Raw genomic sequence first — 71,669 nt, 5'->3', positions numbered from 1 at the left:
TTTTTGTCCTATAAATCTTTTAAACTTGACTTCTATGTTTAAAAAGTGTCTTTCATCGAGACAACGACCATAATATCAAAAATTGAAGTACCATCATATGTCTCCAAAATGAGTATTTTAAATCTTTTGAGAGGCATGGCTTTGCAATCTCTTCAATAAAAGGTAAGGTCTCTAAGAACTTGAGCTCATCTTCAAATGTCACTACTTTTGTTTTTAGCTCTTTCTCCATAACTTGCGTCCAAACTTTCAAATCTCTGTTCGTTTGAAGTTTGTGGTTTGTTTGTTTGGATTTTTAAGTAATGGCATGTGTATAATTGTAGCTGGGGTGGTGATCAGTTGGATTGGTGTTTTTTTTTTCACTAGAGGCTAATGAGACTTTCACCTTTTCGTAGCTCGATTGCCTGACAACAGCCTCTTGGTCAGGTGTGACTAAGTCTGACATTTTAAAGACTTGTGGTAAGTTTATAGTTTGCAGTATTTGCTTGAGAGCTTGTATTTATTTTGTCATGGCTTGAAATTGTTTCATAGTTGATCCCACTTGTGGTTGAGCTGGGTGGACAGAATGCTAGCTTAGGTGAGTTTTTGTTCCAACCAGGACAATTGCCTCTCTTTCTTTTTGGGTTTTTTTCTTATGGCATTGTTTTGTGCTCGGCTAATATTAAATGTTTCCCCCTACTTGGCATGCCAAATGTTAGTACTGAGTTCTGACCTGAGGGTATTCTTGTAAATGCAGAAGGAAAAGATGTTAAAGGTAAAGGCAAGGAGTATTCCTTGTGTTTGCACTTCGATGCGCAAGTCAATGAAGATTAGGTTGGGAAGAAAATAAGAAAGTTGGAAGGAGAAGAGAAAGATGAATGGGATAAACCTGGCTTCATGGTACCTAAGTCTTTATATTTATAGGTAAGCTGAAAAGGACAAAAAAGGTACAATTAGGATAGGGCCGAGCTAAGGTGGCATTGACCATGTCAAACCGACCTGACATGTTAAGTTGGCACAAATGACCAAGATAACTTTGGTTGTTTGCTGAAAGCTTTGAGAAGGGAAAAGACTATTATACCCTTTTGACCATTATATGCCACTAATAGAAGTAATTCCAAAAATGAGTAGAATCAGAAAACTACATTTGTCCTGAACTTAGTTTCAATTACTTTATTTGTAGTAGTTAGATACATTTGTCTCTTGGCACTGTCCTAATTTATCTTCCATTTGAATCTTGAACATATGACAGAGTTCAGTAATTCACTATTGTAAGAACGTGGAGGTCCACGTATAATTTACAAGGTATTATTTGTTTTGATCCAAAGGTTTCACAATTTTGTTTCACAAAAAATATCTCATAAGCATAGGTTTAAGTTTCAACTTATTTATCATAATAGATTCTCAAAGCATCCTGATATGGGATTGGGTTGTCACAAATAATTGCAAGGTATTATTTGTTTTGACCTAAAAGTCTCATAGTTTTGTTTCATAAAAAACGTCTTATAAGTATGGATTTAGGTTTCAACTTATATATTATAACAGATTCTCAGAACATCCCAATATGGGATTAGAATGTCACAAACAAAACACATATAAAACCAAGATTACACTAAACATTAGGAGCACTTAGCACACACACACAAAACTATATGTTACAAACAAAGCACACATAGAACCAAGATTACATCATACATTAGGAGCACTTAATTCTAGTGGAATTCTAGAGGTGACTTTCATTGTATAATATTTGATTCCCATCCGACTAGTAATCGTTCTAGCATCATTTGTGTAGATTTGTACCCAAACTATAAAGTATTGTCCATTTTAACTTGAAAATATCACTATTTTGTCTCATAAAATACGCTTCACAAATATGAATTTAAATCTTAACTTATATATTATAACATATTTTCAAAATATTCCAATACAGAATTGGAATGTTACAACAAATGCAACTACAATTCATCTATATAAAGTATCACCCATCATTTGAACTGTATGGTTCTGTGTGTGGAAGTTAGTATTATTGTAGTTTTATGAATTGGGTTCTTTCTGATTATGTTCTGAACAGTGAAGCATATATAAACACAGAACTATGCATGCAAAGATCACTGACTAAAAGGAAAAAGAAAAAGGACAAATTTCTTCAATATAGAGCAGTTGATTAAAAAATATATGCAAATGGGAGTTTTGATTGTCAAACTCACCAAGCCAGGCTCGTAAGGAGGCACAAATGATGTTGCAAGCTCCCTCTTGAGGTTTCTCATGAAAAGATCACAATACAAGTAGAGATTCTTGACTAAAATTTTATCTTTATTACCCTCACCCTCAGTTGAATGCTACTTTCTATTACTTCCATATCTGATTCTTTGGGAAGACCCTCGTTCACGTAATTCTTCAATATCACCTGTTTGTTCCATACCACTAGTTCACCAGCCATTCTTAGGCGATAGAAGGAGGAGAAATGAAGGCCGAAGCATGTAAGCAGCAATGAACTAGAAAAGAGGAAAGGTAAGGGGGAGTTGTTTTCAAGGAAAAAAATCATTGACAGTGACAGGGTGATGTCGATGCACAAACATATTGGACATTGGTTGGTCCAAATGTCTCTTGCCTGCTTCTTGACTCCATTAATGCAAGACATCTTGTGCTTGAGAACCAGCAAAGTCCAGTTTTAATATTTTATTAATAGAGTATTCGATTTGATTGATCTTTAAATCTTTAAATTATATATAGATATTTTTTTATTTGTTGACCAAAACTATATATATTTAATTTTAAATTGATCTACGTTTGATTAATTTGCACTAGGGTTAAAAGAAATTTTGAAATTGTTTTTTTTTAAATAATGATAAACTATAATTTGTAATATTCTATGATTTCATTTTCATTGTGCTTTTTAAAAATTTTTTTTGAAAGTGATAGAATAAAAAATGAAATTATAAGAATTGATATTTGAAATTTGAATTTATTGAATATTAATTTTAAAAGTAAATATTGTACAAATGAATTAAGGTAAATCTTGAATTTTATATTTTTTTGAATTTTGCAATAGTTTTATTAGTTTATATGTATGAAAGGAAGACAAAGTGATTTTTTTTGTGTGTTTTTAATAGTTATGTTTATGATGTTTTGAGTTTAGGTTTAATCAAGATTTTAGGTTAGCTAAATTGAGAATTTAATTTAAGTACCTTACATATAACTTTTTAAAAATTTTATAAAATAATAAAATAGATTTATCCAATTAAATTATTTAAAGCAACTATTCATATTATGAATTTAGTTTTATCCATTTATTGATTTGGTATATAAAAGAGGTTTTACTCTAGTGGAATAAAGATCATATAAATTTATATTTATTTTTAGTGGTAATAAATAATCTTATAACTAAAATTTAATCAAAATCACAAAAAAAGATAATTCTCACGAAAGTTTTTACATGCTTTTAAGTTTTTTTTTTTTTTTAGTTTTTAAATTATAAGATTTGAAATCGAGACTAATTCAAGTTACATTTATTTATATATAATAATTATTGACCCCAAACTATGAAATTAAGTATTCGCAAAAGAATGGATATTCCAATTTCCAAGTTCATCGATTGAATTTAAAAGGCAGTTTCCAAGTTTATTGATTTAAACAAAGTAATCAACGGTAAATAAGCCTTTGATTTCAATTTGGATCACACACAATTAACTGCAACCACCTGTTTGCCAATGTTGCGGCCACTGAAGAGGCCAACTAGTGCAGCTGGAGCATTCTCCAGGCCATCGGCTATGTCTTCAACATACACAACTTTTCCTTCTCTAATCATTGGCAATATCATTTCAAGGTACTTTGGGTAGAGGTGATAGTAATCAAAGACCAGGTATCCTTGCATTCGTACTTGTTTCATCACGATCGACGTCAAATTGTGTACCCCTTCAGGCTGTTCAAGGTTGTATTGAGAGATCATCCCACACACTGCAATGCGAGCATAGACTCTCAGGTTGAGTAGAACAGCATCCAGGATCTTTCCTCCTACGTTGTCGAAGTAAATGTCGATGCCTTCAGGGAAGAACCTGCCTTGACAATAATGGGTTGGCTTTACATTTCAAAATCAGATAGTCAAGCAAGAGCTTTTCATCGATTACACAGTTTTATTTTAGCTGTTCATTCCATCAGATTCTCTTCCAAATTTCAGGGTCAAATTCAGCTAAGGTTTCACAATTGCACATCAGATTTCACTTCAGTTGCAAGTAAAATTGCTACATATACTGACCTTTTCAATGCTGCATTATAGTCTGGCTCTTCTTTATAGTTGAAAGCCTCGTCAAATCCAAATTTATTCTTCAATAGATCAACCTTAAATTGAAGCAGTGAAAATAATATTCAGATTCAACATCGTCATTTTCCTCAAATGCCGCAATAATGTCCGGTTGGACAATGATTTTTTCAGTCAGAAGTGCAATAGAAATTGCTTAATTGTTAAAAATAGCAGGCAATTTATTGAATGAACAACCATATGAGGCCTGGCTTGCTATACCTTCTCATTGCTTCCAGCACATCCAACGACATAGCAACCTTGCAGCTTTGCGAACTGCCCCACGAGCTGACCCACTGCACCAGATGCTGCTGAAACAAAGACATATTCTCCTGTCTTAGGAGAACAAAGCTCATAGAAACCAATATATGCAGTCATACCAGGCATACCTGTCAAGTATATGTCACATATATAAACAATAGTTAAATGAACAGCAGATCAGAGAAGTGCTAATACCTATAATCTTCAAACAGTATCAGTTGAACAGTTCCTTGAAGTAAATAAAACAAACCAGAAGGGAACAAAGGATGGTCCATGTACTTCACCACAAGCCAGGTGTGTTTAATAGGACAAACTTAGGTAGCAAAGGCATGATCTCTATTTTTTATTTTTTGGGGGGTGTGTGGGTATGCAAAAGAACCTCAATTGAGGACCAAATTCCAAGCCCTTCAGTTTATGGTGAACTTTTGACGGGCTTGTACCATAACAATAATATAGTTCCAGCCATGCTCCAAACTAAGTCATCTTCCCTGGGACAGGGAGGCCACATCCCTTGCCATATATAAAGCTATTTCAGCTCATAATAATGGGAGTTTAGTGGTTTAGCTTGGGCCCTTTGGATCATGGGGACCTTGGCCTTTATCAGCCAATTATCCTTCAAATTAAAATGGATTAAGCTCCCTGATCAGTTTATCTCTTATTCCATTCTTCTATATAGTTATCAGCTCTATATATATATATATATATATATATATATATATTTGAGTTCTGAATTTGCTTATCCTATACAAAGTGTCAATATCTAAAGACTAGTAATTATTACCAAGAATTCCAGCATAGTAGGAAAGAGGAACATCTGTGTGTTGAATCTTAAACAGGTGATTTGTCTCTGTAATCAGACTATACTCTTCCCAACCAGTCAGCCCCCAAACCAAATCATCGTTTTTGAAGTCTGGATGTGAAGAATCCAAAACTTTAGCCACGCCATATCCAGTAATAGGCTGCATCATATTTCCCAATTTCAAAAAATTAGTCAGTTACTCAAGGAAATGACTAATGACCAACTGACACCCCACCAATCTCTCCAAAAATATACTTCATTCTCATCTTTAACAAACTAAAAGAACATAAAAAAAAAAAAAAAAAAAAAACAATTCAAGAAGTTAACAATCTTGATCATATGGAAAATAGACAGCCAAACTAAGAAACGTGAATAAATGAGCGAACCGACATAATGTCCTTGAATCTTCATCATTCCTGTTGTATGATTTACGAATGACATGACAGATAGAGTTTTTTTTTTTTACAATAATTCCATAATTACAACCATCTGGTACCCTGAGTTTAATTTTCAGTACCAATGATCAATTACATGTGTGCATGCTAACTGGTTTACTATTCATGGTGACTGTGCATATGAAATTCAGGGGATAACTGCATCTGAATTGTTAATGGTTCATCTGCTATCAAGATAATTGTGGACCAGAACAAGGAGTCAGTTGTGTTCCAAACTTCTAGTTAGATTGTATGAACTAATTCAACGGATTGTTTCCCTTGATCCACTCAAGAGAGACACTTGGTGCTTTGTCGACCATCCCATAAGCTACAGTTTAAACTGACATATTTTTCTTCAATTTTTTTATTCTAATGGAATTGGAAAATCATTAACCAGAAAAAAGGGGGATGAAATCATAAGTAGAATAGAAACCAAACCATATATAGAAACCAGAAGATTTGTTTGGGGTAGCAACTAGGAGACAGATGCCCACCTCGGATAAGGAAAAGGTCAGAGAAATTTATGGGCCTTCTACTTAACGAAATATAAAAATCTCGGATCTGTGAAGTCGTCGTTGAGAAGTTGCAGGGAATTAAAACAAAATCTACCACAAATCACTTTAAATCATAACTTATTTTTCAAACCATTGATTTTGTTGTATTTGTCAAAGAAAGAAAAGTTTACTCTTGGATAAACATAAGAAGAAGAGGCCTAAATAATGAATAAAAGCAATATTAAATTTCAGTTGAATTTTTAAATTTCATCAATGACTAATTAATCTTAATGTTACTATTTTTTTTCTGTATTTGAAATTGTTAGAAATTGAATCTTAATATATGAACTTATAATTTATAATCTAATGAGAGTATATAAATATAAGTACATTACATTTATGTATTATTTTTTGCTATCAATAAATCATATGATTATGAATATGGAAAAGTTATTATATTCATAAAAAAAATCTTAACGTGAATGCATTCATTATATGATGAATAAACTAAGAAAATTCAATCCCATAATTGTAAATGATCATGAAAGGGAACAAAGAGAGAGAGAGAGAGAGAGAGAGAGAGAGAGAGAGAGGAGGATGAACTAACCAAGCCAGGAGTGTAGGATTCAGAGTAATGTCTGTCGAGCTTCATCATTTTGAAAACCATGTAGGGATCGCAGGAGAGAAAAAGATTCTTGACAACAACTGCGTTAGAGTCGGTTGGTGCTTTAAGTTTGATGGTTCCTGCAGTCAAGTGCATGTCTGTTTCTTGAGGTGAACCCGACACATAGTGTTTCAATATCACCTTCATGTTGCTTGCTTCATCAATGGCTCCCGTTGCCTCCGCCATTTTAACTAATTTATTTCCTTTCTAATTTCCTCCTAATTTCTCTGTAAACAATCGTATGGAGAGAATTACAAATCGAACTATATATATATTGAAGAGCGGTGGAGGAGAGAAGAGGATTCTAGTATTTATAGGAAGCTAATGGTGTATAATTTCAAAGGTCTTAGGCTTTTTTTTTTTTTTTTTATTCCGGGAAATTGGATTCGTCAAGCTTTTTAAGTAAAAAATATATGCATCTATTATTAAATTAAATATCAATAAGAGATTAGTTTAATTGACAAGGATTGTTCATCTTTGTATAAAGGTTTTGTATTCAAATTCAGTCAATAACTTCTTATTTTGGTTATTTTGAATGTATAATTTTTAATCATTGTTTTTAAATTATAAGTACGACGTATTTTATTTTGATCTAAAAAACTAAAAAATTTATTTTCTCTATTTTTTTAAATTATTAAATTAAATATTTGAAAATGTCTTAATATAAGTGTTTTTAACTAGGAAGTTTAAGGAAAAAATGAAACATGCATGTGACCATTTTCATTCAAATGGACATGCATATAATGCTACCCTATTCTTCGTTTTTTTTGGAAAACTTTTGGATGTTTGTAGCTAGCGATATCCTATGTTAACAAACCAAAAATCCAAACATGTATTGGATCTTTGGAACATCGAACTGTTTAATGTATGGATTACGTGGAAGAGATAGCAAAAATTGAAACTTATTTGAACATATCTTCCAATAGAAAATAATAATCAGAATTTTAGTGAGCATTCCGTCATACAAATCAGTATGTTTGATGTATAACGTTTTGGTTTGTATCATCTAATGATAACATCAATCAAGTTATAACATCTCTAGTATATTCGAAATTTAAATTTTAATATTTATAATTTTTTTATTTTATAAGTTAGCCTTTTTTAAAAAATATAAAAACATATTAAATGCGATACATTTTTTAGCCCATAAATCTTTTATGATATGGGTCATTAGATGGTTCAAAGGTTGATAAAACTATGTTCTACATGCATTTTGAAATTCTTTTTTTTTTTTTAATTTTTGTCAAGATGCAAAGATACAAGTACCAAGAACAAGTACTCGAATCATCAGAAAACTGGCTCTGTCCATCAATATATACCTTACTTTTCTGTCTGTCACGAGTATATGGCAATTTGCTTATTAGTGTCTGATTTTGTAAGCCTCCTGTAACATGCTTCTAATGCACCGAATGGTGCGTTTCAGGTCAAGTCCCTTACTGTTTTCACAGTCTTAGAGAACTGTCGTATATCTTGCAGCTGCCAATTGAAAATTTTGGGATCTCTTATTCGAAAACAGCTTCGAATCTTTCTTCTCCAAATAAAAAAAAAAAAAAAAAAACCGGATTTAATTGCTTACCTTATAGCTATATAAGAATGTCTTACCTTTAGGTCAAGGCCTTTGCTGCAATAACATATAGTATTTGATGAGTTTTTTACTGTACCAGGGGGCTTCTGCTGTTATAACATATGACGCCAGTTGCCTGGAAATTTTGAGCCATTCTAAAGATGGTGCTTTCTTTTATTCATTTTAACAACAGGCCGACCTTTTCTTGTTAATTAGAATTCAACTTAAAACCAATTAGTAACAAGGTCAATTTGAATATAAAGTCACAGGGCTCACAGCAAACATTAGACTAACCGAAGCGGGATAACACCAACGGTACAACATCTACACCGGAATTCATGAAAAATTACTTTTTCATATTCTCTCGACGGAGACAAAATAGAAAGAGGAGCATAGTTTCTTTGCCACTTGAGCCAACCATTCGTTGCTGTCTCACATTTTACATCTACACATACTATATAAATATATATATATATATATTTTATATTAAACCCGTCTCGAAACAAGCACCAAACTTTTTCCTTCCAAAACAAGCAGCCAAAACCAGGTTATATACTATGCTGTTGTTGAAGAAATTATACAGGGAAAAGATAGCTAAATTACTGGTGAGAGGCTCAACATAGTGGTGAAAATGGTGAAAATATGCACAAAAAAGGAAGCCTGCAAGTCACTGAGAAGCAACTTTAATTATCTTTTTGCCAATGCAATGGCCACTAAAAATTTCAATTAGAGCTGCAGGGCCATTTACAAGGCCTTCTACAATGTCTTCTATGTAAGCAATCCTTTCTTCTCTGATGAAAGGCAGCATCATGTCCAGGAACTTTGAGTAGAGGTGACAGAAATCGAAAACCACGAATCCTTCCATTCGAATCCGTCTAAAAACAAGGCACATTAAATTCTTAGTACCTTCTGGCTGATCCAGATTGTACTGGGAGATCATTCCACAGACAGCAATGTAGCCATGAACTCTCATATTTGGAAGTACTGCATCTAGCATTTCACCCCCAACATTCTCAAAGTATATGTCAATGCCTTCAGGGAAATACCTGCAGGTATAATCATTACTTAGAATTTGCATGATTGTATATAACAAATCAGCAAAAGTTTGATTTAAAACCATCTCCTGACCTTTTCAAAGTTGCATCTAAGTCATGCTCCTCTTTGTAATTGATAGCATCATCAAACCCAAACCTTTCTTTCAGAAGTTGAACATCATTAAACATATATGTAAGAGCTGAAAGTGAGAAATAACTTGGCTAATTTGTAACCATTATACTTGTTCCATAAATAAGATCTTCCTGTTAACTTCCCCAAGTTCCCATAGGCATGAATAAAAAGAAGTGGCTGACTCCATATTCTCACCTTTTGGCTACTACCAGCACTTCCAACAACATAACAACCTCCCAGCTTTGCAAGTTGACCAATCACCAACAAGCTGACCAACTGCACCAAATGCTGCTGAAACAAACGCATATTCTCCTCTTTTAGGAGAACAAACTTCATAGAAACCAGCACAAGCAGTCACTCCAGGCATAACTATTGAAATAATAGCAAAAAGAACTGTCACAGTGAAAAGAATGAAAGCAGTGTAGCAAAACTTTGTGTTCAGAACTTAGCTAGTAAGTAATATTAATGCTGAATAATTTTTTATAAAATTTTCACACAACCGCCTTGAGAATATTATACTGTGCAGTTGACCAAATTAAAGAACTGTTGATTTTTCTTGTCTTGGATTGGTAAAGTTGGCTGGATTCTCTCTGCAACATCCAGATAGCATGAAAGTTTAATCGATATATGCTGCTGCTATGGCTAAACATACATGCACGAAGACACCTAGGCACAACATCAAGCTCTATAGTACTATGTTTGCACCAAAAAGAAAAAGAGAAAGAGAATAAAATAAAAATAATTTGACTGGGAATGAAACTCACCAAGAACCCCAGCATAGTAGGAAAGAGGCACATCGGTATGCCTAATTTTGAAGAGTCTTTCAGGTCTAGTTATGAAACTGTATTCTTCCCATCCTGTGGTTCCCCAAACAAAGTCCCCTTCCTTGAAGCCTTGGTGCGTAGAATCCAACACTTTAGCCACTCCAAACCCGGTAATGAGCTGCCAAGGGGATAACAATCACAATACTTCACTAATAAACATGAATGCCATATTTTCTCATGATGCCTGATGAAAATTAACTTCGATTAGAAGCATATGCAGGGGTTGTATTGTCAAAATGAAATTGAGAAATTATAATTTTTCCTCTTAAGCTTATTCACGACAAAAATCCCAATAATGCAATCATAAACAATTCGCAAGGTTTCAAACTATTAAAGAAAAAATTTAAAAGTTAAAAAATTATGGCAGGAACTGGATATACATAGCAACACTAGCACTTTTTACCAATAAGAAAGAAGGTTTTTTTCAGACTCTTAATTTCATAAACCAGATTCTTCAAATATGGAAAAAAAAATCAATAATAAAGAGAGACAGAGAGAGAGAGAGGGAGTGCATGCAGAACCGGCAGTGAAGGGAGTAAACTCAGGGTCTTGATCATTCCTCATGCGGAGTCTCATGTAAGGATCGGAAGACAGGTAAAGTTTTTTGGCCAGCACAACTCCTTTGCTGGTTTCTGGTATCTTCAAAGCAATGGTACTAAAGCTTATGTACATGTCTGATTCTTTTGGAAAACCAGACACGTAGTCCCTCAGTGTCACCCTTTTGTTCCTCACCAGAACTTCTGAACCATTGTCCTTTGCCATTTCTAAGTACAAGAGAATAACATAAAAAGGTTTTTGGCTTGTTCAAATCTGGTCTGATTTATACTTTCCAAAAGGAATTTAAATTATGATCCCTATAGAAAATTAGCATTTATGTTTTCCCTTCTAGTTGATAAAATATATGAAAACCTTGGTGAATATTACATGAGAACTTTACTTTTAGACTCCTAACATATATTAGTAATAATTATTATAGCCCAAAAGTTGTTTGGTTGCAAATGTCCCGTTACTGATTTACACAAGAAAATTTACCTAAAACGTGTGGGACGTGAGGGATAGATTAGATCATGATTCATATGTTAACCAAAGATTGGAAGGACTGAGTGCTGCACACGTAGGAACTGAAGCCATTCCACCTAAGACTTTTTCTTTATCACGTGTCATTTCCAGCATCCATGGCAACCCACCCTGAAAAAATAATAAGGACTAGATTCGGTGGAGGTTTGGCCAGTTCTACCAACAACTGGTCCAACCCAAGACTAACCATAGATGATAGAGCTTAATAGTCTATGATTCTAAAGGGTTTTACATCCTTTTCAGCGCAAACAAAAAGGGAACCTCCGACAGTTAATATATATATAAAAGCGGATGAACTGAGAGCATATTGTATTCGTATTACTACCTCTGGATCTATTGACAAGATTGGTCAAAAGAAAAAAATTGTCAAAAAAATCTTGACTAGAAAACCAACAAATTCTATGGACTTAGGCCTAATGGGCCTCCAAATAATAGCGACGAAGATTTGTGGATGAATCCGTAGAAAACGAGTATACATATACATACATATATATATATATATATATATATATATCATCATCATCCAAGTAACAATTGAATTCCATGGTTGACGTCGGCTACCCATACGAATTTTCAAAAACTGCTTGTCTGACTTATTCTTTATGAAGTTTCTATGTTACCTTCTACTTCCCGCGTATAAGAAGCCTTGATACTTCTATATATGCGGTGCCTCATCCAAGAATGTGTTAACAAAATATCAGAAACAAACGAAATTCCATCAATCGATTTCCTCTTTCCCAATGGCATACCCCGGTTCCAACATACCAACAGCTAACCCTGTATCGGTTATCAGCCCTCATTTTTGTGTTCCTTACCCCATTGATCTTGCAATTGCCAGCAAGATTTTGACCATAACAGATGGCAACTTTGTAGTTACAGACATCAATGGCAACATCATTTTCAAAGTTAAAGGAACTTTTTTAACCATCAATGACCGTCGAGTTCTGCTAGACGCAGCCGGAAATCCCATTGTCACGCTTAAACAGAAGGTCGTAATTTAGTCCTAATGACCTGCTGCATGCCTTTATAGATATGTTCAAGTTAAGTTTTTTATTTTTTTAATATATTTGTTTTCTTTGGATTGATGCAGTTAATAAGTGCACATGATAGATGGCAAGTCTTCAGGGGAGATAACACGGACTCAAGTAATCTTATCTTTTCAGCTAAACGATCTTCGATGTTTCAGTTAAAGTCCAATTTAGATGTGTTCTTGGCAAACAACACAAAGGAGGATGTCTGTGATTTTAAGGTTAAAGGGAGTTGGTTGGAAAGATCCTGTGTTATTTATGCTGGAGAGTCTTCCAACATAGTTGCCCAAGTAAGATTTCTTCTACTCCAACATCAAATATCTTTTCTTTTCTTCTAATTCATGCACAAACCGCGGTACTTAAAGTCTAATCTGATTAATGACTGTTGAATTAATGTGAGCAGATGCAGAAGAAACACACAGTTAAAAGCATCTTGTTAGGAAAGGACAAGTCCATGGTGACAGTTTATCCCAACATCGATTATGCATTCATCGTAGCCCTTATCGTGATCCTTGATGGGATAAATAGAACTGAGGGCGTTTGAGAAGGTTTCCAATTGCTTGTAAACGATAAATCTTGAGTCTGTTGTTTTATTCTAATTTCCTGTATGTTGTCAAATTAGCTCTTGTATAATTAGTTTTCCATCATTTGTAGCCGGATTTTTTTTCAATGTAAAGCAAGTATATGACATGTTTTATATTGGAGTGAGGCAAGGATTTTCAGTTGCTTCACTTAGAGCCAAACCCTGTTGATATACGGGTTGAATAAACTTGGCTTTTCATTTGATTGGAAACAACGCTTTCTACTTTGCTGCATTTCAAAATATTAAAATTTGTGAATTTGAAATTTAATTCAATTGGTTAACTTATTTCTTTTTAAGATAAATCTTTGCAAGATTGAGATTCAATTATTTGGATAGTTTCAAATTGTTCTACTTTATACCCGTCAGACTTTCGCCTCCCTTGCACTAATATATATATATATATCAAAGACTACTGTAAGAGATTTTACCCTCTAAAGAAAATCTAAATTAAGAAAAATTTTGTCATATCTAACTTCATGGTAGTTAATTATGTTAGCGTGCCCAATAAGTTTAAAAAAAAAATTCTACTCCATTGATCATTTTAAATCTTTTTTTTTTTTTAGAAAAATAGATTAGGAAATGACTTGTAAAAAAAGAAAGAAGAAAAAATTTAAAAATAAATGACTTGAAAAATATAAGTAAATGTTTTTAATTTATTATTAGTAGTTTAACATGTAATCATAAATTAAAATCATAACTTTTTAGACTAATACAAGTATTAAAATTAAATTAAATATATATAATATACATTAAGTCAACAATTTTAAGATGTTTTTCAAATTTTTTTAGTTTATGACAAAATAATACATATTAAGATAAGTTTTATCAATAATTTGATTGAATTATTAGTATATATATTTTTGTATTTGTTAGCGAAGTACAATTATGTATAAAATATCAAAATTTTTGAAGCGTTTTATCACTAATTGAAGTAATAAATTTTACCTTATATTTCTATCTTTAAGTGTATAATTTTTGGATAAAAACCATTATATATGTAATAAAAGTAATGAAAACAAATTTATTAAATAAAATTTATAAAAATTAAACAAATCACAATTTTAAAAAAATATTAAATTCACAATAATTATCTTTGTACTCTACATAAGAATTTTTTTTCTACTAAATAAAAAGATGGTATATTTTTAATTATTACTTTATTATTGTTACCATCATTCAAAATGACGTTTTTATATTTTGATGTCACAACTTCTCCATTTGAAAAGAATAAATAAATTTGTAAGAGGTCATAACAACTCAAATAATATTTAACTCTATATTGTCTTCCTGAATGAGTATAAATTATAATCTCTTTCAAATAAAATGTTTAAATTGTTTCCCTCAACTCATATAACAGCAACTTGATCAACAAATAAACGATTATAAACTCATTAATCTAAATTAACATTTCTACAATTCAAATTTCAAAATCCTCAAAAAAATATTAATCCTTTAATCTCTATAAGACTTAGACATAAGGATTTTCTTCTTTAATTAGTATTATATCTCTATATTTTTGCACTTAAATTTTTATTGTGTTATGTTCTTATTTTATTTTTGAAATTTTTTATTGATGTCATAAAAGTATAGCTAAAATAACATGGATTAATTACTTAAACTTAAAAAAATTCAAAACTTAAATTGAGTATAAATAAAATTTTTACTCATTTTAAATTTTAATTTAATTAAAAATAATATAATATACATAATATTAAAAATGAACTAACTTGACTTTATTTCAATTGATTTTAAAAGTTAACAACTTAGTAGTTATTTAAAATCCAAAATGATTGAATATAACTAAAATCCAAATTGAAATAATAACCCAATCAAAATCTAATATTTCTTATTCATTTTTTGTAACAATTTAAAAGTTCCTTATTTAAGTTTTTTTCCTTAATTTTCAATATCTTATTTTTATTGTCTTTGTGTTTGAATTAGTTAATTAATTTTAAAAGTATTTCTAAAATAAAATTGTAATTATAAATAATTGAGTATACTGTTTTATTTGAATTTAAGATGATTTGAATCTAACTTTTTATGCACCAGTTATTGAATCAAATTTGCTCAGTTGCATATATAAATAATTAAGTACACTATGAATAAAAGTAAGTGATAAAATTTGACTCAACTTAATTGGTTGTTGATTTGAAGTTTAAAATCCAACTTGAATTTATGAAAACTCAAAATTCAAAATAATTGAAATACTAAATACATAATTAAATAAAGATTTATCAAATAAAGTTTGCTAATAAATGTCTTTAAATCACATTTAAGTTTAGTTAAATTATAATTTATAATAATATTTTTATATTAAATGTAATAGTGATAATTAATTCGATGAATTTCAATTCTTTTAAACATATATTACATAATATAGCAACATTAAGAATTTTGATATAACAATGAATATTTTTCAACTGATATAAAGGAGAAAATTAAAGATTATACAATGTTTTTTTCCAAATAAAAGAGTTTCATTTTAATCCAAAAGAAATTTGAAACCAATATATTTATATATTTGTCATTGAATATCATATAACACTAACCTTTTTTATCATATGAAAAAAGATAAAGTTATACATAACTAATCAATCTTTCATCTCATATTTCTACTTAGGATAATCTTCCATTGATGATTCTATTAATTGAACATAATTGTACGTTCTATCAATTGAAAGCTTAATTTTTCTTTTATTTAAAAAATTTTATTATACATAATTTTTTATTATATAAAAGTATTAAATACATAATTTTGAAAAATAAAATAAAATAAAATAAATTACTAATCTTCTTACTTGTCAAGTTTTATTAAGAAAATTTCAATTCTAAGAATAACAAACTTGTCATGTAATACCTATATAATTTATAATAGTTTCATTTCTAGCATTAACAAATAAATTTTCATGAATGAATATATTTTGGTATAAAAACATTCAAAAGATAGTTCCAAAGAATTTTATCGCACCTTAAAAGAAACAATTAATTTTACTTCATTTGATTTTTTTGCTTGAAATAATTCACATGAATTCATTCAATCACCTGGATGACCAAAAAAGGCAAGCAATATAATATAATTTAGAAAGATTAACTAATCTTGATATATAAATATATCATATATAAGCATATTAAGATAAAAGTTTAGAAAAAATTAAATAAATTATTATTTTAATCAAGGTGAATAATTCTTATGACAATTTGACGGAACCTAATCTTGAGCTACTGTAGCTTCATCATCTCTTGAATTATCTAATTTTATAGATGAAAAGTCTAATTAAAGTGTTCAATGAATCACATAGTGCTAATTGTTAGTGAAAAAAGTGTAACTGATTTGCATTTGATTTGATATTAATTTTGTTTGTGGAAATAACAATTATAAAATTTAAAAAATACAAAAAAAATTAATTATAAAGGTCATACTAAAGTGTAAGAATGATATATTAAAAAATTATTTCAAGGACTAAAAATATTTAATTATTATCAATGATTAAATGATCAACTCATAATATATAATAAATAAATAAAAAAATTATCATACATATATAGTTAATCTATTAAAACAAAAAATTGAAAGGCAAAAATTAGAAAAAAAAAAAAACAAATATGCTTAAATGACTTAATTATGATTATTTTTAATAAATATATTTATCAACATAATTGCATATACAATTATTTTTACAACAACTAAAGATACAAACTTCATATAATTGTTTTATTCCTATGCACATTAAGCTTTTATATCATTCTATTTGTATTTTTGTTTGATATGAAAAATCAATTTACTTATGAAAACGAGTTTAATAGTAAAAACAATCATTTAAATTAAAATTTATAAAAAAAATTACTAATGATTTTTTAATCAATCACTTTTAATATTTTCAAAATCAAAATTTTATTAAAAGTTTAGTCAATCACTTTTAGTACTTTTTAAGTCTAATTATAAAAAAGAAAAAAAGTCTAATAATAAAAAATTCATTCAAATTAAAATTTTTAAAAAATTTACTAAAAATATTTTAGTTAATTACTGTTAACACTTATAATTAAAATTTTAAGTAGTTTTTGTAAGCATAAACCCAAGATCATTGTGTGAAAAGTAAAACACCATACATGTATCAAAAAGATCAAGCATACTTGTTTGGGTAGTCATCATGAAATTGCAAAAGCAAAACGATCTCAAAGTAGTTATGATCTTTTTTGTCACTCTTCTCTCTCTTGTTGTAGTTTCTCAATAGGTAGTTATCAAATATGAAAAGTGAAGAGGGGACTTTAGTCTCTTATTTAAATAACCTTAGTAACCTCCCAATTAAAGGTTTACCAGGTCAAAGGCTTATACTACCACTAAACCACATTGACCCAATAAGATGCGCAAAAGACCACACTTAAGTGACCACATAAAATTAATTGGACTCTCATACTTGTCTCATATTAGGACTAAATCCATCAGTTAGTTTTATTAAATTAAAATCATCAATTAATAATAACTCATTTACAAAAAATTTTAACATTCTCCTACTTGAGCAATATCAATTGCTTTGTTTGATTTTAAGAAAACTTGAATTGAAAATAAGACTCCAGGCTAATTTACTTTACTTTGATGTGGTCATAATTTTTATAAACAATTTAACCCTTAGGACAACATCTTAATGATCTTATCCAATGAAACCATCTAATACCAAATCATGATAGCTTTGATACACTTTATTGACATAAGACCAATCCACAGTTACAAGTTCCAAAGACTTTATTGACAATGGATCTCAATGTAGCTATGTAGCAAGAAAATAACACCTAAATGTGATCTCAATGTGTCATTTTCATTGTCAGTGCTCTTATTGATTTCTTTAAACTTGTTAAGAAATCTCCATGGTATGCAGATGTGCTTATATGTCTCCTTAATATCCTCGAAGTCACTTATTGGTATCATTTTTTAGATATACCCAAAAAATATTAAAGTCATACTTAAGACATATACCAAGTCTTAAGACTTTACACTGCATATAGCAAATTTAATGTTTCCAAATGTACATGTACTAACATAATAAATAACATAAAATATTAACCAATGATAATCATTATTCAAGCATGGAATCAAATATCACATAGATATTTCAAACATAAAGAAAAGGGTCCAACATAAAAATAAACTATGATGTGTGAGTATAAAACATAGCGATATACTCCCACTAATGACTTACATCAAAAGACCTCAGATTACCCATGCTTTTAACTTGTTTACTAAACACTGTAGGTTTTAACCCCTTAGTTAAAGGGTCAGCAATCAAGTTGTTAGTCTCAATATGTTTGACAACAACTTCACCATTTTTCATAAAATCACTAACTTTGAGATATTTAATCTCTAATTTTTAGACCCATTAGTACTTTTATTGTTCTTAGAAAACAACATAACAGACTTATTATCATAATAAATCTTTAATGGTTTAGAGATCAAATCAATAATGCAAAGACTTGAAACAAAATTCTTAAGCTAAATTGCTTGCATAGTAGCTTCATAGCATGCTAAAAACTCACCTTGCATGGTAAAAGAAGCTAAAAGAGTTTGCTTTACACTTTTCAAAGACACATCTCCTCCAGCTAACATAAAAATATATCCTGACATGGACTTCATGTCATCCTGACAACTAGCAAAGTTAGAATATATATACCTAACTATTTTAAGATTGTCCACCTTTTATAGATTAGCATATGGTCTTTAGTCTTTTACAAATACCTTATCATTTTTTTAATAGCAACCTAAAGATCTATACCAGGATTAAAAATATATCTCTCAAGAACTCACACTGTGAAAGCAATGGCTGGTCTAATGCAAACCTGTGTATGCATAAAACTCACAATTGCACTAGAATATGGTATGTTTTTCATAGATTTTTTTTTCAAAATCATTCTTTGGGCACTAACTAAGATTAAGTCTATCACCTCTTACAATGGGTGTATCTCCAACTTTATAGCTCTGCATATTAAACCTACTAAGCACATGATCAACGTAAGATGTTTTGTGATAGTTCCAAATGATTTTGAGACCTATCTCTGTGAATTTCAATCTTAAGAACAAAAGAGGCATTCTCAAGATCTTTCATGTCAAAAGCCTTAGATAACAATTGCTTAATTTTATGCAATAAACAAACATCATTATAGGCCAGCAAGATATCATCCACATATAAACAAAAAATATATACTTACTCTCACTGATTTAAAGGTATATGCTTTGATCAACTTTATTTTCCTCAAAATCCAAAAAAGTAACTACCTCATCGAACTTTTGATATCATTGCCTAGAAACTTGCTTAAGGCCATAGATTAACTTTTTAAGCTCGCATACTAAATGCTCCTTTTTAGATTCCTAAAATCCTTTAGGCTATACCATATAAATCATTTCTCTAATATCACTATTGAAAAAAGCTATCTTCACATCTATCTGATAATTTTCCAAATCAAAATATACTATCAAAGCCATAATGATCCTAAAAGAATCTTTGAAAAACACTAGTGAAAAGGTTTAATTATAATCCTTTCCTTCCTTTTAAGTAAATTCTTTTGCCACCACTCTAGCTTTGAACATTTCAATTTTTCCCTTAGAATCTTTCTTGATTTTATACACCCATGACAAATAGGTTTAAACCCTTTTGGTAGTTCAACAAGCTTCTAGACACCATTCTAAGCAATAGAATTCATCACATCCTTCATTACATTCATCCATACAGCAGATTATAGACTGTTAATAGCTTCACCAAAAATCACAAGATCAACCACATGACTAATATTATAGTCACTCTTTCCAAGATAAATTACATAATTATTGGAGATGGTAGATCTTCTTTGTCTAGTAGATCTCCTTAAAGGCATTTCAATCTTATTTTCTTAAACTTGTAGTACATCAATAAAAACAAGATCAATAGGAAGAGGACTTGCATCTAGTTGCCCTCAATTTCCTCTTTCTATGGCCCAAACACAATATGGCATTGTGTTGTAGGCGAAGGAATAGAGACATGTCTAACAAATTCATTTATGGTTCATAACCTTTATCGTACCCTTATCAGCAATATCTCGCTCAAAAAATTTTGTCACTTGCGACTCTACAAGCTTAATTCCACATGTAGGATAATAAAACCTATGTCTCTTAAAATGGTCTAGATACCCTACGAAAAAAATGAATACTCCTAGGTTCAGTCTTTCTTTCTGAAAAGTTATAGATTCTAACTTCTAAAAGATATCTCCAAACTTGAAAGTGGTTCAAGTTAGGTTTCCTACCAATCCACAATTCAAAAGGTATTTTAAGAACAAATTTACTAGGCACCCTATTGAGTATATATAAGGTAGTTTTAATAGTTTCGCCCTAAAGAGATTTAAGAAATTTGGCCCTACTCATTATGCTCTTCATTATATCCTTAAGGGTGCAATTCTACTTTTCAACCATACCATTTTATTCAAGACTACCAGCATAGTATATTAAGCAACAATTTTACATTTTTGTAAGTATTTGGCAAACAGTTTCATGTGCTATTCAGTTTCACCATGTCTACCATAATATTCACCATAATGATCAAACCTAATAACTTTGATAACTTTTTCTAATTGTTTCTCTACCTCTATCTTAAAAATTTTAAATTTATCAAAAGTATCAAATTTTTTACCTAGCAAGTAAAGATACCCATAACGAGAATAATCATCAATAACAGTAACAAATATTTCTTACCACACAAAGTATATGTAAAAGGTCTATTAATATCAGTATGTACAATTTTTAAAAGGTCAGAACTGTAACTTGCCCCTTTCTTCTTAGTTTTAGTTAGTTTACCCTTTATGTAATCAACACAAGTGTCTAATTTTTTAAAATCAAAGGATGGTAAAATACCATATTTTATCAATCTTTGAACTCTTTCATCAGAAATGTGACCTAACATTTTATGCCACAACAAGGAAGAGTTTTCTTTAATCAAAGATATTTTAGACATTATCTTTTCAACATTATTATAATTATACAAATTGTCAACGAGTTTAAATTCACCAACAACATTTGAATTTAAAGACAAGTTAACTTTTTCATTTCCAATGCCAAAGTAATAACCATGTTTGTCCAAAACAGAAACTGAAATTAAATTCCTCCTAAAAGAAGGTACATTAAAAACATTTTTCAAAACAAGTTCAAAGCCAAAATCCAAATTTAAACCTATTATTCATACATGACTAACATTTACTTTAGCAATGTTTTCAATTTTAAGTTTGACCTCTTTTATATTTGGTTTCCATTTGCTTTTGAACCCCTATAAAGTAATAATAGTATGAATAGTTTCATCATTATCAATCCACCATAAATTCTGTAGGGCACTAATAAAGTAGGATTCAAAACAAATAAGAGCTAGTAAATTACCTTCTTGTTTATTCTTTTTTCTCTAACCAAACCTTATATTTAGGGCACTCATATTTCATATGACATTTCTTCTTATGGGAAAAGTACTTGATATCTTTTTTAATGATAGCTTTAGGGCCTCTTACCCCTTTAATCTAACTACTACTACCTTGGCCCTTGTTGTCCTGAACTTTCTTCCAGGCATTAGGAATAGATCTCTCAAGTATCTCATAATTCCTTTGATAATTAGGTTTGGAGTAGGTAGTAAGATGAGCATTCTTATTCTTTTCTTTCTTGAGTTTTTCTTCCTTAAAAACACATTTTGAGATAAAATCATTGACAATCCAAACCTCAATTATATCATTATAAGCTGTTTGATTTGTGTGAACTCAAAAGGTAATGAATAAGGGCATAGTGAGCAATGAATTTTTCAAGGAAGATTATTTCATTGGAAGTTAATTTGATTTGAATATGGATCATTCTCATAATGAAATCTCTAACACCCACTGCACTAATATATCTTATACTCGTAAGCTCACTCATAAAGTACCTTTTCTCATTCGATAAAAAACTCTTTTTGCTCAGTGGTACTTACTTCAATAAGATCAACAAGCTTTGAAAAATGTAAGGGTATATCTATCTCGCTTATAATGAAAGCAAAGTTTAGATCTTTATTCCATCTCTTACAATTAGACCCATGAAATGCTTTGATAGTAGCTTGACTGTTATTGATTGTAAAAGTTACTATTCAAGACAAAATGTAATATTAGTCAATGGGCAATATCGTAAGTTGTATAACAACGATTCATGATATGCTAACAATTACTGTAAAGTCCAAGTGCATTATCATAAACTCTCTTTTGGGTAGAAAATGTAACACGCGATTAAGAACTTTTCCACATAAAACTAATATAAGAATATACCAGTCTTCAAAAACCTATTCCTTTTAGGTAGACAAATTTTCTAAATCGATACACTTTTAACCATGATACTTTATATTCCAAAACAAATTATCCTACACATAAACCCCCTTTGGGCAGGTAAATACATAAGATAATTTAACAAATATCTTGTAACCTTAGAATAATAAAATATTTCATTAACTTCAATAAATGAGCCACTTTGGTAGCCAAGCACTTATATTAATTAATGAAAATTTTTTCAAACTAAAAAATTTCATTAATTACTCAAAATTCTTAGTTTGCATACTTAACCTTAATGTATGCAATGGACCATTTCAGCTAAGATACTAAACCTAGATGTATCTCATTAGATCCTATAAATAATGTCTATTGCATTTAAACTTGGGTCTTGAACTTAATTTAAAACTATTTTTAATTATTAACCAATTATGCACATAAAGTTCAACACGAGAGTACACAAATGTTTTGGTCTAACTAGGGAGAGTACCTATTGCTATTAGACTCTCAACATGCCAAAATATTTTATCATGAACTAAAGCAACCAAAATTATGTGGATAACATATAATAATTTTTGAATAATGTATGAATTTTAAACAATTAATATTTCATATACTCAAAAAAATTCCAAAAAAAATTATAAAAAAATCAAAAATTAAAGTCTAAGCATGTCAGAAAAAAGCGGGACAAAAACAATCACCGGACAGGCCCACACACTTCTCAGGTGTCACTCCCTGCACGGAGGCCTCGCCTAGTTCATGGTTTGGCCTTTTTCAACCTCTAGCCACTCAACTCGACCCAACTGAGGCTATTTCTTGACCCGTTCGGATCTATAAGTGGTTTTCTCCATTTTTAATGCATTTTTCTTCGTGTGTTTATCAGATTGAAGTCCCAAAAATTGAATTAAACTCATTTTTTACAAAACCAATACAAAAAAGGCACCAAAAACTAACAAATATAAGATCAATTTGAGAAGAACGTTGGGTTCTACAAACCCATGTTCAACCCATTTTCATTTTCTTCATAATCGATCATTATACATCAATATTTTATGAAATTAATCACTGTGATTCAAGTTTATAACTTATTTGAGACATGATCTAACAATCAATTTCGAATCAAACATATAAAATATTGATATTTTAATAAAAATAAAATTTTGATCAAAACTTGGAACCAAAAGTTTTGAACACTGATTTCCTTTTCCATACAAGGAATTACAAAAATGATCTTTATATGGATTTGATCCTTTTTTAAAGAAGAACAAAAGTCTTCAATCAATTTTACATAATAACGATTGGAATTTAAAAATTTTGACAACATCAAAAACCATCCAAAGAAGTAATTAATCCAAAAATTAATTGAATTATCATGAAATTAGGGTCCTCATTTCACACGATCGGGCTCTGATACCATATGTAAGCACAAACTCAAGATCATTGTGTGAAAATTAGAACACTATACATGTATCAAAGTGATCAAGCATACCAGTTTGGATAGTCATTGTGAAATTGCGGAAGCAAACAATTCCAAAATGGCTATGATCTTTCTCTTTGCTCTTCTCTCTCATAGTGATATCTCAATGGAAAGTTATCGAATATGAGAAGTGAAGAGAAAACCTTGGCCTATTATCTAAATAACCCTAATAACGTCCCCATTAAAGGTTTACCGAGCCACAAATCTATTCAATCACTAAACCATATCGACCCAATAAGATGTATAAAAACCTACAATTAAGTGATCACATAAAATTAATTGTGCTCTCATACTTGTCTTGTATTAAAACAAAATTCATCTGCCAATTTTATTAAATTAAAATTGCCAATTAATAGTAGCTTACTTTTGAAAAATTCTAATAGTTTTATTTCTCATAAACTTTATTTTTAATTATATTTGATTTAAATTAAATTTAAATAAATTTAAAAGAGTTATAAATTTAAGGTTGAATTTGTTTATTTAAAAATTTATAAGAATAATTAGGTTGATCATTATTAACAATTTTAAAACTCATACTTATATATATATATATCATAATCCAAGAAAAAAATGAATTCCATGGTTGACGTTGGCAAACCATAGGAATTTTGAAAAACTACTTGTCTGACTTCTTCTTTATGAAGTTTCTACGTTACTCCCTCCTTTCCACGTATGAGAAGCCTTAATACTTTTTATATATAGGGTGCCTCATCCAAGAATGTGTTACCAAAATATCAGAAACAAACGAAATTCCAGCTATCAATTCCCTCCTTCCCAATGGCATACCTTGGTTCCAACACACCAACAGCTAACCCTGTATCGATTATCAGCCCTCATTTTTGTGTTCCTTACCCCATTGGGCTTGCAATTGCCAGCAAGATTTTGACCATAATTGATGGCAACTTTGTAGTTACAGACATCAAGGGCAATATCATTTTCAAAGTCAAAGGGACTTTTCTAACCATCAATAACCGTTGAGTTCTGCCAGATGCTGCCGCGAATCCCATTGTCACACTCCAACAGAAGGTCGTAATTTAGTCCTAATTACTTGCCGCTTCGGCATGCCTCTATAGATATGTTCAAGTTAAGTATTTGTTTTTTAAGCTTTTATTTATGTGTTTTCTTTGGATTGATGCAGTTAATAAGTGCACATGATAGATGGCAAGTTTTTAGGGGAGATAGCACGGACTCAAGTGATCTTATCTTTTGAGCTAAACGATCTTCGATGTTTCAGTTAAAGTCCAATTTAGATGTGTTCTTGGCAAACAACGTAAAGGATGATGTCTGTGATTTTAAGGTTAAAGGGAGTTGGTTGGAAAGATCCTGTGTTATTTATGCTGGAGAGTCTTCCAACATCATTGCCCAAGTAAGATTTTACTTCAACTTCAACATCAAATAGTTCATTACTTTCTTGAAGAAATTAAAAAAAAATGAACATCCAAGGTGCTTAAACTGTAATCTGACTGATGACTGTTGAATTAAACACATAGTTGAAAGCATCTTGTTAGGAAAGGACAAGTTCATGGTGACAGTTCATTCCAACATTGATTATGCATTCATCATAGCCCTTATCGTGATTTTTGATGGGATAAATAGTACTGAGGGCGTTTAAGAAGGTTTCCAATTGCTTGTAAACGATAAATCTTGAATCTGTTGTTTTATTCTAACTTCTTGTATGTTGTCAAATTAGATCTTGTATAATTAGTTTTCCATCATTTGTAGCCAATTGAGTGATTTTTTTTTTTTCAATGTAAAGAAAGTATATGACATTTTATATATTGGAGTGAGCCAAGGATTGTCAATTGCTTCACTTAAAGCCAACCATGTTGACATAAGGGTTGAACAAACTTTGGCTTTTGATTTGATTCCAAACAATACCTCCTACTTTGACGCATTGCAAAATATTAAAAATCGTGAATTTGGAATTTAGTTCAAACGACTAACTTATCTCTTCTTTTAAGTTGAATTTTTATAAGATTGAAATTGAATTATTTGGACAATTTCAAATTGTTTTTCCTTTATACCCGTCAGTCTTTCGCCTCTCTTGCACTAAAAAATTATGAAAGACTACTATGAGAGATTTTACCCTCTAAAGAAAATCTAAACAAAGAAAATTTTCATATATATTTGCTTCATGGTAGTTAATTATGTTAGCATGCACAATAAGTAAAAACAAAAAAAATTCTTCTCCATTGTCGATTTTAAATCTTTTATTTTGAAAAAAATAGATTAGATTAGTGTCACAAATAACTCTTAAATTATATTAAAATATTCAATAAGGTAACTAAATTTTAAAAAGTTTTAATTTGATACTTGAATTATAAATCTATTAACTTTATTTATCATGTGTCTTCATTTGAAAACTCTATTAGGAATGAATGTATTTTGCTGATCATACGAATTAGTCGGTCATATAAATTAGCATAGAAATACAACTTAACAAACTTTCAACCAGGTATTATTAGGAAACTATACATTAGTTGCAGTAATGTTAAAAACTTCTAATGTAATACTTGAATTATGAATTTATTAACTAAACTTCTAACTAGCTATTACTGGAAAACTATAGTTGAAGCTAGAGTATATTAGTTGAAGTAATGTTAAAATTCTCTAAAATGATTGTCATAACATATAGATCTATAAATCTATAGTTAAACTTAACAAAAGGAGTTACCACTAATCTTTTTTAACTAGGTGCGATTTGTCACCTAATGAATTTATCATTTTAAGGTGCTCCTAAGTTTGTCTAAGGGTCCCTAAAAAATATATTCTGATCTTCTAAACAGAACTAGATTTAGGAGTTCGATTATGTGTAGGGAAGGTTATAGCACCTCCACAATGCCCATTCTAAAATGATACCATTTAATTTTGAATTATCCTAACAATTATCTTGGTTCTAATAGTTTTTATTTTAATGTTTAAATTCTGAAAATAACTTTTAAGATTTTTACATCAATCTGGTAGAATTCTTAAAAATATTTCCTCAGCTCAAAAGCATTCAAGAATTTCATTTGTTTTCTCGAAGAAGCCCCATCATCTAAAAAAAGTTTAATCATTTTTATTTATTTTTTATTAAAAATATATCTAATTATTCCACTATTTTTGTCAAGTTAGAAATATCTTCTCACCTAAAAATTTATTAAATAATTAATCATTTGCGATTACTAAAAATTTTTCCTCCAAATATTTTTTTTACAAATTTTATTTCTAAATTTTTCACCATTTGGACCAATTTAAAAAAAAAAAATTTGAATTTCTAAATTTTTTATCATTTGGCTTTATTTAGAATTTTTTTTTTTTAATCTTTGGAAAGAAGATAATATGACAATTATTTTTGAAGTTTCATTTAAATTATTTCACAATCTGGATTGAATTTAAAAAAATTTTTCACCTAGAGATTTCTTAGTAAATTTATCATTTAAAATTATTAAGAAATCTCATTAGACAATTAGCATTTTAATTTCAAAATTGTATTAAATTTATTTTTTTTATTTTTTTAAAGAATAAATATTAATTATTGATGTTAAGATTTTATCTAAACCATTCCAACATTTATGATAAATTTTAAAAAAAATTTATCTAAAAATTTTATAAAAATTTACTACTTGTAATTTTTAAAAATTTTATCATCAGATAATTATTATTTATTTTTAAAAAATTATTATGTTTCAGTTTTCTTATTTTATAATTTCTTCTAACTTTTCTAAAATCCAGTCATGCAAAAAATAAAAACAAATAAATAAATAAAATGAAAAGAAAATATCAAAAAAACAAAAATCAACTCGACTTAGCCGACATCACGACTCAGTTGACTTGTCTAAAAAACCAGAGTTCAGCCTTTTTTTTTCTTGACCTTTGCTCTGTCTTCAAACTCTCCCCAAACTCCATCTCTCCCACACTATTTTCGACCAATTTGCCGTCGACTGTCATACTCTGCCACCGTTTGGTGCCCAATCAAGTCAAAATTTTCACCGTCACTGCTTCTCGCCCTCCTCGTCTCGAATATGGGCTCGTTTTATCACAGATCACTTCGAAGAGGTGTAGATCTGAAGCTTAAGCCGTGGTTTTTCTTTCCCTGTTTCAGCCTCTTCCACCGTCCGATCTTTTCCAACTTTTAATATGTTGTTTCTCTGGTCAGGCTTTTCGTCCTTACCATTCAAGTCTCCCAGAAGTCACACCGAGCCCTGAAAACTCTCTTATTAATATGGGTCACCTCTGCTGTAATTCACCTCTGGTGCCGCCAATCACTAACTCTTCTTTTCTTCTCTTTTGTTCATATAACCCACACACCAATAAAGATCAAATCTCTAAAAGCGAATGTCTATTGCCCCAAAAACTTGGTTTTAAATGTTTCTTTCTACCTTTGTATTGTGCATTTCACTGTTCGTATTTTTATCTTATTTTTCTATGTTACTGCTTGAGGCTTGCTAAAAATTATTGTTGGTGATGATATTTGATGCAAGATGGATAGCCTGGCAATTTTTGGGGGACTAGATGGGTTCTGTTTCGGTGGCTTGGCAATCAGTGAATGGTGGTGAATGATTTTGTGATTTTTTTTATTCTATTTGATTGTGGTTTATTACGAACTAGGTTTGTTTTCTAAATTTTTGCGTTGCAGCTGGAATTATGGCTGCTTTTGGGTTAAGGTTCTGCCATAAAAAAGAAAGGTTTAGGCTGTCTCTAGGATGGCTTTTGGTTCTGGGTTCTTTTTGTGTACAGGGTTTATGGTTTCAAAAAGTATCTAATAATCTTATGATAAAAGCGGGTTATGGTTGGCAATGAGATGGTGATGGAGTGGAATTTGGGGCCATGGCTGAGTGGTTTCAAGTCAGGCAAAGGGTGGTGGTAGCGAATGGGTTCGACTTTGACAATGGAGTATCTAGAAACTGACTAATGTTTATTAGGATTTGCTTAACTGTTCTCTCTCTAATTTTCTCTGGTCACCCGTGTGCCTTTCCATGTGTTGTTTAGGTTTGTTTTATAGAGAAGAGTCCAAATCCAAGCAGTGTTCCACTGGGATTAGATTTTCAAAAAAAAAAAAATCCAATGTATCATCAGATTAACACTTTGATTATTTATCCAAAAAATTTAAAAGTTTAAGTTCAATCCAACCTTAATTGGCCAACCAAATCACCACCCTTCGATTTTATCCTCTTTTTTTTATTTTCCTTTTTTTTTAATTATTTGTACATAAAAAATAATAATTGGACTTGCAAACCCCAAATTAAATAAGACATTTACAATAATATTTGAATTATAAATATGTTGGGTGAAGCCAAAGTACATTAGTTGCAATAGCATTAAAAATTTCTAATATGATACATAAACTGTTAATCTGTTAATATATATATACAAGCTAGAATTAGGCATGTGTGTATGTGTAATTTTTCTCTAAAAATTTATATTAAGAAATAATTTTTTTGATACTATGATAATAATAATAATAATAATCATAATAAATACTAATAATTTAATTTTGATTTTGATATAATATAAATAAATTTTGATATAATTTTGATAATAATAATAAAAAATACTAACAATTTAATTTGTATTTTAATACTATAAGTAAAATTAGATAACTTTTGAAATAATTTTGATTTCGAAAACCTTTGATAAAATTTTGATAACTTTTGATATAATTTTGGTAATCTTTCATATTAGTTTGATAATTTATGATATAATTTTCGTAACCATTGATATAATTTTAATAATCTTTGATAAAACTTTGGTAACATCTTAATGTAATTTAAGTAACTTTTGATAACTTATAATATACTTTTGGAAATTTTTGATAAAGTAAGATTAAATACACCCTAACTTTTTCTCTTCATACATCAATTTTTTTTCAAAATTGTTTGTAAGTGAAATTACTTAATTATCTTTCTCATAACTTTCCAAAGTCTTATCACTTTCCAGAAATGAATTTTCAAAAAGTCATAAACCTTTCTAGAAATGAATTTCATGAAAGTTATATGACTTTCCAAAAATTCATTTTTGAAAAGTGAAATTTTCTTAAATTTTCACTATCTCACCTCCCGAAAATGGATTTTCAAAAAGTTTTATGACTTTCCAAAAATAAAACTTTTCAAAAATCCATTTTTGAAAAGTTATAAGATTTTGAAAAGTTGTGAGAAAGATAATTAAGTAATTTCACATGCAAAAATTTTTTTTAAAAAAAGCTGAAGTGTGAAAAGAAAATGCTGAAGTGCAAATATTGTCTTTATTTTTTGACAAAATTTGTGCCATCATATACTTAACAATAGCTTCCTATAAGAAAGCGAGGGTTCAAGTCTAGTATAAGATAAATTTCTTTTTATACAATAACATTATTGTTTTATTCAAACTTAAAATTTTTTCACTAAATTTTCTTATTGAATGGGTTCATGATAGATTTATCCTAACCTTCTATGATAAAATTTATAGCTTCATTTTTATTAGTAACCAAGATTCAAATCCTAACAACTTTAAGTGTAAAAAATTTATCAATGATAATAATTAAGTTTATTAATAACCAAGATTCAATTCCTCCCAATTTTAAGTATAAAAAATTTATCAATAATTAATAATTAAGTTATCATTAATTTAGTTTAATTTTATCAATGATTTACTACTAAGCTATCAATGATATTCTACTAAATTAACAATGATTTATTACTAAATTAGCATTGAAATACAACTAATTTCTAAATGTTTTACTACTAAGTTATAAAAGATTTACTAATAAATTATTAATGATTTACTACTAAGTGACTAATGGTTTATTATAAAGTTATAATTGTTTTACTATTAATTTATCAATAATTTACTATAAAGTTATCAATGATTAACTAACTTAGTATAAAATTATCACTGATTTATAACTAAATATCATTGATTTACAATTAAGTTATTACTAAGTCAATAATTTACATCTAAATTATCAATAATTTACTATTATGTTATTATACATGCATTTACTATTATGTTATCATTGATTTATGAAGTTTTCAATTATTTACTACAAAATTATCATATATTTATTACTAAATTAACTATGATTCATTACTAAGTTATCACTAATTTATATTAAATTATCTATAATTTATTATTAAATTTTCACTAATTAACTATTAAGTTATTGATAATTTACTATGACTAAGTTATTTTAATTTACTTGTAAGTTTTCAATGATTAACTATTGATTTACTACTAAGTTATTCATAATTTACCACTAAGTTTATCAATTAATTACTATTAAATTGAAACTGATTTACTATTAAATTATCATTAATTTATTATTAAATTATCATTGATTAATTATTAAGTTATCACTTCTTTTTCATTAACTTATCATTAGTTTAATAGTATATTATGCATTTACAACTATAAAATATGGAATTTAAAAAATTCACTAATAATATATAAGATAATTTTCTTTTATATAATAACATTATTATTTTATTTAAATTTAGAATTTTTTATTAATTTGAATAGGTTCATAGTAGGTTTATCCTAACCTCAAAATAAAAGTTTTGACTTCCTTTTTGCTAGAAACCAAGGTTTAATCCCTGACAACTTCAAGTATAAAAAAGTTATCAATGATTGATAGTTCAGTTATCAATTATTTACTATTAAATAATCAATGATTTGCCATTAAGTTATGAATTATTTCTATTAAATAATTGTTAATTTATCACTAAGTTATTGATAATTTACTATAAATTTATAAATGATTTATTACTAATTTATCAATGATTTACTAAAAAGTTATCAATGATTAACTAAATTACTACTAAATTATCACTTATTTACAATTAAGTTATTAGTAATTTACTATTACATTATCATTGAATTATTACTAAGTTATCAATAATTAATGACTAAGTTGTCACTTATTTTTTGTTAAGTTATCTTTGATTTAGTGTTATGTTGTTATGCATTTACTACTATATTATAATTGTTTTACCATCAAGGTATTATATATTTATTATGTTATTATTAATTTACTAAAAAGTTATTATTATTAACTGCTAAATTATCATTCATTTACTATTACCACTAATTTACTATTAAGTTATCACTAATTTATTATTAAGTTATTGATAATTACTTCTAAGTTACATTAATTACATTAAGTTTTAAATTATTAATTACTAAATTATTAATTAAATTCTAAGTTATACTAATTATATTTAAGTTTTTAATTGTCAATTACTAAATTATTAATTATCTACTACTATGTTACTATTGATTTGTGTACATCCAAAAAGAAAGTGACCAGAATTTATGCTAAATAATATAATTTGTATGGTAGAGAAAGTAATAAAATGTTTAATTGATATTAATCAACTTCTTCATTTGAAAAGAGTAAAGAATATTGTAAGAAGTCATAACAACCTAAATAATATTTAATTCTATATAGTCTTCTTAAATCAGTATAAATTATGATATCTCTTTCAAATAAAATATTTGAATTATTTTTCTTAGCCCATATAATAACAACTTGATCAACAAATTAACGATTATAAATTCATTTATGTAGATTAAGATTTTTGCAATACAAATTTCAAAATCATAAAAAGAAGATATATCTTTTAATCTCTATAAGACTAGGACATAAAGATTTTCTTCTAAAATTATCATTAGTATCTTGATTACTTTTGCATTTAAATTTTTATTGTATTGTGTTCCCATTCTATTATGAAGTTTATTACCAATGTCATAAAAGTATAGTTAAAATAATATAGATTAATCAACTCAAACTTAAAATAATTTAAAATTTAAATTGAGTATAAATAAAATTTTACTCATTTTAAGTTTTAATTTAATTAAAAATAATATAATATACTTAGTTATAAAAATGAACTAACTTGACTCAATTTTAATTACTTTTAAAAAGTTAACAACTTAACAATTATTTAAAACTTGAAATGATTAATTATAATCAAATTTTGAATAGAAATAGTAATCAAATCAGAATTTAATATTTCTTATTCATCTTCTATAACAATTTAAAAATTCCTTATTTAAGCTTGTTTTCTTCATCCGTAATATTTTGTTTTTATTATCTTAGTGGTTAAATTAGTTAATTAATTTTAAAAATATTCTAAAGTAAAATTGCAGTTATAAGTAATTGAATATACTTTTTTATTTGAATTTAGGACAATTTGAATCTAGTTTTTAAATAAAGATAAGTAAGTATCAATTATTGAGTCAAAATAGATCAAGTGTATAAGTGAATAATTGAGTACATTGAATAAAATAGATGATAAAACTTACTCAACTTAATTGGTCGCTGATTCTAAATTTAAATCTAACTCAAAATTATAAAAATCAAAATTTAAAATGAATGAAATACTAAATACACAATAAAAAATATTTATCAAATAAATTATACTAATAAATGTCTTTAAATCACTTTTAGGCTTAGTTAAATTATAATTTATAATAATTTTTTATTTTAGATGTAAAGTGATAATTAATTTGATGAATTTTAATTCTTTTAAACAAAAATTTTCTAATATGCCAACTTTAAAATTTTTGATACAATAGTGCACGTTTTTCAAATAATATAAAAGAGAAAATGAACGAGTATGCAATGTTTCTCTAAATAAAAGAGTTTCATATTGATCTTAAAAGAAATTTGAAATCAATACAGTTGTATATTTTTTATTAAAACAAGATATAGCACTAATTTTCTTTATCATATAGAGAAGATAAAGTTATGCATAATCAATCAATTTTTTATTTTATTTTTCTGCTTAGAATAATCTTCCATCGATGCTCCCATCAATTGAATGTAATTGTATGTTCTATCAACTGAAATCTTAATTTTTTATGTAAAAATTTTTGTTATACATAAATTTTTATTATATAAAAAATATTAAAATACATAACTTTAAAAATTAAATTAAAATAGAATAAAATAAAATAAAATAAATTCCTAACATTGATACTTGTTATGCTTTCTTAAGAAAATTCAATTCTAAGAATAACAAACTTGTTATGTAATATATATGCAATTTATAATGATTTCATTTTTGGCATTAACAATATATATTTTTATGAATGAATGTAATTTTGGCATAAACACATCTAAAAACTAGTTCCAATGAATTTTGTCACACTTTGAAAGAATTCACCAAAAATGATTAATTTTACTTCTCTTAATAATTTTTATTTCGAATAATTCACATTAGGTCGTTCAATCACTTAGATGATAACAAAGCAAGTAGTTTAATACAATTGAAAAAGATTAGATAATCTTGAGATATAAATTAATAATTAATATGCATATTAAGTTGAGAGAAAATTAAATCAATTATTATTTCGATCAAGTTGAATAATTTTTATGACAATTTGACCAGACTTGATCCTAAACTATTAATAGCTCCAAGACCTCTTAAATCATCCAATTCTACAAGTGAAAAATCCAATTAAAATATTCAATGAGTCACATAATACTAATTGTTGGTGAAAGGAATACAATTGATTTGCATTTGATTTAATATTATTTTTTATTTATAAAAATAACAATTATAAAATTCTAGAGGAAAAAAATACAAAACAAAAATTAATTATAAAGATTAGACTAAATTGTAAAAATGATATATTAAAGAATTATTTCAAGGGACAAAAAGATTAATTATGTTATCGACAATCAAATAATTAACTCATAAAACATTTAAATAATAAAACCATTAACATACATATTTAGTTAATATATTAAAACAAAAAAATAGAAATAAACAAATATATTTCAATATTTTAATTATGATTTTTTTAATGCATTTATTTATTAACATAAACTACATATACAATTATTTTTACAATAACTAAATAAACAAACTTTATATAATTATTTTATTTCTATGCACAAAAAGCTATGATCCCGTTGTATTTGTATTATCATTTCATATGAAAAATCATTCTACTTATAAAAAAGAATCTATTAATAAAAATAAAATCATTTAAATTAAATTTTATAAAAAAAATTACTAATGATAATTTAATCAATCACTTTTAACATTTTCGGATTTAAAATTTTATTAAAGGTATTTTAGGCAATCACTTTTAACATTTTTTTTAATCTAATTATATATATATAAAAAAAAAGAGTCTAAGAATTAAAAATTCATTTAAATTAAAATTTATAAAAAAAAAATTTACTAAGTATATTTTACTCAATCACTTTTAACACTTTTGAAATTAAAATTTTAAATAATTTAATTTCACATAAATTCTATTTTCAATTCTAGTTGATTTAAATTAAAGTTTAATTAATTAATAAAAATTATATATTAAAAAATAAATTTATTAATTTAAAATTTTATAAAAATATTTAAATAGATCAGTATTAACATTTTTAGAGTTTCCACGTATAGATGGATAATGTGTATAATAATCCAAGTAAAAAATGAATTTCATGGACATAGGCTACAGATGGCAATTATGAAAAACTGCCTGTCTGACTTTATGCAGTTTCCATGTTACTTCCTCCTCCTTTCCGCCTATCAGAAGCCTTAATACTTTTCTATATATAGGTTGCCTCATCCAAGAATGTGTTACCAAAATATCAGAAACAAACGAAATTCAAGCTATCAATTCCCTCTTTCCCAATGGCACACCCTGGTTCCAACACACCAACAGCTAACCCTGTATCGATTATCGGCCCTCATTTTTGTGTTCCTTACCCCATTGAACTTGCAGTTGCCAGCAAGATTTTGACCATCACTGATGGCAACTTTCTAGTTACAGACAGCAATGGCAATATCATTTTCAAAGTTAAAGGAACTTTTCTAACCATCAATGACCGTCGAGTCTTGCTAGACGCTGCCGGAAATCCCATTGTCACTCTCAAACAGAAGGTCGTAATTTAGCCCTAATGGCATGCCGGATGCCTTTATAGATATGTTCAAGTTAAGCATTTTTTTTAAGCTTTTATTTACTTGTTTCTTTTTATTGATGCAGTTAATAAGTGCACATGATAGATGGCAAGTCTTCAGGGGAGATAGCACGGACTCAAGTGATCTTATCTTTTCAGCTAAACGATCTTCGATGTTTCAGCTAAAGTCCAATTTAGATGTGTTCTTGGCAAACAACATAAAGGAGGATGTCTGTGATTTTAAGGTTAAAGGCAGTTGGTTGGAAAGATCCTGTGTTATTTATGCTGGAGAGTCTTCCAAAATCGTTGCCCAAGTAAGATTTTCCTTCAACTTCAAAGTCAAAAGTCTTTTCTTTTCTTCCAGTTCATGCACAAATGGTTCATTAAAAAAAACGAACATCCGAGGTGCTTAAACTCTAATCTGATTAATGACTGTTGAATTAATGTGAGCAGATGCAGAAGAACCACACAGTTGAAAGCATCTTGACAGGAAAGGACAAGTTCATGGTGACAGTTTATTCCAACATCGATTATGCATTTATCGTAGCCCTTATCGTGATTCTTGATGGGATAAATAGTACTGAGGGCGTAGGCGTTTGAGAAGGTTTCCAATTGCTTGGAAACGATAAATCTTGAATCTGTTGTTTTATGATAATTTCCTTTATGTTGTCAAATTAGCTCTGTATAATTAGTTTTCCATCATTTGTACCCAATTGAGTGGATTTTTTTTTTTTCAATGTAAAGAAAGTATATGACATGTTTTGTATTGGAGTGAGCCTAGGATTAACAATTGCTTTACTTAGAGCCAAAAATGTTGACATAACGGTTGAATAAAGGCGGCTTTTGTTTGATTAAAAACAATACTTCCTACTTTGACGCATTACAAAATATTAAAAATCGTAAGATTGAGATTCAATTATTTGGATTACTTCAAATTGTTTTTCCTTTATACTCGTCAGACTTTGGCCTCCCTTGCAGTAAAAAAATATGAAAGACTATTCTAAGAGATATTACCCTCTAAAGAAAATCTAAACTAAGAAATTTCGTCATATCAACTTCATGATAGTTAATTATGTTAGCATGCACAGTAGGTAAAAAAAATTTCTACTCCAATATTGTTGACTTTAAATCTTTCATTTTGAGAAAAATAGATACGTTTAATATCAAGAAAGACTTTAAACTATAATAAAATATTTAATATAATATTTAAATTTTAAAAATTTATAATATAATATTTAAATTATAAATTTGTCAACCTTATCCCTTATATATCTTCATTTGATCATTTGAAATTAATTACGTTAAAAATAATCAGATTAAAAGTTTAAGTATCTTGGATGGTCTTTTTTTTTTTTTAATTTCTTCAAGAAATAAATGAATTATTTGTGCATGAATTAGAAGAAAAGATTCACCCAAGTAGATTTAACCCAATTCTTGAAACAAGGATACAAGCATTTGGAACAATACCATTAACTTAAAATCGATATCCATTACAATGAAATCCAATTTTTTAATGACAGTGTGGGCATCCAATTTTAGTTGAATTATCATATTATATAGTATTAGGTTTGAATTCCATCGTTGAAATCATTTTTAATTGTAATTTTTACAAGCTGAATCTAAATAAATATTGCGCCAGATAATTTTTTGGTAAAATATTCTGTATTATTTAATAGTTAATTATTCGTTGCAACAGATCACTAACCGGCGCAACAATTTGATTCAAAACGCGTAAAGTCCCAATGAAATTTCCTGGAATGTGCCCACAATTGACATTCCCACTTTTTAGCAACGCCATTGGCCTTGTTCATCAACTTGCGTGTATAATTGTAGATGGTAGTCAAACAAGTCATCATCAACCGCAAAAGACAAAAAAATAAAAAATAAAAAACAACCCAAGAAGGAAAATTGCGAAATCTCTCGGAAACTTCGTCTCTGTTTTCGTGTTAGAGTGATTATGGCAGCCATTGGAGGAAACCTGCCAATGCCAGCACCAGCCAATGCCTATACGCCGTTGAGTGACCCCATTGTGGTGATTGGAGAACAGTTCGTTGCCCCATATCCCGTTGATCTTAAAATACAACAAAGAGTATTTACACTTGCTGAAAATAATTGTGATATTACCGACGTTGATGGTAACCTTATTTTTAAGGCTAAAGGTAAGTTGTTCAGCTTTCGTGATCGTCGCCTTTTGCTTGACGCCGCTGGACATCCTCTCGTCTCTCTTAAACAGAAGGTAAAAATTTGTTTCCTTTTTTATTTATTTAGTTTAATTTATCCAGACCAATGCTAACCTTTCGGAAAATTTCAGACCAAAATAAGTCCGAAAAAACACAGAGTATAATTTTTTTTTTTTTTTTTTTTATGTTCCAACTCATTTGGATCAAAGATTTTCAGACACGTTAGTGTTTCTCATTTGTATACAAAAACAAAACGCGTTAATTTTATTTAATTGATTATCAAATCAATAAGTTTTCTTATTCTTCAAGAGAACCCTATTATTTTTTTTGAAGATATAAGTAATTACTTTTTATATTTAAAATTATTCTAATTTAAAATCTGATCATTGAATTTAAAATTTCAATACTATATCAACATGTTACATGGCTGTTAGCAAGTCAATAACCTTATTTGATAAAAAAAAATTTACCCTTATCATTAATTAATGTATTTAAATTTAAAATTCGTATTTATATACAATTAGTAAAATTTTTTAATTTTACGAATAAAATTAAAAATTTAACAACTGTTTGATTTTTTAATTATGTGTTATCTTACTAATTTAAAAACTCTATTGACAGTGAATAAATTTTTTTTTAAATCTATGGTCCATCAACAATAATTATTGCTAGTGTTTAAAAAAATCTTTGGCTATTTTTTTCCTCTAATCGTAGATATAGCAGAAAAGTTATATAGCAAATTAAGGTTAAACCTTATGTAATGTTTATCTTGTCTTGGTCAGATATTGACTGTACACAGGAGATGGCAAGTTTATAGAGGAGAAAGCAACAACTCCAATGATTTGCTTTTCAGTGTAAAGAAATCATCTTTCCTCCAATTGAAGACGACATTGAACGTTTTCTTGGCATCCAACACTAATGAATCACAGCCTGATTTCATAGTCAAAGGGAGCTGGTATGAAAGCGGCTGCACTATATATGCTGGAGAAAATATAATTGCACAGGTAATTAATGGCAAACCTTTTTTTTTAATTTGTATTTTTTATCAATATTTTACTTTTTATCTAGTTTCTCAAAAAAAATTTATCAAGGATTTTAAAATAAATAATAATAATAATAATAATATATTGCAGATGCGAAGAAAACACAGCGTGCAAACCATGGTATTTGACACAGACAATTATGGACTGACTGCATACCCTAATGTTGATTATGCATTCGTTGTTGCTCTGGTTGTGGTTCTTGATGAGATCAATGCGGATCGTAATGGCGATCACTGAACATAAAAGCACCATTTTGCTCGTCCCTACCCTTTGACTGAAAATCTTGCGCTGACGGCTCATGTCTCCACAAATTCAAAAATGCTCAATTTTCTTCTCCTTTTGATATTTATAAAAGATACATATGTTCAAGAAGTTGATTTTTTTTTTGGCCAGATCAAGACGTTGATTTGATTGCCCATCTTTCAGAACATATTTTGTTACTTTAATTTAATAGTGACAAAATTAATCTAAAATAAAAGAACCATTCAATTCGATCGAACTCAAACTTAAATTGATTTAAAAAATAAATTATTTTAAAATCATTTAATTTAAATATAAGACAAACTCAAATTTGAATGATTTAAAAGATTAATTTGAAACAATTCAAAGTTAAATTGATTTTAGTTTTAAAATCAATAATTTAATCTCAAAACATTTAAATGTAATGATCCAAATACTTTGAGTATCAAACTCAACAAAAAAAAAAATTCCATACATTTAGAGTAATTTTGGACTGATCTTAATGTGTTCTTATTGATTTTTGAAAATATTGAAGTTGGATTGATAAATTTTTGTGAGATTTATTTTTTCAAACCTAAAAAATAAGAATTGTTGAACTTTAATGAAAATTCCAGAAAATTCGTGTAAAAGTTATTTAAGAGATGTTTGATCACTATAAAGGACAAAAGAATAAATTTAAGTTAAATGTAAGTTTATTGTAGCTTATGCAGTTCACTATGCATCTAAAATCATTGAGAAACCAAAATTATCTGCCACAGACTTGACTCAATTGTATGTTTAATTGACACTTCTGGTTGAATTGCCAACATTTAACATTTGTGGATATAGAAAACGCTTTGAACTGAACCTGAAAAGCTGACAAAAAGTTATTAAGCAGTTCGTAGTTTGACCTTTGCGTAACCCCCTGCAGTAATTTTCACAGGAATTTAGCATGGGCCAGCAATATGTAGAATTGTAGATGTGGTCCAGCATGAGTACAGCCATTTAATTTTGTTGGGGGTGATCGATTGCATGCCCGGTGTGCTTTTAAGGTCGGGTTGTCGGGCTGTTTCCAAAGCAGGAGTGTCCTAGGCTGTGATACATTTACAGTTCCCTGCCAACAACAACCCTTTCGTATCAGTAGGGTTTGGAGCATTTCAACAATGTGTTAGGGGCCTTTTAGTGTTTAAAGGGTAAAATGGATATTTTTTTTAGAGTATACGTAGTTGTCAAGCAAGAGCAGTTTAATCATTTCGATTGAGTTGAAGTGTTGAACCAATCTGAAATTTAAAACTCCACGTCAGCTCAATTACCTCAATTGATTATCTATGAACACATGCGAATGTTGATTTGTTATTCTTAATTGAATCTTCAACTATGAGCTCTACAACATCAATCTTAGCCCTCCTATGCTGAACTCAGGCTAAGTACAGATATAAGTAGCCCATTCTAAATACTCCTAAATTAAATGGAATACTAGCTTCTTTGCATACCTTTTATCTTATTTTCCTTCTCACTTCTTGACCGAATACTGATTTGAATATCAAAATATAAATATAAAAAAACTCTTGACCTTTATCATTAATCGATCTCTTTTTTATTGTATTTTCAAGTTCTTACTCTCAAGAGAGAAGGATGATCGTATCCATCAATGCCCAGAAAAAGCTTCTGCTTTTGCAAATCGCAGTGAATGGAGAATGATTGTGTTTCCATGGCAGACCTGAAATCAATTTTTAGCGGTCGCACATGGCATGATAGCTTATATAAGCGTTGACTTGCTTTGCTTCCAATTTCCGACACCGACAATAATAAAGGCTAACACTTAGTAGCTAAAAATTCTTAATTAATTAAGTCAAGTTTGTAAATTTTTTTATTAAAATAATCAAATAAAAATTAAATTTAAAAAATTTATTACATAAATCAAGCATTAAGAAATTTAAATAATCAAATTAAAATTACTTTGTTTTTAGAAATTCATGAATTTGCCTTTGTGAAACTTACCTAAATTCAATACAACAGGTACAATCATCATTAATTCTTTTCTGAAACTTGCAAGCAAATCTATGCCTAAAACGATAAAATAATTTTGGGTAACTTTTAAGTCCTTCCATTTGCATTTTTTATTTTTACTGTTTTTGACCCTAAGAATTAGATCACGGCAAAATATGTCTCTTATGAACCTATAATTAAATTTTAATTGGTAAAAACCAATTTCTTTATTGAAAAGAAAATTAATTGTTGAAAAGTTTCATGTGATAATAAAGACGATTTCCTTAATTATTCAGTTTTCATGATCATTATTCGACTAAATTTGAATTTCTTTATTTTTTTAATAAAAAAGTAATAGTTTAAAAATAAAAAAAAATAAATTATAAATAATATTAAAATTTAAATTTTAGACGTATTAAATATTAATTTTTAATAATATTTATATATACTAATTAAATTAAATCCTGAATCTCCTTCTTTACTTCATTAATTTTTTTTTTTTTAAATACAATCATCTTTACGATTTCATCGTTAATATAAAATTCAAAATGTGTAGCATGTGTTTCTTACATAAATAAATAAGAGTCTAGTGAGAGGATGGTATTCATGTTTGGCTTATTTAACTAATAACAATTTAGGTTAGGTTTAGGGTTGGTAATCAGCTTCCTTTTAGCTGATACGTTTTCTTTTTTCCTTTTTTTTATTTTTTATTTTTTAAAAGTTTATTATAAAACAAAAATGAAAAAACAACATTATAATTGATATGAAATTAGTAAATTGTTCAAATGTAACATCATTATAATTTATTAAATTTATATAAAAATAGAACCATGAACACAAAAGTAAGAAAAAGAAAAGAAAAACGTTTTTTTCTTTTCACTTTTTGGGTTAGTGAAAGTAAAACACAAAATTGTTTATGAGTCAAACTCGATTAATACCTTCAAAATTTTATCCAAAATTCAATTCGATTCGAGTTAAATTTACAAGTTCAATGGATGGATAACTCAGGAGAGCTATAGGTGAATATTCATCTCCATTAACCTTAATTCGCCATGCTCTCTTTTTCTCCTAACGCCAAGAATAAAGGCGGTAATGGAATGTTTTTTGGACGTTCCTTAATTGTTTAGGATAGCAAATTTTCAAAGCCAGACCAAATTAGGCATTGCTCATGATTATGATTTTATATTTTTTTCTTAATGGAAAAAATAAATATTTAGTATAGATTAAGTAGTGTGATATCACTGCAAATTAATTAATTATTGGAGTAATAAATATTAGTTTATGTAATCATTTTAAGAATTGATATCGAATAATTTTAAATTTTAATATTTTAAAATTTTTTTATTTTAATTTATGAATTTTTTATAAAATAAAATAATATTGATCGAGTTAAAGATTTACGCCTCCAACCACTATAAAAATAAAATAAAATTGAAAGTCACAATCATTCTACGTTAAAATTAATGAATCTCATATGTTGTAATTATCTTTCTTATTGCTAGTATTATTATGTTGTTGTTATCATTTTAAATGAGAGAAAAAGCTTAGTTGGCTCAACCTTTGTTTGAGAAAATGATAATCGCATCATATGTTTTCATTGTTTTTTATGTACCATGCCATAATATATAGATCCAAAAATTTATATCTAAACTTAACAAAATGGATAGAGTCGTTTTTAATCTTTTTTTTATGTGTGATTGGACACCTAAAGAATCTATTCTTTTAAGAAACTCCTAAGCTTGACTAAGAGTCCTTAAAAGAATAGGTTCGAATCTACTAACTAGAACAGAGTTCGAAAGTTTGATTACATATGAAAAAGGTTATAGCACCCTCACATGCCCATCCGTAAGATGGTACTATTTTATTTTAAATTTATCCTAAGATCTTGATTCTAATAGTTTTAAGTTTTTATGTTGAATATTAGAAATAATTTTTAAGATTCTCTATCAATCTAATAGAATTCTCAAAAATATTTCTTCACCTTAAGAGTATTCAAGGATCCCATTTGTTTCCTTAAAGCGGCTTCGTTGTCGAAAAAAGATTTATTTATTATTCTTTTTTTATTGTCGAAAATATATCTAATTATTTCACAATTTGGGCCAAATTAAAAATATTTTCTTGTTTTAAATTTTTAAATTCTCCACCATTTGGGCCTATTTAAAAAATTTTTATTTATTTTTTTGGTTGGATTTCTAAATTTTTTACCATTTTGGTCAATTTAAAAAAAAAATTTTCAAAATTCTAAATTTTTCACCATTTGGGCCTATTTAAATTTTTTTTATTTTTTTTTTGTTTTCAAAAAGAAAATAATATGACAATTATTTTTATTGAAATTTCATTTAAATTCTTCCACCATTTATGATAAATTTAAAGAAATTTCTCACCAAAAGATTTTTAAGATTCTCGTCCTTAGATAATTATCAAATATTTTTCAACCAAAAAATTTTATTTGGAAAAGAATACAATTACTTTTATTGAAATTTCATCTAAATTATTCTACCATTTATGATGAATTTAGAGAAATTTCTCACATAGAGATTTTTTAAAAATTTACCATTTGAAATTTCTAAAAATCTCATCATTGGATAATTTGTATTTAATTCCAAAATTTTTATTTTTTTTTATTTTTCTTCTTTTTTTGTTTTGAAAATAAATATTAATTATTGTTATTAAAACTTTATCTACATTATTTCACAATTTGGGACAAATTTAGACAAAATTTCTTACCTAAAAATTTTATAAAAATTTATCATTTAAAATTTCTATAAATTCCATCATTGGATAATTAATATTTATTCTCAAAATTTATTTTATTTTTTTCCTTTTATTATTTTTTCAAATTTAATAAAAAAACTGAAAAAACAAACACATAAATTAAATATTAAATAAAATAAAAAATACCAAAAAAATAGAAGTAGCTCAGCTAGACCGATTCGAATCGGCTTGGTTTTAGATTCAGAAGACGACTTGGAGACTCAGCTTGGTGGTTGGGTTTACAACTCGGCTCAACTGGAACCAAAGGCAGGGATGCAGGTTGAAGCGGGTCAAGCGCTCAAGTTGAGTCGCCCAAGCGGTAAAACGTACGGATCTTAGGGTAAATTAAAATGTCAAAACGATATCGTTTTGGAACTACTATAAAAGGCAACTCCTAGCCTTTTCCTTCAGATTTCACCTTCCCCTTCTCTCTCTTCTTTTTTTTTCCTCTCTTTCTAAAATCGAATGAACTCCGATTGAATCTCCACTAGATTCTGAAAAACACCGTCGAAATTTGGGTTGGTTCACCGAAAATTACAGTAAGCTGAAATCTTTAACTGGATTCTGAGAAGCTTGCCAAAAAATTCAACTGGTATCGAAAAACTTATTAAAAAATTCAATCGATGCCAAAAAATTCACCAAAAACTGAAAATTTTTCATAAATCTGAGAATTTTTTAGATTTTTCAAAAAAATCTCTTTTTTTCTCTAAACCCCAAAAATCTTCAAAAAAAAAATTTTGAATGCTTGTTGTGTTTTTATTTATGTTATTTTTCTGTGTTCTATTCTCTAATTACTTACCTGTGTATCTATGTGTGACCTATTTGATTAACCTATTTGATTAACCTATATGTATTTCTAATCTTCTGATTTCCATGTATTTCTGTGATCTCTCCTTTCTATTATGTTTCTGTGTGGCTGTGTATGTATTTATAGAATCATATCATAAAAATTTCTAATCAGTTAGGAGTCCCTCTTCGATTAGATTTTCACATTATCAGAAAGCCTGAGAATTATTCTGGAGAGATTGAAACCAATTGCAATTCTGCCAGTGCCTATACACGGCAGAATTTATATTTTTCTTTTTTTTTAACTAATGTCATATTATCTTAAAATAAAATAAATAATAAAAAATAAAAATAAAATAACAAACAATTGGGCCAACTACTTGGCCTCATTGAATCAGGCCCAATAAACATTGGCCTAAACCCTGTTGGATCAGGTTCAAAAGGCTTAGGCCCGGATCAATTATGATGTCTACATATCAATTTTTATCAAGTTTAATTTTAAGAAAGAGAAATTGATTCCTTCTTCCATTTTTAATGAAACCAAATTTCTTCTTTAGGAAGAAACAATGAGATTCAACAAGAAAGAAATTTTGAGAAAAAAAAAAAAAGGTTCTTCAATTTTTTTATTACTATTTTAGCAAGATAGAAACATAATTCATATTATTTTCGATTTCAATTTTCATGTCATTTTTAATTTTTTTCCTCAAGTTCAAACTGATTTTCTAAGTTAAAAAAATTAATAATTAGGTTTTCGAATAAAATATTAATTTTTTTAATATTAAATTCAAATTATTGTAAATAAAATTAATAATTAGACACGCGGTTGACATAATTGCATGAAGGAAAACAAAGTCGGCCACAAATTTTTTAATATAATTAAATTTTAAAAAATCCCTCCTTTTATATAATAATAATTTAACTAAATTTCACATTAATTTTTAATATAATATATTCTTATAAATAAATATGTTTATATCTATAAACTATAACAAAATATCCCTAAAAAGTCTTAGGGAATGATAGATGTCCTTTATAGTAAAATAACTATATTACCCTTTTATTTTTTAGTTAATAATTAAGGGTTCTAATTTCTCAAAAATTTTACAGTGGACAGCTTTTTAGAAAGTAAAATGAAGATTTTCTTTTGATTATTGAGGATATTTACAGGTTTTTTCAGATCATATGGTATTGGACAAAAAATATAACATTACATGAAGATAGGAAATAGCATGTGTCATGTGTTTATTAGAAAAGTAAAAAAAATAAAGGAATAGAAGGAAGTTTGATAAGCAAAAATGCAGGTTGTTTGAAAAAAAAAAAAAACGAGAGACATAGAAAAGTTATGAGGGAAAGAAAATGGAGAGAAAAGAAGTAGAAAGATCTAAATAGAAAAATCAAAAAACTTTTCTCATTCTATTTTTTCATTTTTTTTTCGAATCATTATTTTCATTTCTTATTTTTTTTCATTCTTTTTCACCTAATACCTTTTTTTTTGTCATCAAATTGTTGAGTTTATGCCAAGACAACGGCAAAAATAAAAAGAAAAAAACCTAATTTGTTCGATATTTGATTTTTTTGGAGCTAATCTTTTATTTGTTTGCATTTTTAGGTTATTTTTCGTTTGATAGAATTGTCTTAATGCATGTGATGATATTTTTTATTTTTTTAAAATTTTATTTATGATTTTAAGGTTGATTTTTTTTTTACTATATTGAGTTTTTGTTGGTCTTTTTTTTTGTGTTAAATGCTTTATTTATATATTTATGATCATCTCACTACTTTTTTTTTTAAGATTTTGTCTTTGTACTTTCTTAGATGTAGTTGTTTAAGTTTTTATAAATTAATTTTAATGATCTATTTTTACATATCTTACACAAAAGTAATATATCTTTGCATGCATCTTCCCTCTAAGTTTGTGAAGGATTTATGTTGTTTTACCATTCAAATTGTCATTTTGTTTTAACCTTGATTTCTTGGGTAATAAGTTTAAGATTGTTTATATTAATATCAATAATTTTTGGCTAAATGCTCAAATTGAGATTAAACGTTTGAGTGATTGCTCAATTTAAGACTAAACGTTTTAATTTATACAAATAAGAATTAAATGTTATCGATTTATAACAATGTATAATTTTTTTCAATAAAAAATTTACTGTAAAAGATACGCGCCATTAAGTTTAAAAACTATTACAAAAAAAAATAACGTATAATTAAGCTTCCAATCCTTGAATGATAGATGTAAAGGCTTTTATCTTTTTTTTTTCTAAGCCTATTTCATTTCATTTTCTCTTTTTCTTTATCATTTCTCTTCTTTTTTACGAACTGAAGTCTGTAAGTATGCAAAATCTGCACCATGATTTCTTCTTTCGTCTTATTCTATCTAAATTTTATACTATTTTTTTCTTTTCTCTCTATTATTTTTTTCACACAAAAAAAAAAGTCAGTGGCGTCCATTCTCCCTACTTTACCCATATTTCTTTTCTACCCAATTCATTTAAGAAAATGTGGAATTAAGAGTTAGGTGTTTGAAAGTTTATATATTGATTTTAGGCTACTAAAAATGGCTAACGACTTAAATTTTATGCAGTGGTGAAGGGTTGTACTTCTGTCGCAATACCACCACCGATACAGCAAGCAATAATCTTTTAAGCAAAGATTTCACGAATGAGAATAATAGTAGTTGGCATGAGTACCCTTTAACTTGCTTGGCTTTTTTAACATTTAAGGTAAAAAATGAACTGTTTTCATGTCCTAATCTTTCACAGCTTAGAAAAAGTGATTCTTTAAAAGATTATTGCAAGCTTTTTTTGTTATATATTGACCTCACCACCATCATCACTAATCCACCATCAACACTAATTAAAGTATAGATCTCACTCTTCACCAACTTCATTAGCATCAAAACTTATTACAACAACAAAATAGTAGCAAAAATTTGAGTTTTGAAGATTGATTGAAAATAGTTTTTTTTTTTTTAAAAAGAACTAATTACTCTTTTAGAGAGAAAAATGAAGAACACTTCTATCTCATGTGCCAATTTCTAACTTAATCACTATGAAATAACCAACTCAGCTTGATTTTATTCTTTCATGCATGATAACGATATGTATCTTTCATAGCAAGATTTTTGTTGAAAAAAATTTTATATTGTTAGAAATCAATAATATTTAATTTTTATTTGTATAAATTAAAACGTTTAGTTTTGAATTAAAAAATCATCTAAATGTTTAATTTCAAATTAAGTATTTTAACCATAAATTTTTAGATTAAATTTGATGTTTAATTGTATCATTCTTATTACTCCGTCTATTAGTTTGTGAATTTTTTCAAATAAAAAAATGAAAAATACTTTCATTATTGAGTGCATTTTTCTTCAAGTAATAATGATTTTTTTAATGTACCTTTAAAACTTTAAATATTTTAAAAATTAAGTATTTTATCTATCAAATGATAGTTTACAATTTTTTTTGCAAATATTATATAGATTTATAAAATTTTTACAATATTTATTCGTAACAATAATAATAAATTAACAAATAATATAAAAATTAAAAACCATGGTGAAACGTGGGCTTCACCCTGGTTATTATTAGTATGCTCTTTATTTATTTACAGCCAAAAATTGAGAGAAAAGTGGGGAAAAGGAGTTTTCTGTAAATTCATCTCCGTACCTAGCAATTGCTCTTCGGAATTTCTGCAAAACCATTCATACCATAAGATTACGCCAACGCAGCGCGTTTCATTCACGACATCAAATTGCGCGTCAGCCATCGAACTAACGGAGAGGAGGCCTCCTAAGCTAAGCTGGTTGAGAACAACGGAAAGTGCAAAAAAATAAACTGAAAAAAAATAACTTTAATAATAAAAGAAACGAAATTTCCGCAGAAAATTTACAAATTACAAATGAAATAAAAGTTGCCTGCTTTAAAGATCTTTGAAAGGAAAGCAAAGAATTTTCCTTTCTGTATCCTACTCCAGGGTTTGTTTTGTATTTTCTTTTCTAGCCATCCAAACAGAACGGCAAGGAAAAGGACCTTTTTGCCGGGGAAAATTTTGAGGTTGTTGTTTCTTTTTTTTGAATTTTCTCGGGAAACAAGCAGAAACCATTGTTTTATTGTAAAGGGAAGGGAAGAGAAGATAAGAGCAAAGATGATGACGATGATGTCATCAGCGACTTCCGCAGCAGCAACAATAGCAGTAGACAAGGCAACAAGCGATCTTCTAATCGCTCCTGACTGGACTATGAACATCGATATTTGTGATTCTGTTAATTCTAATCATTGGTAAAAAGTTTTAATTTTTGTTTTGTTGTAAAGGGGTTGACTTTGAATTTTTTTCAGTTTAATTTCTTAATTTTTACTTGCATGCTATTATGTTGGTATTTATTAACTAAAAAATCATTTAACTAAAAAAAAATAATTGATTTGTTTTAGTTTCTTCACTGTTTCTATTAAAGTCATGACTGTTTATGATATGGTTGGACTGTGGATGTGAATTTGTCAGGCAAGCAAAGGATGTTGTAAAGGCTGTGAAGAAAAGGTTGCAGCACAAGAGTTCTAAAGTGCAATTACTAGCTTTGACGGTAAATTTGTTGGAAATTCCCTTTTTGGTTTCTTGGGGATTTCATGTTTGAGGTGTGTTTGTGGGTTAACCACGTGTCATTTTCCCTTTGTAGCTTTTGGAGACAATGGTGAAGAATTGTGGTGACTATGTTCATTTTCAGATTGCTGAGAGGAATATATTAGGGGAGATGGTCAAAATTGTGAGGAAGAAGGTAAGTTTTTGATTTTACTGATTCAATTATTACATGAATTGTTGGTCATATTCTTCTGGTTAAAACTATTTGTTGCTTACTTTTTGCCTTTTTCAGAAAGGATTTTTGCTACTTTTTTCCTCTTTTATGGTTATCTTAATTCAATGGCCTTTAGAATGCATAGAACTAGCTCATAGCCATTAGGCTTAAAGGGGTCATTGCGAGCAAAAGTCTACAATAAAAGCAAGAAAGGCTGGGAATGTAATTATGGAATGAAGATTTGCGCATGTGGTTGGAGGAAAATTAATGATGTAGCATAAGTCCTGTGAAAGAAGACAATCTTATTTCTCTATTGAAGATGCTTGGCATTCACTTCAACTGATGACTGATACTAGTGTCTGAATCTATGTACTACATACTAGCAGCCATATTTGCATCCCCTATTTGACTGATACTAGTGTTCTGAACCTATGCACTACATACTAGCAGCCATATTTGCATCCCCTATTTGACTGATACTGGTGTTCTTGAACCAAGGACTGATACTAGAGTTATTTTACCAAGGCATTACCTTGGCTGAAATGTAGTTTTTTTTTTTTTTTTCCTTATGCATGTTTTGACTTTTGATGCATGGATTCAGCACCTCATTTCTATTTATTTTGATATTGTTCTCACATTCTTTTTCTGGTATATGACTTTTTTATTAGTAGTATTATTTGTTAAACATTATCAATCTAAATGCTTCATCTGTCATCTCTTTCTATTTAAAATCTCAATCTTTCTGTCAGTTTTAATGAGCCTGACCGACTGAATTCTGCAGGCGGATATGCTAGTGAGGGACAAAATCTTGGCTTTGTTGGACTCTTGGCAGGAGGCATTTGGTGGTCCTGGGGGTAAACATCCTCAGTACTACAGGGCATATGATGAGCTAAGGGTAAGTAGTTAGATGTCATATTGGACTGTCATCAAGGACATAATATCCAAGGATTTCCACTTCTAAGATCAAATACTCTCATTGTCTTTGACTACTCTAGTGAATCTAAAATTATGACTGTGCAATGGCAGCGTTCTGGAGTAGTATTTCCCAAGCGTTCATCGGATGCAGCTCCTATCTTTGCACTACCTGCTACACGTGCAACCCTGAATCACCCCGGTTATGGAATGCCAAGCAATTCTTCTAGAAGGCTTGACGAAACAATGGCTACAGAAATTGAAAGTTTAAGGTCTTAATTCACTTTAGTTTTGTTTATAAAGTTTGTGTTCTTCTATAGGTGTTTTTGTCCTGTTCCTTTGGCTGAAATTTTCTTTGATTATCTTAGTTTGTCTAGCTTGGACTCTATGAGGGATGTTAACGAGCTCTTAAGTGACATGCTGCTAGCTGTAAACCCCAGTGACAGTGTGGTATGAACAAAAAATAATAAAACCTTTAATTTAATTTGAGAGTAAAATCTTTAACTGTACTCTTTATTTGTATTGGCAGGCAGTAAAAGATGAAGTGATAGTTGATCTTGTCAACCGATGTCGTTCCAACCAAAAAAAGTTGATGCAGATGCTTACAACTACTGGGTTAGTTGTCACCAAATTTATCTTCTTGAAATGGCATTAATGACTTTTTGTAAATAGCCTTCTCTATTATCTTTGTTCATTAATTCATCTATCAGGTTGCTCTGCCCAATTGTTGGGCCCATGGTTGGAAAATCTAGGACTAACAATGGGTGTGCACCTAGGGATTTAAAGTCCTTGGTCTCGAAAGCATTTCTTTTAATTATCATCTTCATGCTCCTCTTGTTATCTATGGCATCCACCTGTGTACTTGTGTTTCTTTGTTTTCACATGACGTGTGTGGATTTTATCAAAAGTTCTTTCTTTTGCACATGGTCTATGTGTGGATAGCAAAGGTTTTTTCTTGGCTATGTGGCAGAGATGAGGAACTTCTAGCTCGAGGTCTTGAACTAAATGATGGTCTGCAAAGCTTACTTGCAAAACATGATGCCATAGCTTCAGGTTCTCTCCTTCCAATTCAAGTTACAAGTGTAAGCTCCAAGCCAACTGAAGCAAGTACCTCCAACAAATCAAATGAAGTGAAGAATTCAAACCCAGCACCTAATATCAGTCCACCTGCACCAGTTGCTACTGTGACAAGAAGCCAGATTGATGAAGAGGAAGATGATTTTGCACAGCTAGCTAGAAGGTTTCATACATTAACCTCTAAATTCATCTTATATTTCCTGTCACTATCCTAGAAATGACTAATTTTATGTTTGTGTATACAGGCTTATAGTTAGGCAAAATCCACCTAGAGAGAATCAGAGCATTAATCACATCCCATGATAATTTATTTGTTCTTTTTTGTTAAAAGACAAAAGAAATGCACTTGGCTTATAAGTTTGTATAGACATACTAGTCAAAATCTTTTCAGTGGAAACCATCTCAAGCCTTGGTAACTATTCTTATCCTTTGTAGAAGGCCGAGAGCTTGTTGACCTGTTCCTATGTCTATGATCAATTATCATAGTTTTAAATGTGTTCAGTTTGGCTCAGTTCTTGACTGGTTCACATTTTGTTCTGAATGCAGGCATTCCAGAGCAGAGTCGACGTCTTCTCAGAGTACATCTGCTGGAAGAAGTCAAGCTATTGTGCCAATCAATAATACTACTGGAACAACTTCATATGTGCCAACAGCCTCAGCCTCTACTCCGAGCAATGCATTAGCTTTGCCAGATGCACCTGCACCTGCACCAGTTAGGACTACAAAAGAGCAGGACTTGATTGATCTTCTAAGCCTCACCTTGTCAACATCAGCTTCCTTCCCCCCTACCCCTCCTACACCATCTGCATCTCACCAAAATATACATCAGGTACCTGTTCCTCCTAGCACCGAAGGATATCCTTACGCTTCCCTAGCGTACCCTGGAAGTCAGGGACAGCTGCCATATAATAGTTATGTTGTTCCTTGGGCCCAGCCTCACCCTCAGAAATCATCCCAGCCGCAAGTCCTGCAACAGTATCATTCCCTACAAAAGGTACAAGTACAACCTCAACCCCAACCTCAAATTGATCCACAATCCCCACCCCAGAGCCAGTTCCAGGCAGAACCCCAGACTCAAATCCAGTCAAGTTCATTGTCTCAGGCCCAACATCAGTTCCAAACACAATCCCAACCCCAACTCCAGTTACAGTCCCAATCACTGCAGTTGCAGGCACAATACAAATCTCAGCATCAAGCACAACAGCAAACTCAACCACAGCTGCAAGCACAGTCCCAAAATCGAACCCAATCATTCTTACAATATCAGCCACATTTTCAATCTCAATATCCTCAATACTCATCTGGGTATCCCCCTCCGCCATGGGCCGCCACTCCAGGTAATTTCAACGGCCAAAATCACCTTTCGTCACCAAATAACATGTTTTCTACTCCCCATGTGAACGCTGCCACATCAAACCCCGTGATAGGGAGTAGACCCTTTCAGCACGTTAACCCATTCCCCACAAGAAGCAACGGAGCAATGATGAATAGGGATTCTTGGGCGGGTGTAGGTCCTAGGAACCCAGCTCCTGTGTCTGGACGGAAGCTCTTTATTCCATCATACAGATTGTTTGAAGATTTGAATGTGCTTGGAAATGCCGATGGAAGGCTTAAGATGACAAGCAGTACATCGCCTAGCTTGTCAGGTTCTTCTACGCAAGGTATGGTTGGTGGAAGGAAGTGAAGACACTTTCGGCTTTATGCAAGGATATGTCCATGTGAATACGGTGTAAATCCGTATCTAACGTGGATTTATCTTTTAAATTGATTTGTGATTCATTATTATTGTCATATACGTATAGATTTTCATGGGTTGTGCCTAAGTTGTTTATAGCCTCTGCCACCGCCACCGCCATCACCACCGCCATAGTTTTGATTGCTACTAAAACTACCAATTCGGTGCTCCAATTAAGGTGATTTCATTAGAAGGCAACCAATATTCGGTCTAGATTTAAGAATTTTTCACTTGGGGCTCTTCCGTGACCAATCTGCTTGCAATACTTGAATTATTATAATGACATTTTTTTTTTACAAATTAAACAAACAGATGGAACAATGAACACACTTGAAAAGGATGAAGACGAAGGAACAATGTAAAATCTACTTACAAGCAATTTACCCATTTATAACAAATTATTTGACAAAGCCCCCCATGAATATGTGGACGATGGGATTTCTTTCAAACAAGTGACCATCTAAACCGGAGGCTAATGAATTATACCCTATGTATAGCACACAATCTGCTGATTGTACGCCCCCATCCCTGAATTTCCAGGTAACACCCAAAGTGAAATTGTAAATGTGGCAGCACCATCCCAAACAGTCGAATGATACGATGCAAACTCAAATATTGCAACCATTAACCCGTATCTCTGACACCATGAAATTTATGCTGACACTTACATGCACTGTGTGCTACCTCCTGGATTCGTGAAATTGGGAAAGAATTAGAAGTTCATCTTGTCTGAGAGTTGTCATCAGCGTAGATAGAAACACAGGAATCAGCAGAACCAGCAGCAAGCAATACTTGGTAGGGATGGAAGGTAAGGCAGTTCACAGAACCAATCTTCTGGGCCATGAAGGTATGTTGGTATCGAATGGTGCCTAGTTGTTCCCCTTCCAGACTGAAGACTTTGATTAGCTGTTTCGCTGAGCCACTGGCAATAATTGGGGCATGTCTATGAACAGCTAAAGCTGTAAGTGAGCCCCTGTGAGCATCGATTGTAAGGTAAGCATCTCTTTGACTTCTAATATCAAGGAACTGAATATCACCAGCCTGGGATGCACTAACAATCTGAAAAATGAAATGAAAAGTTCAACTTTCTGTATTTCCTCAATCAAAACTTCTAATATCAACTTCTGTTCAATGAGGAACAAGGATGATGACAACAACAATTGAACATCTCTTTTTACCAGACATAAGACCAGTAACCTGCTTACCTTTCCTTGATCAAGTCCAGGTTGAAAGCCGATACCCATAACTCTTTCTACTTGTTGAGTATGTGGCCTAGTAGTGCAAACCAGCCTAAAAGATTAAAATGACAATCTTGGATCAGAAAATTCAGATGAGAACATCTAAGCATTTTCTTCTGAAAAATAAGAGGAAGACAAGTAATAAATGGAGGTGGATGTTAAGCACTGCAAAGACGGTCGAGTTTGCTGAGATTATGAGAGCAATATCAAAGTGTATAGTGATGACTGATGGACAAGCAAAATAATAGTAATAAACTCATTATAAGCTACTTCACTTCCACTAGTTGACTATAGCAGCTTTAAACAGTAAGGTCACGGGAATAAAATTAAGGGATAATATCTTAAACAGCACCTAAACTATTGCATTTTTTCTAATGTGGTACCTAAACAAAAAATTTCTAATGGGTATCTAAACTTCATTTCCATTTATTAAATTGCCCCAACCCCTAACACCATCAGAATAATGCTGATGTGGCATTTAAATACTGACACAGATGACACATGGCTGCCATGCGACAGTGATTGGCTGTCATGTCAATTTTAAAAATAAAAATGTTTCTAAAACAAAATTTCTATGAAAATTTTATTTTTTTTATTTTTAAAAATGACATGCGGCTGCCACATGATAACCACATGTCATCCACATCAGCATTTAAGTGCTACATAGATGTTATTCTAATGGTGTTAAAGGGTTAGAGAAATTTAATATATGAAAATAAAGTTTAAATACCTGATTAAAAATTTTTTTAGTTTAAATAACATATTAGAAAAATTACAATAATTCAAGGGCCAGATGGGGTATTATCCCTAAAATTAACTATAAGGAAGGTCACATATTCAAAGCTCACAAACAGGTAAAAACTGAGTCATTTGTTCATTATCTTCTCAAAAAACAATAAAAAATTCATTATAGAGTGCTTACGAGTCAGGTGTTCGGCTGTCATAGAGTCTGACAGATCCATCCACAAAACCAGCCACAAATTGACCAGCATGAACTTGAGAAGAAGCCTGTAAATGTGGGGGGAAAAAAATCAATGAGGAATATGTGCAACATGAGGTAAACTCCAAAATTAAAAAGAAAAAAGAGAAAAAGAAACTAAGAATGGGCACCGAAAATCAGATGACAAGATAAAAATACAAGAGCTAGATCTTTAATGAAGATAAAAATGGAAAAATCACATGCCACTTTAATTCTTCACCAAGAATGGGATAAAATTTCACATTCCAAGTTGAAAAGTAAGTCAGGACAAACAAAAAGAATCAAAAATCAAAAAGAAACACCACAGCTATCTTAATTTACACATCAAACCCAAGAAACAACTTAAATCAAATGCAAAGGCAATGTATGATTCAAGCAATCTTAACATATAACTGGAACAGAAACAATAACCTCCTTTAACAAAAAATCCAAGAGAATTCTGTTAACCATTGGCTCGGTTAACTAAATATTCAGGAAAGCACCCAAATTAATAAAACTTAACAAATTTTCCAGCATAGCACATTTTCCACTATAGCATGCTTCTTATTTGACAACTTTATGGCGATATGCAGCAATTTTTCCAAACTTGTACATTCTGCAAGATTACTTCTTCAAGAAGGTACCAGTTGCTAGTGGCATGTATACAAGCATGCTGAATCCAATTGTTAAAAAACTTAATATAAATGCAAAGGAGATTGAAGACTCACCAGTGCTGAGATGCTGCAATCTGAGGACGACAGTATTGAACTAACAAGCTGCTCCTTATCCACATCCCAAAGCATGAAGGATATTTCTCCAGAAGAATACTAGTCAGGTGATATCAGAGCAACAAAAAATACTATATTAGGCATCAAACTATAAGCAACGAAAATGTTCTTAGATAACATTCTAGAAAAATTACATACAAGATATCCAGACTGCTGCTGCCAGTCCACAACCGCCCTCAAACTCCGCACACCAGGTTTGTGACCTTGGATTGAAGAAAATGCAGTAACGAGTTTCTGTTGGCCCCTCAGCGTATAATCTTTCCAAACCCGGATATTTCCATCACCTGCATGAGATAAGCCCTAAATTAATTTTACAAAACAAAAACCATCATGAAACATTAATAAAGGTGGAAAAGAATATTACATGAAGCAACAAGCAGCAAGCTGTCATCAAGCTCATTCAAAAGACACAGTTTAGAAATTCCCTTCTCCGGAAAATCATGATTATCAAAACCATTCAGGAGGGTGGATTCCTCATAATTCCATATCCTGAAAAGAAAAACCACACAATTAATATGCCAGCAAATAATTTCCAGAAATAAATTTTGAAAGAGTCACTAAGACCAACATATAATGAGCAGCACCAAACTCATGAACCCATTTCAGAAGCATTGCCATTTTTAAGTACCAAAACAAAAGCCACTTGCAGAAAGCAATTTACAATATATAACCTTTCATGAAGAAAACTAATTGTAGTTTAGCAACAGAACTTCTAAGAAACACTAAATATCAATCCTCTTTAAGAGCTTGCATCTGATGCACACAATGTGAATCAAAACTTGCCACCTTGTCAGATCTTTTTTAAAATCTATATTAATAAGATTCAAATTGATGCATTTCTAGTTTATAACTTTATAGACCATCAATGATTACAGTTCACCATCTCATTCACAATTTTAAAAACCTTTACCGATAATTGTTAGTTTCAATGAGATGACAAGTTATGATTATCAATTGATAATTTTACAGTTATAATCTTCTAGTAATAGGTTTATAATTTTAATAAAATTATCAAGGCACAGGATTATAAGTCAATTCACCCCAATAGATATATTACTTTCAGTTAATACTCATACCCATGGGTTGAACATGAGTAAAAAATCAATTCCTGATGGCATGTTATCTCAAATCATTTAACATTCAAACCAGGAATGACTTGCTCTAAGAATCCACTAAACCAGAAATCACATACCTGATCCGTTCATTCTCATCTGCTGCAATCACAACAGGAGAGAAAGGTTGCAGCAAGGCTGTTCTTGTACCTGTCTCAAATCTTGTATCACAGCTAGCAATTTGACTATTATTGTTAAGTTTGCTAACAGCTGCAAAGACAAAGAGAAACCTATCAGTTCCAACATAAAAACTGGCATAAGAATAGTATAAAAAGAACAAAAAACAAATAAGTTAAAAGGCATACATGAGTGCTGGCATTTAGCAATATGCTCCAGTGCAAATCTCTCCCGCTCTTCTCTTCTGGCCAGTAGTTCTTCACTATCATCAGATGCAGTAAGAAGTGGCTTGGAGAAGTGGCCACAACTAAAATTATAGATAGTTGATTGTGGAAGTAAACTGCGCTCTGCAACCACAGAACCAGAGCCTAGAAGCGGGTCAGCTAATCCTGAGTCAGGGGAATTCAACAGGCGAGGCCCCAACTCTAAAGAGTAAACTCTACGAATTCCTGTCAAGTAATTTTGTCGAGGAGGGCTAACTGGAGGAGTTCTAAATGTTAAAGGCGGATGACCTGTCAATATCATCTCCAAATTAAATATTGTAACTTTAATGTCTAAATAGAATAAAAGATAGCACCATGGCAAGCAGATATCAGGGAAAAGAAAGGGTGACAATAATCAGGATATGCATTATGAGGAACTGAGAACAAAATAGTTACCTCCATTCATGTCAAATGATGAAGAAGAACGAGCTAATCCAGCAAAACTAGGAGTTGGAGAGGAAGTTGTGGGTTCCCCAGGCCTGGCACCGCTACCAGCAGACTTCACAGATTTTGTTACTTGTTCAATCCCGATAATAGAAAGAACCCACCGGCCTAGATTTGCTATGCGTGGAGATGGGTCCTTAGCTAAAGTACACATCGCCAGAACACATTTTGAATAAATTGCATTGTCCAAATGTCTCAGCCTTGAACGATGAACGACACCATTACTGTCATTCAATATTCCTGAATCAGAATGTTGAGATGAATCATCAGAGAATGGAGATCCATGCATGATTCCAGCACTAGCAAGAGGACTGCTCGTGGAAACCCTTCCATCCCGAACAACCGCTGAGTTGTCATTTCCAACTCGAACCAAAGGACCTAACTGGGATGAAACTATATTTCCACTTCCTGTGCCATTAATGTTAGCCAGTGACGGCAATGAATTCAACAGGGAATTAGACTGAGGTTTCCAATATGCAGCCGCAATTGACTTAAGGTGCTGCTTATGTCCGAAGGCAAAGCGTGCTAGAGCTGCCAAGACAAAAACAAGGCATCAACATTGATCCACCAATATAAATCAGGAACATAGTAAATTTATAGTAAACCCACTCACAACCCCCAATCAGGAAAGAAAGCATTCAAAGACAGAATCGTGTTTGCACAAAACATGCAAATATTAGGCTCTAATGATAGTGTCAGATGCAGATAGACAATTTGTATGACAAAGAGTATACTAGGATCATAATTGCAATTGCCCTAATGTTTTGCATCACAACATAGCACAGAAATATTAGATACAGAAACATGTATGTTAAAAATTCAAGGAAGCTCATAATGATACAGAATTTGGACTATGTTACAGGTAATTCTGAGCATTTACAAAAGCTAATAGAAACTCTTCAGCCGTTTCAAACTGCTAAGTTTCTGTCACATACATTCAACTGTCATGATAATGTTAAAACTGGGGAGAACACACTAAGCAATTATCAATCCTAACATATGAAACATTAATGAGATAACCACCACATACCTACAGCAACTTCTGCCCGGACAAGAGGGCTTCCATCATAAACAACATTCAAAAGGCTTTTAATAATAATCTCAGCTCTACACTTTTCATCATCATCAAATTCTTCATCCCCTCCCACACCATCTCCAAATGAGTTAAACCCAACATCAAGCAAGGTACCCAATGCAAAAACTGCAGAAGCCCTAACCTGAAATGAAAACAACTTCTATGATTACAAGCATCTGTAACAAGCAAAATAGAAACTACCCATTTAAAAGAAACATACATAATTAGTGAGAAGATATACCTCTGGCTGAGGCTCAGAAAATAGAGAAGCACATATTGCAGGCGCATCTGCCCGCAGACCTATTATCTGAGCCTCGGGAAAATCCTCCCACAGCTTTCCAAGACACAGGCAAAGCCATTGAAGGAACAAGGGTTCAGTTTGTGCGTCATTTTGCATGGAACCATGAAGGTGCTTCAAGCAAACAGGGATTAACCCAGCTCCAATACAGGCTTCCTGGCCCAGTCTATGCCCATCTACAATGACAGCCAGAACAAATGCAGCCATTGCATGCTGTTCAGGATATGCTTCCACAACATCAAGAAACCTAATGAAATAAACATGACCGCCATCCTTTACCAGATCAACCTGACATGACTGAAATCCAAGATGACAGAAATTCAAAATTACTATAGTATAAGGTGAAAGGAATATGCTAACATATACTGCTGCAATAAGATATCAAAAAGAATAAGAGAAGAAGATTCAATTCATAATTATTTCGGCAGACTATCAACACATACTTATTTCGACACCTACAAGAAGTGCACTACAGTAACAATTTTAAACACACACATAGACCATGTAGAAGCTTCCACCACTGCTGCAATAAGATGTCAAAAAGAATAAGAGAAGCAGATTCAATTCATACTTATTTCGGCAGACTATCAACACATACTTATTTTGGCACCTACAAGAAGTGAAAACCTAGAATTTTCACCACTACAGTAACAATATTAAACACACACATAGATCAACTATATAGAAGCTTCCACCATATACAATAGAGAACTTAATGACTACTTAAATGTTAGGGTCAAAGGCAGGCAGGCACATGCTACTTAAATGTTAGAACAAGCATATAAGTTAAATTTTATGCAGAAATATTAGCATAAGAAAACAAATATTCATTCTAAAATTATGAAGCATCTATGGACACACCTTATCAAGTGCCAAAATCTTCGTCCATATGAACACAAGGATCTGTCGCAATTCTGGAGTGGTTGTTTGCAACAGCTTCAGAACATAAGGAAATATTCCAACAGAAAGGGCCTACAAAAAAGAAAGCACTCTGTAAGTAAACATCAACATAAAATGAGATAAAAAGAACACATAGCAAACACTACACCCATCGATAACTACCAGATCAACAGCCCAGGGTCCCATATCAAGGAATCTTCCAAGAAGAACCAGTGCACGGAATCGATGGCCTTGACTAAGCAAAACCTGAAACATCAACAGTGAGCTAGTAAGTCATTATATTAAATTTTTACATAATTAGTACTTATTAACTGTTTGCACATGTCAATCTTAGTGGCCCTGCATAACAGACTGACCTATCAATGGATATACTTCAAAATAGACTACTCTTTAAACAGGCATAACAGCTCAAATTTCTAGGAAATGGGATTTCAATTCAAAAATTAAGTTATTAGCAATTATGCCAATGGGCAGGGGAATTATTAAGGAGCATTAGTCTACCTTACCATCAAAAATTAACTTAGATAAACGAGGACTCAGTAGAGAAAATTTGTTTAGCATATATCCAACTAAATTTTTAAAATCACCATAAAATAAGAAGGGCAACCAAACAATGGCCATCATAGCAAGAAGGATCAGAAAATAGTACAGCACCTGAAGAACAATAGGCAATTGCTCTGGTGGCTTTTTATGCTCAGATCCATGGTCAAGCCATACCTCAAAAGCTGTCAGCTGATCAGTAAAAAATGGACTCGGCTGAAACAAAACAAAACCACACTCAGATAGAATATGGGAACACAAGGAACTGAAAATAGGCACCTTCTTGCCTTGCTACTATAGTAATTCTTGTCTGGCTCCACTACACATCAGGAAAATTCAGGGCAATAAATTCACATTAGCAAAGGACTTCAAAGAAAATCCTACCTGGAACTCTGCACTAGGATCCTCAACCAATGATGGAAGCTGAGAAAGGCAAATTTCAGCAGCCATGTCCCATGCATCCCTGGAAGGCACAGAGGAAAATTTTTAAAAAGAACTGAGAAACAAGTTGTAAAGTAAGTGAATATCCCCTGTAGTACCACATATGGTGCTGATGGGTCGTTGGCAACATTGGATGAGAAATTGGAGAACAATTTGCAGAGCGCATAATCCTCTCAGCAAGCAAAAAATTTCTGAACAAACTAGCAACTAGTAAATCCTGTCTAAACAATCTCCGAAAAAGGTCTGCATGACAAAAAGAAGTGTTAACTAAATAGATTAGAAGACAAGAACCACTTATATAAAAGAAAGCACACAGCTGATCAATTCACTCAAAGAACTACCATGAGGGAGAACATTCCAAGCAATTGTGTCTGTAACTGCAGTAAAAATCCAATTCAATTCTCCTAGAAGTGTTTTACGGTCATTTTGACGACCAGGAATTTTATCTATAAGTGAACAGTCAAGAGACTCGTAAAGCAATGAACGTGTGCAAAACCTGGAAAAGATAATAACCATCATAAGATTACGAAGCCCATTTTCCACAACATAACCATATATATTAAAATTAGAAAAAACTTACAAATTAGTAAAAATGCTCAATAAAGTGAATACCACTGTTATGATAAATGTAGAAACAGCAAAGAGTAAACAGAGAAACATGGCAAAAGCTAATTCAAAATGTAAATAAAAATGAGATATGTTTGGCATATTATTGGAGTATTGAAAGTAGTAATTAGTCCTAATCAATCATATCACATAAAACTTGCTAAAAGACAGATCAAACTGACAGAAACACCTGATAAATCTTACAACATACCCCAGGTCATGCTCACATCACCTGATAACTACCAACCGAGCAACTTCTGGAAACTAAATGTAATTGTTTCTAGACACCAAAGTGCAAGGGGAGAGTGACTCCTCAAACAGAAGCATACTTTCATCTTCTCTACATAGGGGAAAAACTACTTTGAGCTCAATATCATATAAGTTATTAAGCAGCTCTTGGAAAACCTTATAGATCAAAGACACATACAACAGTCAATTTACAGCTAATAGCCACCAAAACAACAGTGCACCATAACATTTTACATAAAGCATCTCATACAATTTCAAATTTCCAAATATACCACCTTACAGTGACAGTACCAACTCATTGAATTATAAATTCCAACAGAAGATAAAAAGAATTAAAGTATTACAGTTTACTTTATAAAACATTAAAAAGACAAGTAATGTAAGAATCAAGCAAAAAAAGAGGGAGAGATGAACAATTTTAGCCTTGCATTTTCATGATTCATCCACAGCATGGATACCAAAAAGGCCAACACTTCCCAAATGAAAATATAGACCTTAATATACGATGAGAAGTTTTACCATTTCAATGCCATTTTGATAGGTGTAGTAAGACAAGAGGTAAACACATCAGCAGGAAATTCAGCACTTTGAGGAAGAGTCTCATGTGCTTCACATGCAGCGAGCAAAATGCAGTCACGTGCAGATCCAGGGTAGTTAGAAGTGCCACAATCAAGAAGCTATTAACCAAACTCAAAAATCAAATCAAGTTAGAAAAAGAAGACAATAATATCAATTCGAATATAGTGCAAACCAGAAAATATACTATCAACAAATTGAGGATAGACCACAAACAAATACCTCAATAAAGGCATTAACAATCATTCCAGCAGCAGAGCAATCAATAACATATATAGAAGGCGTTCTTAACCATGAATCAAGGTCATTGATAGGCAAGGGAATATACTGTGTATAACTCTGCATAGGAAAATGATCAGGCTGAGCAGGGACACAATTTGGCAAATAATGCAAACTAAAAGAAACAAGTATTATTTCATAATGGTTAAACAAAGAACACCTTATTGAACAGCCAGATTTCACCATTTGCAGTTGGCTTTGGAACACCATGTCCATTATAATGAAATAGAACTCTCTCTGACTTGGCATATCTGCGACATTGATTACAAAGTTTCTTCACTTCATCCACTGTAGGATCAAGTTCAACCTTACAGCGAGCCTGGTCACAATTAACAAAAAGAATTAGATTATAAACTTGATAGAGTAACCTGAAAGGAAATATAGCATAGAAAGGTGTTCACACCTTGGGCTGCCACCTCTCATATTGATCTCTCAAGTTTTTCCCAATAGTTTCGAGTGCTTTTTGTGGTGCCATAGAAAAAGGATCTGCCACAATCCAAAAAAAGAAAAAGTGGAACAAACTAACTTTACAATGAAAAACATTAAATTGAATAATAATTTTTTTTTAGATTTTACATCATTTGGTCACGAGGGGATGGATGATGGAAGAGAAAATATAATGGAAAACTTATTTCATGTAATTGCAATACTAGAATTCCAACTTCTTGTTCCTCTTTCTTCTTGGCAACCAAAAAAAGGATGGTTAGTATATGAGGTATATATAGATATAATAGATATATAAGCATTCTTGAGACTGCATGTGTAAAACCATGTTCACAAAGCAATAAACCCATAAAAAGCAACAGTTTATGAACTCCCAAACTCAATAGTTCTTATTTCAATTTTCTATCCGATTTTCTGTTGGTTGTTTGCCACTACTACTTCTAACACCACACTGCAGTTAATACATGCTTGAAGAAAGGTACTCCTGCTGCTCAAAATTTATTTTCCTCTTTGAAAAAGCTCAGAAATTTTTAAAATAATTCAAATGATTCCCAACTACTTATAGTTAAAAAATATTCCAGTTTTAAAACTTACACAAATAGAGGTATTCGTTTTGTTCTAAACTGATAAAAGGTTATACAGAGAAGTGCTTAGCAGGAAGTATGATCGTAATTAACACTCTTGGATAGGAATTATATTAATTCTCTTAAGACAATCTAATGCAGAAATAAGGACAATTATAATGGAGCAGAGGGAGTAACAGCCAAAGGCAAACTCAATAGCCAATATTGAAAATTCATGCATGCTCAATGAAAGCCCCTAGCATTTAGTTCCTGTGCATGATAAAATAATAAAAACCTTATTAAAGGTTTCTTGAATATTGCGAGCATCAAAATGTTAAAAACCATTAAACAGCAAACATGCAAAAACAAGAGGACAGAATTGACTCAGAAAACATACCAATCCAGCACTCCATTCTTGCACAAGGAGATATCTTTATTACATCAGGTGGATCAACGCTAATATTTAAACATAAAACTAGTGCTACACATCCTGTCTTCATCTGCATATAAAGTTGAGAGTCAAGTGAATATGATCAACCCTCACATATCATGACAAATTAAAGGGAAATTAATTCTTAATGGATAATGTGTAATATTTATCAAGAAAAAACATACTATTATCTAAGAATCAAATTCAATCCCACGAAAAAAGAATTGCTTAATGTGCTGCAAGGAAACCGGACTAAAAAGGCTGCTTAAAGAAAAAAAGGAAAATCTTTTAAAGTATGCTATAGGAGAAGAGACTGTTAATAAATCTGGCATAGTAAAGCATAGTTTCTAACTATTTATATTCTTCCTTATTGTACATGCTTAGGCTTTAGAAATCTCTTTAAGAAGACATAAGAATCTTTCACAATATTCTCTCCTTATTTTGCTTTTAAATTCTAAGTTCACGTTAAAAGATAAAAATATAATAGACTCCACCATGGCATGTTTAAAACCCAAAGCTAAAGGAGGAAGTAGGGTAAATGTTACTTTACCACAGACAAAAAAAAAAATTGAACAAACTAAATTACTACTTTGAGGGCATCCAGCCTTTGCATCAGATGAATTCATACACAACTTACAATTTGAAATATGTTTCTTTGTCTTTGGTGCATCAAAAGGCAAAGAATGTACTGGAATGGCAAAATCGACAGGAGATTACTTGCTGTACAAAGTATTTAACTTTCTAATGAGTCTTGAATCTCTGATGTTTTTATATAGAACGAAATCAGGAATAGACTGCCATCTATTGTTAGTTGCCCACATGAAATTCAAGGATTTCACTGAAACTTAATTGACACTAATAATCCCCTAAGCTAGGCTAGAACATCTAAGAATTCCCCTCCCTTCTATTCAATGCACTAAAACCATATTCACAAGTTACTTTTATACCAGAAGTGACATGGGAATGGATTGATTTTAACAATTGTAATGTGACACATATAATTTTTTAATAACCAATATAGAAACTCAAAATTTTCACTCTCGAATAGCAACAGAAAATTCTAACTATTTGCACAACACCCATCTTTTGCTACAGCTGTCTAAATAAATTCCCATTTCACTTCTTCAACCAATGATTAAATATAATCAGTCAGATCAATGGAATAATTAAGGAAGAAAACGAGGCTGAAAGGAAAGGACTTACTCTGTCCTTTGGGCGCCATTTGGAGACCAGGCCACTATCAGAGGGTCCACTGGGCGTGGAAGCTTCAAAGGCAGCATGTCGAAGCTCGCATAAGACAGTAGTTTGAGGCAAGTAGGCCATGGTTGTAGGCGCTGTGGATGAGGAGGAAGCGCCATTGGCGTAACCGCTGGTAGATGCAGTATCGAAATCCCTCCTTTGAGAGGCCACGTCAGCAGCAGCATCATCCTCATGGTAGTCGCTGCTGCTACCGTTGATATGATTGGATACCGCCAACGACAATTGCGATACCGCCAACGACAATTGCGAGAACCGTGACGTCATCGGATCGCCCAATGCCATCCAAATCCCCCAAAAAGAAGCAAAATAAAGAAAACCCTCAGATGAAAATTTAATTAATAATAAAATATAATCTCAGCAAAAATTTCTCCACCCAAAACCCTAGCTTTTTTCTTGGAACTGATCGACGAGAGAAAGCGAGAGAGAGCAAGAGAAGAGAGGAGGGGATTTAATCAACGAAGCCGCTGAACCAGCGGCGCATACAGATTCGCCAGAGGAAAGAGAGAGAATCCAGCTCGAAAACTCGTGGAAAGAAACGAGAAGAGAAAAGAGATGATTTCAAACCCTAGAACAAACCCTAAGTGACGACGGCGACGGTGATGGTGGCGCATAGAACAGTGGCGGCACAAGAAAGTTATAAATAAACTAAAAAAAAAAAAAAGAAAGAGAGAGAAAGCAAAAAGAGAGAGAAAGGGAGGGGTCTCAACTCACAAATAAGGATTTTGTCAACAGTGAGAGTGTCTTGTTCCAGTGTTTGTGCGTGCGTTGCTGGATATTTGTTTTCTCTCTATTTTTTTTTCAAATTTTTTTTTAAGTTTCATTAATCTTTTATTTTTTAAAAATTTTTTTTACTTTTTTATAAAAAATCACAATTTCAATATAAAAATATTAAAAATATTTAAATTTAAATACCAAATGTGTTGAATGTAATCTCTTAAAAATAATTATATAAAACAACTAATTTAAACTCAAAATTCAATTTCATTTTGACAACTAAAAAATAATCACTATTATAAGAAATTTATTTAAAATCTAATATCTTTTGTTAATTTCACATTATAACTTTTTTTAGAAACTTTAGGAAGTGAGGGAAAAGTAAAATTTTTATTTTTCATGTGTTTTAAATTAATAAAAATTTAATTATTACTATGTTTAATAATTATTAAAATTATATTTCTATAATTTTTTTTATTAATGATTTATTTATTTATTTAACAAAAAGAATTTTTTAATTTTGATAATGATAATGAATTATTATTATTTTTATGACCACTTAAGACTAATTTTTTATTGAAATAAATTATAAGAACTTTCTTATACTTTAGTAAAATTTACAATATGATTCTTCAATTTAAGAAAATACTTGAAATTTATTATTATAAATTCAAAAATAATTTTCAGCATTAGAGATTTTTTAAATGATCATTTTTATTATTAACTGTATCTTTTTAATTATTTAAAGTAACAAGTAAAACAAATAAATATATGTAAATAAAAAATAAAAATATATTTAAAGAGTTAAAATGTTTGTAAAAAAATAGAATAAAATCAAACTACATATAATTTGGATTTAGGCTTGTTTACATAAAATAAACTAAAGATCAACTTTTTGGTTTATTTATTTAAAATGGACTAGATATTTGTAACAAATTTTTAAAGACTTGTTTTAATTTAACAAATAAAACTTATCCCATTTATTTTTCCCATAATCAAAATTTACCAACAAAATCACAGCCCATTATCTCTTCAAAACCAATTAAAATAAATAAAATATTAACCCAACCCACAAAAATGGACAGGTATCAGGCACTAACCCTAAGGTGGTGTCTGGTATAAGTGATAATTCCAAATAAATTATGGTTACTTACAAATCATTGAATTTGGTAAGTGTTTTTTCTTGAAGGGTGATTTAATTATTATTTAAAAAAATGAAAAAATTTTATTATTAAGATAAAATAATATATAAAATTAATCAATATTATCTATTCAATATGTTAATTAAAATTTTGTTTATTTTTAAAATTGTAATTATTTTATATTATAAATTTTTTTATATTTTCAAATTAATGTTTTAACAAGTTCAAGAATAATTTGTATTTTATTTATTTTTTAATGTTTTATATATAATATAATCTTTTTATTTTTTTTATTATGGTTTTAGTAGATTATTTTTATTTTCTAATTTAAATATTTTTACATAACTTATATTATAAAAATTAGTTTAACTAATAAATAAATATATTTATTAATTTAAAATTTTAATCATACTTTATTATAAAATAACAATTATTATATTTTTTAATTTATTATTTTTAAACAATATTAAAATTATTAATTTTTGTAAGTATTATAATATATATGATTATTTTCATACTTTTAAATAAAATAATTTTTAATTTTTAATAATATCAAATATAATTATGTTTAATTCCTATGAATTAATGATTGTTAACAAAACATATTATTTTTAAATCATGAGTGATAAGATTACATTGGTAATAAAATTACCTTTTATTATCAAAGTAATTTTGAAAATAATACCAAACATTATTTAAACGGATACTTTTAATATATAAGTTTAATATATAGGTATAGATTTTGAAATTTTGGAGAAAAAAACCAATTTTCTTATTTCAAAACCTTGTTTATACAAATATTAGAATGTGCACTGACAATTCGTGGTAATATTTTTTTAAATAATTTTAATTAAAAGTTAATTATTCAAAAAAATATTTAATACAACTAATTTGTTGAAAATATTATAAAATTCTCAGTCAAAATTTCACACAACTTTACGAAAAAATAATTTTTTTAATATTATTATATATTTTATTGAAATTGATTATTTGAAAATTTTAATTTCAATTTTTATCCCTTTACATTGACATACATAAAACAATGCAGGAGATTTTGTGAATAGAACAAAAAATCTTTCATTTATATAAATAAATATATATATATATATATATTCATCCATCATTAATTAGTTATCATATTTCATTTTTATGAACTCTGTGACTTTAATTTTTTTTATTTATTCTATTTTTAATGAATTTAATCAATTTTCATATTAAAAATTTTTAAGACTTTTTTAATATTTGGTACGGTTAATAAAAATATACTAACCTTAAAATTTTATTTTTAAAAATTGTTTATGAATTTAATTAATTCTTTTTTGAAAATTTTTAAAATTTTTGGTGAATTCAATAAAATTTTCTTCCCTTTTAAATTTTATTTTAGAAAATTGCCATTATTTCTAATCAAACTTTGTCATTAGATGTTTAAATAATTAACTTATTTATATTTTAATATATTTTTTACAACTTGATTTTTAAATTATAATTTAATAAATTAATATAATAGAAAAATAAAATAGATCAAAGGAATAAAAAATGTAAGTAAATATAATTAAAAATTTTAAAAATATTTTTCATGATTGATTTGGACTTGGACTTGAATTATTTTGGATTTGATTTTTTTTTTTGGACTTGTTTTATTGGTTGTGATACCACTTGGATGACACCCAAAGTAAGAGGCCCATTGGCATGCATTAAAGAGATAAAATAGTAATTTTCTTATATTTTATACATGTGTCAAATAATATATAATAATAACTATATATTGTAGGGTTAAATATAAAATATTTTCTATACCATTTTTTTATCAGTTTTGTAAATTATCAGTTTAATGCTACAATTTTCATTTCATTATCTATTTTTGAAACTTCTTATTAATACCACTAGTCAACTTCTTAATGTGATATGCATATTCAATAAAATATTAACACGTATAAAAAAATTAAATCAATTGTCACATATTAACTGTTACATTAATATTAAAATAAAATTTTAAAAAAATTAAAATTTTTTTAAAATATCTAAAATATTTTAAATTTTATAAACAATTAAAAAAATCTGAAATATGTTTTAAAAAATTATGAAAAATTTTAAAATTCATATAAATCTAAAAAATTTTATAAAAAATCCAAAAAAATAAAAAATGATTTTTTCTTAAATTAAAAAAAAATTCACAAAACTTAAAAAACTGAAAATTTTTCTTCTTTGGACAAGATTTTAACGGAGAATGAAGGGTTTGGAATTTGGATGGTACATGTAGCCATTCAAATCGGTCGAAATCTTCTTTTGTTAAAAAATAAAATATTAAAAGAGTTTTTATACACTCTGAAAATTTTCAAATAAATCTTTATTTTTATTGTACTCTATTAAATCATTTAAGCATTATTTTTGTTTAATTAAGTTTTATTTTGCATAAAAATCACTAAAATTCATTAGACAAATAAGGATTTAATTAAATAAAAATAATCTGTTAATAGTTTAATTAAAAATATAAATTAAGAGTTTAATGAGACAAAAATAATATTTTAAGAGCTTAATTAGTAGTAATTTTGCGTTTTTTTTTCCTAAAACCCTCCATATTGGCAGGATTTAGAAGGAGTTATTATTAAAAAAAATTTTACTACAAAAAAAAAAAAAACCCTTATTTTAATATATTATATGTAACTCCGATATATATAATAATCCAATGACATGATTAATTATATCATTTTATTTCCTTTCTGATCTTTAATCGAACAGAGTTGATACTATGATAATCTTTTTTCTCTTTCATTCACTAATTTTTTTTATTAAAGTATTAAAATAAATTAATTATACAAGAAATAGAAAGATATGAAATCCAAAAATATATATATATTTATTATGACATAGTGAGATCCTAAAAAAGGATGTTAGCATTGAGTTTCTGATTTTTACTATTATTTTATTTTATTTTTTATTTTGATTATGAAATTATTACTAAAATAGAATAATAAGATATTGTGCAATCAATTTAGAATTGGTAAAAAAATGGGGATTTCCAACTATAGATCAAACCCATCATCTATTCCACAATTAGAAATTACAATAATCCCTCTCTTTTCCATTATATTATAACAGGATGACTTATCCTTATGCTTGCCATCCTATCCACTTATCTTGAAGATAGCAATAAATTATTATGCTACTTGATTTATTATTCCATGTAACAAATGCACACTAATTATTATTATTATGTATAAAATATTGTAATTGTATTATATTTTATACAAAAATCACGTATCACAGTTTGTGTCGATATGAAAATATAATATATAATTTTTTTATTTTATTAAATTTATTTATAATTTTTTTAAAATTTTAAACCATTTTATCTCTATATCATTTATTCGTATTGTTTTCATATCATGCTATTGTATTGTATTTCAAATATATTTATATGTATATATTTATATAAAAGAAGTGAGATGACCGAAAAATTATCTTTGCATATAATTCTGCTATCCTTAGAGTTTAATTATTTGTTTGTTTTATTGCTTTATGATATATAATGTGTCACGGTATGTGCATCAATCCAAGTCTTGGTTCAGCATCGATGGATAGATCGTGACATGTGTATGTGCAATGTACGTGTGTATGTATATGTAAAATCAAAGAAGAAAAAAATGATGATAATGACAAAAGAATGAGGGAAAGATCAAAAGTTTAAAGTGAATGATCGAGGAAAATTCTATCAGTCCAAGACAAAATACAAGAAAATGGATCATCTATATATGATTCAAGCATTAACATTGAAAAAGGATATATGCTTGAATAAGAATTAGAATTTTGAAAAGGCAAATACAACTTGACACATGATGCATTTTGAATTCAATACGTAGGTCATAATCAGTGATTAATCACTTGATTAATCATAAAAAATAATTTAATTGCTTTGAAAATTAAGACAAGACCGTCCACATGCTTT

At 29.6% G+C, this 71,669-nt stretch overlaps 6 protein-coding genes and 3 pseudogenes across 9 annotated transcripts; 5 read left to right on the top strand and 4 right to left on the bottom strand.

Annotated features, from left to right (window-relative positions):
- The window catches only part of LOC111287478 (2-alkenal reductase (NADP(+)-dependent)-like), a 9,596-nt pseudogene extending 7,000 nt beyond the window's left edge, over nucleotides 1–2,596 (bottom strand).
- A 732-nt stretch (nucleotides 2,597–3,328) lies between these two features.
- On the bottom strand, nucleotides 3,329–7,483 carry LOC111287517 (2-alkenal reductase (NADP(+)-dependent)-like). 2 transcript variants are annotated; one of them, XM_022878131.2, is made up of 5 exons: nucleotides 6,872–7,483; nucleotides 5,319–5,496; nucleotides 4,499–4,665; nucleotides 4,235–4,317; nucleotides 3,329–4,034 (listed from the first exon to the last, which is right to left on the bottom strand). In XM_022878131.2, the coding sequence occupies exons 1-5, from the start codon at nucleotides 7,112–7,114 to the stop codon at nucleotides 3,656–3,658; spliced, it is 1,050 nt and encodes a 349-aa protein (XP_022733866.2). In that variant the 5' UTR covers nucleotides 7,115–7,483; the 3' UTR covers nucleotides 3,329–3,655. The 2 variants fall into 2 exon arrangements, with proteins under 2 accessions (XP_022733866.2, XP_022733869.2); XM_022878134.2 differs by having other exon boundaries at nucleotides 4,499–4,608.
- Nucleotides 7,484–9,159: 1,676 nt separating this feature from the next.
- LOC111287411 (2-alkenal reductase (NADP(+)-dependent)-like) lies at nucleotides 9,160–11,381 on the bottom strand (annotated as a pseudogene). Its single transcript, XR_016341326.1, has 5 exons — nucleotides 11,000–11,381; nucleotides 10,424–10,601; nucleotides 9,855–10,028; nucleotides 9,621–9,703; nucleotides 9,160–9,538 (listed from the first exon to the last, which is right to left on the bottom strand). The product of XR_016341326.1 is annotated as a 2-alkenal reductase (NADP(+)-dependent)-like (transcript).
- An 867-nt stretch (nucleotides 11,382–12,248) lies between these two features.
- On the top strand, nucleotides 12,249–13,283 carry LOC111287413 (protein LURP-one-related 15-like). Its single transcript, XM_022877952.2, has 3 exons — nucleotides 12,249–12,549; nucleotides 12,651–12,878; nucleotides 12,992–13,283. Exons 1-3 carry the CDS (start codon nucleotides 12,301–12,303, stop codon nucleotides 13,130–13,132), a joined length of 618 nt encoding a protein of 205 aa, XP_022733687.2. The 5' UTR covers nucleotides 12,249–12,300; the 3' UTR covers nucleotides 13,133–13,283.
- An 11,401-nt stretch (nucleotides 13,284–24,684) lies between these two features.
- Nucleotides 24,685–25,545, top strand: LOC111287677 (protein LURP-one-related 15-like; annotated as a pseudogene).
- A 9,926-nt stretch (nucleotides 25,546–35,471) lies between these two features.
- On the top strand, nucleotides 35,472–36,663 carry LOC111288186 (protein LURP-one-related 10-like). Its single transcript, XM_022878963.2, has 3 exons — nucleotides 35,472–35,782; nucleotides 35,886–36,113; nucleotides 36,253–36,663. The coding sequence occupies exons 1-3, from the start codon at nucleotides 35,534–35,536 to the stop codon at nucleotides 36,397–36,399; spliced, it is 624 nt and encodes a 207-aa protein (XP_022734698.1). The 5' UTR covers nucleotides 35,472–35,533; the 3' UTR covers nucleotides 36,400–36,663.
- Nucleotides 36,664–37,523: 860 nt separating this feature from the next.
- Nucleotides 37,524–39,414, top strand: LOC111288353 (protein LURP-one-related 15-like). The gene is made up of 3 exons (XM_022879227.2): nucleotides 37,524–38,035; nucleotides 38,762–38,983; nucleotides 39,113–39,414. Exons 1-3 carry the CDS (start codon nucleotides 37,757–37,759, stop codon nucleotides 39,257–39,259), a joined length of 648 nt encoding a protein of 215 aa, XP_022734962.1. The 5' UTR covers nucleotides 37,524–37,756; the 3' UTR covers nucleotides 39,260–39,414.
- Nucleotides 39,415–48,596: 9,182 nt separating this feature from the next.
- LOC111287450 (TOM1-like protein 6) lies at nucleotides 48,597–53,374 on the top strand. Its single transcript, XM_022878027.2, has 9 exons — nucleotides 48,597–49,053; nucleotides 49,274–49,352; nucleotides 49,446–49,544; nucleotides 50,344–50,457; nucleotides 50,589–50,746; nucleotides 50,843–50,924; nucleotides 51,004–51,089; nucleotides 51,445–51,714; nucleotides 52,098–53,374. The coding sequence occupies exons 1-9, from the start codon at nucleotides 48,920–48,922 to the stop codon at nucleotides 53,233–53,235; spliced, it is 2,160 nt and encodes a 719-aa protein (XP_022733762.1). The 5' UTR covers nucleotides 48,597–48,919; the 3' UTR covers nucleotides 53,236–53,374.
- Nucleotides 53,375–53,531: 157 nt separating this feature from the next.
- Nucleotides 53,532–66,616, bottom strand: LOC111287449 (regulatory-associated protein of TOR 1-like). 2 transcript variants are annotated; one of them, XM_022878025.2, is made up of 23 exons: nucleotides 65,811–66,616; nucleotides 64,575–64,677; nucleotides 63,574–63,656; nucleotides 63,331–63,489; nucleotides 63,114–63,251; nucleotides 62,835–62,992; nucleotides 61,802–61,956; nucleotides 61,559–61,703; nucleotides 61,404–61,482; nucleotides 61,134–61,235; nucleotides 60,642–60,725; nucleotides 60,441–60,551; nucleotides 59,523–59,876; nucleotides 59,237–59,423; nucleotides 58,159–58,737; nucleotides 57,688–58,011; nucleotides 57,463–57,592; nucleotides 56,635–56,759; nucleotides 56,409–56,554; nucleotides 56,211–56,309; nucleotides 55,447–55,532; nucleotides 54,492–54,576; nucleotides 53,532–54,345 (listed from the first exon to the last, which is right to left on the bottom strand). In XM_022878025.2, exons 1-23 carry the CDS (start codon nucleotides 66,147–66,149, stop codon nucleotides 54,007–54,009), a joined length of 4,110 nt encoding a protein of 1,369 aa, XP_022733760.1. In that variant the 5' UTR covers nucleotides 66,150–66,616; the 3' UTR covers nucleotides 53,532–54,006. The 2 variants fall into 2 exon arrangements, with proteins under 2 accessions (XP_022733760.1, XP_022733761.1); XM_022878026.2 differs by having other exon boundaries at nucleotides 63,114–63,230.
- Between the last annotated feature and the right edge of the window lie 5,053 nt (nucleotides 66,617–71,669).

The sequence above is a fragment of the Durio zibethinus genome, chromosome 4 (genome assembly GCF_047325235.1).
Source record: "Durio zibethinus cultivar Kanyao isolate XHJ-2024 chromosome 4, ASM4732523v1, whole genome shotgun sequence".
NCBI classification, from domain to species: Eukaryota; Viridiplantae; Streptophyta; class Magnoliopsida; order Malvales; family Malvaceae; genus Durio; species Durio zibethinus.
Note: the sequence above shows the minus strand (reverse complement) of the source record. Positions and strands in the feature narration are given on the sequence as shown.

Bases quoted from the DNA above. Each gene is read 5' to 3' on its own strand.
- LOC111287450 (XM_022878027.2), top strand. From the start codon at position 48,920: ATGATGACGATGATGTCATCAGCGACTTCCGCAGCAGCAACAATAGCA. The intron at 49,353-49,445 runs GTAAATTTGTTG...TTCCCTTTGTAG, and splicing joins TGCAATTACTAGCTTTGACG to CTTTTGGAGACAATGGTGAA. The intron at 51,090-51,444 runs GTTAGTTGTCAC...GCTATGTGGCAG, and splicing joins CAGATGCTTACAACTACTGG to AGATGAGGAACTTCTAGCTC.
- LOC111287449 (XM_022878025.2), bottom strand. From the start codon at position 66,149: ATGGCATTGGGCGATCCGATGACGTCACGGTTCTCGCAATTGTCGTTG. The intron at 64,678-65,810 runs GTAAGTCCTTTC...CTTTATATGCAG, and splicing joins AATGGCGCCCAAAGGACAGA to ATGAAGACAGGATGTGTAGC. The intron at 55,533-56,210 runs GTGAGTCTTCAA...CCACATTTACAG, and splicing joins ATTGCAGCATCTCAGCACTG to GCTTCTTCTCAAGTTCATGC.
- LOC111288186 (XM_022878963.2), top strand. From the start codon at position 35,534: ATGGCACACCCTGGTTCCAACACACCAACAGCTAACCCTGTATCGATT. The intron at 35,783-35,885 runs GTCGTAATTTAG...TTATTGATGCAG, and splicing joins TTGTCACTCTCAAACAGAAG to TTAATAAGTGCACATGATAG. The intron at 36,114-36,252 runs GTAAGATTTTCC...TAATGTGAGCAG, and splicing joins CTTCCAAAATCGTTGCCCAA to ATGCAGAAGAACCACACAGT.
- LOC111287413 (XM_022877952.2), top strand. From the start codon at position 12,301: ATGGCATACCCCGGTTCCAACATACCAACAGCTAACCCTGTATCGGTT. The intron at 12,550-12,650 runs GTCGTAATTTAG...GGATTGATGCAG, and splicing joins TTGTCACGCTTAAACAGAAG to TTAATAAGTGCACATGATAG. The intron at 12,879-12,991 runs GTAAGATTTCTT...TAATGTGAGCAG, and splicing joins CTTCCAACATAGTTGCCCAA to ATGCAGAAGAAACACACAGT.
- LOC111287517 (XM_022878131.2), bottom strand. From the start codon at position 7,114: ATGGCGGAGGCAACGGGAGCCATTGATGAAGCAAGCAACATGAAGGTG. The intron at 5,497-6,871 runs GTTAGTTCATCC...AATATGATGCAG, and splicing joins AATCCTACACTCCTGGCTTG to CCTATTACTGGATATGGCGT. The intron at 4,666-5,318 runs GTAATAATTACT...TATACTTGACAG, and splicing joins CTACTATGCTGGAATTCTTG to GTATGCCTGGTATGACTGCA.
- LOC111288353 (XM_022879227.2), top strand. From the start codon at position 37,757: ATGGCAGCCATTGGAGGAAACCTGCCAATGCCAGCACCAGCCAATGCC. The intron at 38,036-38,761 runs GTAAAAATTTGT...TGTCTTGGTCAG, and splicing joins TCGTCTCTCTTAAACAGAAG to ATATTGACTGTACACAGGAG. The intron at 38,984-39,112 runs GTAATTAATGGC...AATATATTGCAG, and splicing joins GAGAAAATATAATTGCACAG to ATGCGAAGAAAACACAGCGT.